Below are 72089 nucleotides of genomic sequence, written 5' to 3' on the forward strand. Positions count from 1 at the left end.
CCTGGTGCCACAAATCCGGGAGGTTTCTCCATGTATATCTCCTCATCCAAATCTCCATTCAAGGAAGTTGTCTTTACATGCATTTGATTTACTAGAAAATTGTGAATTGAAGCTAAAATAAACAAAATATGAATGGTTGAGATCTTGGTTACATGAGAGTATGTATCATAATAATCTACTCCAAATTTCTAAGTGAACCCTTTTATAACTGGTCTTACCTAATACCTCTGAATTGACCCATCAGGTCTGAGTTTCTTTCTAAAGATCCATTTATTACTAATAGGTCAAAAACCATTATGCAAGTTTACTTGTTCCCAAGTATGATTAGACATAATAGACTCTAGCTCATTATTAATGACATCTCTCCAAAAACTAGCATTTATTGATTTTATGGTTTCATCATAGGTTTTTAGATCCCTATCTATAAAAAATGTATGAGCGACGAAATCTCTTATAAAGTCTAAATCTCTAATTTCAATTACAAAGAAAGTAAGGAAATCCAATCCAAAACTAGTGGCAGTCTTTTGTTTTTTATGTAACATCCCAAAATATGGCCTAGGAGTTTTAGGGCTATTTTAGGAATTTTGACCTTAGAGTGCTCAGAAATTTGTGACTTGGTATATCGATGATGATTTTTATAATAGTTTTTGAATGGTCAAATCAATTTTTGAGAAAGTGTTCTAGAAACCTTTAATTTTAGAAAAAAGACTGATTTGTAACAGAGACAAAATAGTTAGCATTTATGTTACAATTTTACCAGTTTTTAAAATTTAACCTAATAAACCCTCATTCCCAATTCTAATTCACGATAGTTGCTATTCTAAGTTGCTATTGCTGTCTCTTCCATCCCCTTGATCTTCCAATTGATTTTTGATTCTTAAACCATAATACTTTGAAGTCCTATCATTCCCAAGCATTAAACCTTCCTAAAACTCCAAGAAAAACATTAAAAAACTCTATAGATTTCATCATCTTCTCTAAATGTGGGTTTTCCAAAATTGCATCAAACTCATTTAATCTTCCGTCAAAGGTAATGTTTCAAATTCTTATGATTTTTTCATGATATCTAGTCTTTAAAATTGAATTATTAGCCCTCAAATCTCATGTTTTAGATAAAAGCCAAAAATTGGGTCGTTAATGGTGGATTTCAAATTTTCGAGTAAAAATGTGATTTCAAAGTGTCTTTCAATTATTTTTAATAGAATTAAGAGGTTTCTAAACTTATATTGAAGTTTCGTTTAGGATTTCTTGTGTTTTAATGAAGTTTCATTGTTTTGGCTAAAACTTGTCAAAAAATGTTGGTACCCTGAAACATGCGGTTTTTTGTGGTTTAAGGGTTGAGGATTAGACGTATATGACTAATTAGGTGAATGAAATTTGTTTATGACTAATTAGGTGAACAAAATTCGTTTTAGGTAAAAAGGTTGAGCGTAGACCAAGTTACAAGCATTCTATGTTTGTTATGTTAAAGGTTTTGGTTACATGAGAACTTAGAATTGGTTGATGATTTGGTTTGTTTAAGTGAGTCTCTGGCTACTATGTGATTGTGAATTTTGTATGGTTATTAGGTGTAAAGCATTGGATTCAGTCGAGCCTTCTACAAGTTAAATGAAGATTTAGTTTGAGCTTTCGACTTCTCGGTGAAAGCACAATGGTGGGTGTTTGGAATCGCTGTTCGTAGACACGAGTAATGTGTTATTTGGGAATTTAGTAGTAGCCTAAACCCCTACTATAGATTCCAAGTGTAAGTTTTCTTGTATCTATATTTATCTTTTGGTTTTGTGCTTATATGATTATGAATTTGTGCATAGTGATGAAAAGCTCATATAAGTGATATGTGATTGTTTTCAAATATTTTGGCCTTGTGATCTTGAAACCATTAGATATATTTGGCATACCATAGGATTGTGAGTTCTCACTTATATTTATAATGGGCATTGAGACCCTAGGACATGTTGGAGGGATAAGGGAATGAGAGCTAAGCTCCATTCAACGAGACATGTGAGGGGAAATAATGAGAGTGCTAGATATATGCTTCACTTATGGGACATGGTTGACTCTATGAGTCTATGTGGTGTGTTAGAGATCCGTGTATCCGATGAGTGACGATAGAGCTCATTTTATGTTTCATACCTCAAGTGCCAATTTATCACTATATGTGACTTGTGTGAAATATGATATATGCTTGAATTAATATGTGTTTCAAGATGCATGTTTGCATGAGTACGTAAACGTTATGTAAATGAACTAATAGATAATGCATGTAAAGGTACTATACATCACTAGAAGTAAGAATTATGTAATCGTACTTATAAATAAGAATTATGTAATCGTATTTATAAATTGTTGTCATGTGGATGCATGATGACACATTTGTGATGTGGTTATTCTAATCATTCACTGAGCTTGTTATGCTTACCCACTTCCTTTTTTACCCATTGCAGATTAGTTGTGTACTGGTGTAAGTGATGTGGTTTTCTGAGAGGTGACCTAAGCTAATTTTGTGTTATTCTATAGGTGTTCTTTATTCTGTAGGTGTTCTTTATTTACGTTTTGTGTTATTCGATATTTTTTGAGTTTTGAGTTTCTAGCCAAGAAACAGAATGCAAGTTTGGTATCATTTTTCCAAGTGGTACCGATACCACTTAGAGAAAATATTGATACCCTAGTGCCAAAAGTGATACCTACGAATATGTTTTGGAAATTTTTTTAAATGGACCCTATTCATGTTTTAAATTATTTATAAGACTAATTATTGTAAATTTAGCATGTAGCAATGATAACTATCAAGTTTGAGTGGCTTAAAACCTTCATGAGTAATGAAACGATGGATGATTTGTTTCTAATGAGCTTTTGTTGTTGTATATGACGTGAGACGGTGGTGTGACATCCCGTATTTGGGCTTGGCGACCAGGCTAGGTATAGGGTGTTACATTTGGTGATATCAGAGCCCTAAGTTCAATAACCCTCGAACCTAGGTGATTGTTGTTTATGTAGAGTTTCAAAACTCATGAATTTAAATTTCCTTGTTTTCTTGAAATTGTTGGTATAACACTGTTAGAATTGCATGAGAATTGCTTGGAATGTCTTTGTTGAATTGTATAAGGGGTAGGAATGGGAACACTTTGCCTTAATCCTAAAGTTTGCTTGCAGGAAGGAGACTTGGATCATCTCCTCGCCACTCACACCTTTTACTTGTTTGTGTGTTGCTAGATTATTGGAAAACAACATCTCTAGATTCACATATAGAATGATCATGTAAAGGCATGAATCTATATGCAGCACTATTTAGAACATAACAAACAAATACAACATCAACAATTTTAGGTTCGATAGTGCTCTTTTTAAAAGCAGTCAAACCTACTTTTACTAAACACCCCCACACTTTCAAGTATTGCAGATTAGGGGCATAACCTTTCCGCAATTCATATTGGGTACAATCTAATTTTTTTTATGACGCACTCTATTAAGAATATGGTTTGCAGAAAGTACGGCTTCCCCCATATACTATCATGTAAACCAGAACATAGTAGTAAAGCATTCATCATTTCTTTTAGAGTTCAATTTTTCCTTTCAGCTACACCATTTTTTTATGGGACATAAGGAGTAGAAAATTAGTGTATAATGTCATCTCTCTCACAAACCTCTTTAAGAAAAGTAGTGTCATATTCACCACCTCTATCAAATCTAAGATGTTTTATTTTCCCATCAAGCTAGTTTTCTACTTCTACTTTATAAAAAATAAGGGTTTTATCAGCTTCATCTTTTGATCCTAGGATATAGACTTTTGTATATCTAGAGTAGTCATCTAAAAAGGTGATATAGTAGCATTTTACACTCTTATTTTATGTGTTCTTGAAGTCTGTTAGACGGAAACACAAAAATATATATATACTTTTTCATGCCCTTTTTAACTCAAATTCATGAAGTTTTGGTGTAATTCTTGTCGAAAAATATAATATAATTATAAAATAATTAAAATATAATTACATTATTAAAATATTTAATTTTAATTAATTTTATAATAAATTTTCATAAATTTTAAATTATTTTCGACAGATTTGCATAAATGGTGAAAATTGGCTTAGGAGACACTACTAGAAGTTCAAAACTCGAAAGTGATTTCTGAAGCATTGAAGCGAATTAATTTTTTGGCCTAAGACGGCCCAAATGATGAATATTAATACATAATATAATTAATTTTTATTTTAATCTAATTTATTTTGGGTTAAATAATAATAATTAATTAAATTATGAAAGAAGGCCCAATTGTGTTAAACCAAAAGACTGATCCAACCGAGCAAACGGGCTACCCAAAACCATCAACCATGCTAACCCAATCAGCTCAAATTAGCTGATTATTTGGCTTGCAAACCAGCCCTTATAGTTTTCTTGAAATTGCATTCAAACCCCTTCACTTTCTGTGCTTTTAAAGATTCACCCCAAGCTAAATTTAGCAAGTCTGAAACCTTCAAACTTGCCACATGTGTGGCTGGCCAAGGGGGGTCTATGGCTGCTGAATTCTTTCTATTTTTAGCAGTCAATCCCACCTAGAAATACCCCCCTTTTCTATTCATGTCAACACACCTCTCACACCTTCATTCCACACTTCTCTCTCATTTTCTCTCTTCCAAACCTTCCTTTGCTTTCCTTTTTTTTTCTTCCATTCCTTGCCGATTTCCCTCTTGGAAAAGAGCCCTTCAACCACAATTGCTAGTAGCATTCAAGTACTTGTAGAAGCCTCGGCTCAACAAGAATGAGAAGAGAAGGAGGAGTAGAACAAACTAGTTAGGCTTTGGAGAAACACCGAATTTGATTCTAGTTTCCTATCCTTTAATTTTTTATTGTTGTTGTTATGAACATGTCTATGAATATTTTTATGTTGATATTCTTAATTTAATTAACATGGTTTAAATTTAGTTCGTGTTAGGTTGATTGCATTTCGTCCACTTAAGTTATTAAAATTATATTTGTGTTGTTATAGGTATTGGTAAATTGTTTGATTAAATAAAACGATGATTATGTTATTCTTACATTACAATTGTAAGATAACTAATGAATTAATTATTAATAGTATTGAAATTTTAATTAATTGACACAATACTTAATCATTGCATATTTAATCTTTTAAGGTAGGTGATGGTTAAATTAGTGACGGTATTAAACGGTACATTAACCTTGCAAGATTATTGTGATCAAACTTTTTCAATGTAGGTATATATTGTTACTTCACTTAATCTTTTACTTGCTTATTAAAATTGATTAATTGTTTGAATCGACATAGTAATATGTTCAAGAAATTAGTTAATTTTGTAAGTCTCAGTATGTGCTATAGTTAACAAATTACCAAGTTGCCATGAATTTATTCGTAACAACATGAACATTGTTTTAGTATTATTAAGTTAAGAAATGTAATTAATCTAACACAATTATGTCATCTTGATTAAAATCATCTTTTGAAATTGTGTATTGGAACATTTATTTTTATTTTACTTAGTTAAATTTTAGTTTTAATTAATTCCTCAAAATCAAAATATTTTTAATCACCAAAGTGTTTTAATTTCATTTCATAAATAATTTTCTTAAATAGTCATTGTGGGTACGATAACTCGACATTTACTTGTCACTTTATTACTTGTTGCAATTGTGTACACTTGCACATTTCCATCGTTCCAAGTTTTTGGCGTCATTGTCAGAGACTGTTTTAAAAGTCATTATTTGTGAAATTGTTAATTTTGCATTTTTGTTTATTTTTCTGTTCAATTTTAACTTAATTAATTTTTCTGTGTTTGTTTCAAGTGTTTATAAGTATTAACCAAATTATCAATTTACTCCCTGTAGACCTTTAGATTGAAAGAACTTTTCGAAAACGAAGAAGACAAGCAGTTCAGAGAAGGACCAAAGAGATGAACTACGAAAATTTGAATCAAGGAAACAGAGCAAACCCTGCTCAAAATCCTATCCTTATTGCTGATGATAGGGATAAAGCTCTTAGACAGTATGTTGTGCCAATGTTTCATGATCTTAATTCGGGTATTACGAGACTCAAAATCGAGGCACAACAATTCGAGTTGAAGCCAATTATGTTCCAAATGTTTCAGACAGTAGGTTAATTGAGTGGAATGCCTACCGAAGATCCTTATCTTCACTTAAGATTGTTTATGGAGGTGAGTGATTCCTTTTAGTTTCTTAGAGCACCCGAAGATGCAGCACGATTAAATTTGTTCCTATATTCACTGAGCGACAGAGCTCGAGCCTGGTTGAACTCATTGCCACTACATTCCATTACCACATGGCAATAGTTAGCAGAACGATTCCTCATGAAGAATTTCCTGCCTAGCAAGAATGCTAAGTTGAGGAACAAGATCACTACTTTCCAACAAATAGATGACGAGTCCTTGTATGAGGCATAAGAAAGGTAAAAAGAATTATTACGGAAGTGCCCTCATTATGAAATCCCGTATTGAATTCAACTTGAGACATTATATAATAGTCTTGATGCTCACACGAGGATGGTAGTGGACGATTCTGCTAATGTTTCTCTCTTTTCTAAGTCTTATAACAAGGCTTATGAAATCATTGAAATGATTGCCAACAACAATTATCATTGGCTAACCAATCGAGCAGCGTTAGGAAGATGAGTAGCTAGAATACATAAAGTGGATGCTCTCACTTCAGTTGTATCCCAGACATCCTCAATATCATTGATGCTTAAAAACTTTACTACTAATGGGTTTAATAATTTTACAGCTCAGCCTCTAATCAATTTGAAAATATAGCCTGTGTTTATTGTGGGGAAGGACATTTGTTCGAAGAATGTCCATCAAACCTAAAATCCATGTATTGCATGGGTAGTTAGAACCAGAACAGATAAAGACAAGGACTAATCCAATTTCTCTAACCTATATTGGCGAAACTACCTTAATTTCTCTTGGAGTAACCAAGGGGCTGGACCCAGTAACACTTATGCCCAACCTAGACAGAACCAACCACCTATTTTTACCCAACAAGTACAGAAGCAACCTTAAGCTGAATCTTCCAATGGCTTGGAAAACCTTTTGAAGGCATACATAGCCAAAAATGACGCCTTAATCCAAAGCCAATCAGCCACATTGAAAAACTTGGAAAACCAAATGGGCCAGCTTGCCACTGAACTCAGAAACCGTCCACAAGGTGCTTTGCATAATGATACGGAGAATCCAAGAAATCCAAGGAAAGAGCACTTGAAAGTATTGATATTGAGGAGAGGAAAGACATTAGAGTCCAACACTATCGAAGTTGAAAAGGAGCCAGCTGATGCTCAAGATTTAGTGGAAGTTCAACTAAGTGTTGAAATTCTAGCTTCACTAGAACCAGAATCTGCAAAACCCGATAAGGTAATTTCAAAACCAGTCAATTCTGATAAACTGACAACTTCGATAGATACAAAATTATCATAGAAGATGAATCAACCAGTTTTAGTAAAGAATCCTCCACCACCCTACCCTCAAATACTTCAGAAGTAGAAGTAGGAAGTCTAGTTCAAAAAGTTCCTAGACGTACTCAAGCAACTTCATATCGACATCCCGTTGGTAGAAGCATTTGAACAGATGCCAAAATACATCAAATTCATGAAGGATATCCTATCTAAGAAATGAAGACTGGGAGAATTTGAGAAAATAGCCTTGATGAAGGAATGCAGTTCATATCTTCAAGACAAAGTACCCCTAAAGTTGAAGGATCTTAGATGTTTTACCATACCTTTCAACATTAAAGCAATCTATTGTGGTAAGGCACTATGTGATTTAGGTGCGAGCATCAACTTGATGCCCATGTCCATATTTAGGAAGTTAGGGATAGGTGAAGTTAGACCTACTACGGTTACACTTCAATTAGTAGATCGATTTTTAGCGTATCCAGATAAAGAGGTGTCAATTTATTTTTCATATTGGTACACTTATTGGTTACACTTCAAGCTAGACCTACTACGGTTACATATTGGTACGTGTAGATAAATTTATTTTTCATGCTAACTTTGTTAATCTAAACTTTGAAGCAGATAAAGAGGTGTTAACCAACTTAAAAAATCGCATAAACTTTGAAGCAGATAAAGAGGTGTTAATCATTATTAGGAAATCCTGGTGTTGAAATAATTCAATAAGGTTATCGGATGGACCATAGCCGATATTCGTGGCATTAGTCCGTCTGTATGCATACACAAGATCATCCTAGAAGATTGCAAGAAAGGGACGATTGATGGACAATGAATATTGAGCCCCATCATGAAGGACGTGGTAATGAAAGAAATCATTAAGTGGTTAGATACGGGTATAATTGATCCCATCTCAGATAGTTTATGGGTAAGTCTGGTCTAGTGTGTGCAAAAGAAATGAGGTATCACGTTTATAGAGAATGAAAACAATGAGTTGATACCAACTAGAACGGTTACAGGATGGAGAATTTGCATTGATTACCGGAAGTTGAACAAGACAATTAGGAAAGATCAGTTCCCTTTGTTGTTCTTGGATCAAATGCTCGATAGACTCGTGGGGCGAGACTATTACTATTTTCTAGATGGATACTTAGGGTATAATCATATTTCAATAGCGCTGGAGAACCAACACAAAACAACATTCACGTGCCCATATGGTACCTTTGCATTTAGGCATATGCCATTTGGTTTATATAATGCACCTACTACATTTCAAAGATGTATGATGTCTATTTTTACTAACATGATTGAGAAGTATTTGGAAGTGTTTATGGATGGTTTTTCAGTGTTTGGAGACACATATGATGATTGCCTTGCCAATCTAGCCAAGGTTGTAACAGCCCGGTTTAGACCCTAGTCGGAACAGTGGTTTTGGGCCAACGAATCCGAGTCAAAAAATATATTAATAGTATTTTTGGCATCTACAACATGTGAATTAATATGTGTGAAAGTTTCGTGTGAAAATTTTATCATTTGTGTGCTCAATTTGTTAAAAGGACTTAATCGCGTAAAATGCAAAAGGGATTTGCTAATTGTTAAAGTGCTATATTGCTATGGATTTTATTATTTGGACCCTTATGTTGTAATTTATCCATTAGAATTATGCATGGACAAATTTGGACAACCATTATAAAGTTTATAATTAAATACTTAAGGTTAAAATAGTAAAAAGTAAAGTAATATGTAATAAAATAAAATAAAACATGTTATTGGATGATTCATTCATCCTTATTACCGAAACTTGAAAGAAAAAGAAAGAAAATAAGCAAGCTAGGGTTCGACCATTGCTATCTTTGAGTAAGGTATGTTAGTGGATCGATTTTTGATAATTTCTATGTTTTTGAGATCGTTGCTTCGTGTTTTAGTTAGCCCATGCTTTAATTTTTGGTATTGATGAGGAATTTGAGATTTTCCATTGATGATAGCTTGTGGTTTTTGTTGTTTGATGATGGAAAATAAATCTTTGATGTTTGATTATCATGTTTAATTAAGTGATTTTTGATAAAAATCTAAATTAGGGATTTATTTGTCAATTTAGAAAATTTAAGGGCTTAAATGTGAAATAAATGAAATAAATGGGCTGCTAGGGACCCTAGGATGATTCGACTAAGGCATGGTTTTGATGAATTTTGTGTATTTTGTGATTTTATGAAATAGGGACTAAATTGTAAGAAATGTGAATTTTAGGGGCTAAAGTGAAAATTACCCAAATTATGTGTTTGTGGTTTAAATTGAATGAAATGTGTTATTAAATAGCTAAATTTGAAATTATCTAGATCAAGAACAAAAGAAAACAGAATTAGAACGAGGGAAGTCGAAAGTGATCGAGTAGTTGATTCCATCCGTTTGTCTTCGTCCAAGGTAAGTTTGTAAGTGAATAATTGATGTTAAATTTAATGTATTTATTTTATACATAGTAGAATCGAAATGTATGAATGTACACTATAATGCCGAATTGTATTTAACATCAGATGATTAATTACGAGTTTAATTTGATTGATTTACGACATTCGAAAGACTTATGAACCACAGGAATGCTAAAATGTGATATCGTGTAAGACAACGTCTGGGACGTTGGCATTGATTTGAGATTTACGTGTAAGACAATGTCTGGGACATTGGCGTCGTATATGATTACGTGTAAGACCCTGTCTGGGACAGTGGCATCGTTATTTGATTACATGTAAGACCACGTCTGGGACGTTGGCATTGTACGAGCTTTTTGAGCCGTCCAATTATCTTTTCTTTGAATTGGAATGGTATAACAGGAAATTGTATGGAAAAACTGAATGTGGGTTTGAATTAAGCAATTCAGGTATGTTTGAGTTATATGAAGTTGAAAGTAAAGGTAAGTGTTATGTATAACATGATAAGATGAATTAATCACATAAATATGAGTATATATGTATGTGTACAAGATTAGTAGAATTTAGCCTACTTGTATAATTTATATGTGTTCTTTGAAAACTATGTGCTTACAACTTACTAAGCTATTTAAGCTTACTGTGTGTTTGTTCATTCATTATTTTATAGATTTTGGAAGCTCGAAACTTTGAACATATGGCATGTATAGGCTAGCATTTGTTTTGTGTAGTCATGAAGTGTGTCTATATTTAGCCATGCGAAAATGGCTTAATCTTGATTTTAATACTTATGTGTGTTCGGTTATGATAATAGTTTAATTGGAAATTATATTTCATGGTATATATATGTGAGATATTTAGTTATATAGCTTGAATAGAATATTGAAGTTTGTGTATATACGGTTAGAATTTGAATCTAATTTGAAAGTATGTGATTGGTATATATGTTTTGAAATGTTGGTTATAATTCGGCATGGAGAAATGGTAAGTAGGTTAAATAGTTGGTTTGATAATTAGCTAATTTTTGAAAGTATGAGATGTGGAACAATTTTGAATGGTGGATAGTCGTATAACTTAACTTAACATTGAAGTAATAATAGATATGTATTTGATGAATTTTAATTATGCAAAAATTCGGTTGCTAATTGTAAGAAATGGACATGTTCTATAATGGTTTGGTTGATTGTTTTATTTTGGATCTAAATGACAAAAGAGAGGTTTAATGATTGAATTTTAGGTACAACTCAAGATAAAAAAAAAATGGCATGAATTATTTTAGAGATTGGATGTGATGGCCGAATATATGGTATGGGTTTGGTTATGTGTATGTATCTTAAGAATGTGAATTAGGTATAAATTAGATGTTATAAGTGTACAATATGATTCAAGTTGTTATGGTCATATGCGTACAAAATGGTAGTGAGAAAATAGGTGCATTTTTGTGATATAAATTGATGTACTTGCAAATTCAGTTATAGATAGGTAACTTGAAACTATGTAAATGTGCTTATATGTCATGGTTGCTAATGTATGGATTGTTGGCTAATATTAGTTAGTTGAATTGTGCATGAATTAGGTATGGTCTACTCATGCTAATAGTTAGCTGATTTGAGGAATGAATAAATGGCATTAAATGTACGTAAATTTTGTTTGGATGGTTCATATAGTTGCGGTTAAATGAGAAATAAAAATTTATTTATTTATTTATTTTATGAAAGATGCTTGATCATATTATAGAGTGGTTAATTCCGCAATTGCTTTTGGACTTTAAGCCGTGTATAAGCATGTTTGGAACAATGAACTAAAGTGTTTAAATTATATTAAGTACTTCGAATATTATTGAGATGTTGTTGTGCATATGATTCGAGTAATATGTTTTGTAAAGTATGTGTATATATTGAATAGCTTTGAGACATGTCTAGTTAATTGAAAATGTGATTATATTCATGGTATGGATTCGAGTAAATTTTCTGAGGTATTGATTTGTATTAGTAATATTCATATATTTATGCTTTATATATATATGCTTTATATATAACATCAAAGCTATATGCTTTATATATATAAATATGACTTGCATAAATGTTCGTATCTGTATTTGAGTTCGGTAATACCTCGTGACCCTAATCTGGCGACGAATATGGGTTAGGGGTGTTACAAAGGTACTAAGGCAGTGCGAAGAAACAAACCTCGTACTCAACTGGAAAAAGTGTCATTTCATGGTACGAGAAGGTATTGCTATAGGGCATCGGATAATGAGACATGGAATCGAGGTAGATAAAGAAAAGGTAGATGTTATTGAGAAACTCCCACCTCCAACATCTGTAAAGGGTGTTAGGAACTTTTTAGGCCACACCGGTTTCTATAGGAGATTTATCAAGGACTTCTCCAAAATTGCTAAACCCTTATGAAAATTATTAGAGAAGGACACAATGTTCAAATTTGATGAGGAGTGCTTAAGAGCTTTCAATGATTTGAAGAGTCGGTTAGTTTTGGCACCAATCATTGTCACATCGGACTGGGATTTGCCATTTGAACTGATGTGTGACGTAAGTGACTTCGCGATAGGAGTGTTGATGGGCCAGCGAATGAACAATTTTTTTCATCCTATCTACTATGCAAGTTGGACTTTGACGGGAGCTCAATTGAATTATACGGTAGTAGAGAAAGAGTTACTTGCTATTGTGTTTGCTTTTGACAAGTTTCAATCTTATCTTGTAGGTACCAAAGTGATTGTCTATACGGATCATTCGAAAATTAAGTATTTACTTGCCAAGAAGGATGCCAAGCTGAGATTAATCCGATGGGTACTTCTACTCCAAGAATTCGATCTAGAAATGAAAGATCGAAAATGGGTAAAAATCAAGTAGCAGACCACTTATCTAGATTGGAGCCATAAGAAGGAAATTCTCCACTTATACCTATTCAGGATACATTTCCAGATGAGTACATACTTAAGGTAAATCATGTCGATAATACCCCTTGGTTTGCTGACTTTGCTAAATGTTTAGCTTGTGGTTTGATGCCGGTTGATAAGACATATCAACAAAAGAAAAAGTTTTTTCATGATGTGAAGTGCTATTTCTAAGAAGAATCATACTTGTTCAGAAAGTGTGTGGATCAAATGATCAGGAGATGCGAGGCAGAAGATGAAGTACATAATATTTTACATCATTTCCACACAGCTCCGAGTGGGGGACACTTCAGAGGTACATGTACTACGGCTAAGGTATTGCAAGTAGGATTCTTTTGGCCAACACTATTTAAAGATGCGTATGCTTACGTAAAAAGTTGTGATCGATGCCAAAGGGTTGGAAATATCACCAACAGAAATGATATGCCCTGGACAAACATCATTGAGGTAGAATTATTTGATGTTTGGGGTATTGACTTCCTTAGTCCTTTCCCTCCGTCTTTCGGTCACAAGTACATATTGGTAACAGTAGACTACGTGTCCAAGTGGGTTGAGGCCAAGGCATATTCGACGAACGATATCAAGGTTGTGATGAAGTTCTTGCAGAAACATGTTTTCACAAGGTTTGGAACTCCTAAGGCCATCATCAGTGATGAGGGGTCCCACTTTGTGAACAGATGGTTGAAATGGTTACTCGACAAACATGGAGTGAAGCACAAGGTTGCCACAGCTTACCATTCGTAGATGAATGGGCAAGCTGAACTAGCAAACAAAGAGATAAAATGCATACTTGAGAAGGTAGTTTGCCCGAACCGACGAGATTGGCCCAAAAGATTGGACGATGCTTTATGGGCCTACAGGAAAACATACAAAACACCTTTAAGGGTGTCACCCTATAGGTTGGTTTTTGGGAAAGCCTGCCATCTGCCCTTGGAGTTAGAACACAAAGCTTACTGAGCTCTCCAACAACTCAACTTGGATCTTAAGCTTGCTAAAGAGAAATGAATGCTTCAACTCAATTAGTTAGAAGAGTTCCGAATGTTCTTATATGAGAATGCCAAACTTTTAAAGAAAAGACTTAAAAGATGGCATGACAAGCACATTCGAGTTCGAGAATTTGAAGCAGGTCAGCAAGTCTTGTTATTCAATTCTAGATTAAGGTTCTTTTCAGTCCGGTCTATTTACGATTCACCAAGTTTTTCCATATGGAGTTTTCGAACTTCAAGGTAATGGAGGTAATTTTCGAGTCAATGCTCATCGTTTAAAACATTACTAGGGGATAAAATTAAGCGGGATAAAATCTCGTTCATTTTATCAGCTATTTAATTTTTCTCGCTCTCTTTTTAAATAAATGATTTAGGGTATATTTTCGGGATTAATATATTTAAATAAATTCTGTCTAGGAGATTGGAACTTAAGTAGGACCTCTTGTGACCCCTCCAATCTTTCTTGGGAATTGATTTTAACATAATCTTCCAAGAAATTATTCTCTAAATGGAAAAATAAATCTTTAGTTTTTCAAATAAAATGGTCAATTTTGATCCAAGTTTTAATTGCAACTCAATTTTCAAATTTTCTTTAAGTCCGGGTACTTAATTGAATTATTTGTAAAATTTGGTTGTTCTTTTATAAATATTGAAATTAGCTGTCTCTTTTTGTAAACATTTTTAAATGATAGCTAAAATAAAAATTTTAATTTAATTTTAATAAATAAAATGATAATAACTAATATATAATTATATTTATTATAATATATATTAATTATTATCAACTTTGCATAAATTAGGATTAGTTTAAATTTGATCATATTTTATTTAATAGTTTTAATTTCAATGACTTAACAGCAAATAATATTTTAATATACATCATATTAATTATTAATTGTTATTAACTTTGTATGGAATTGGGACTTAAAAATATTTTATTATTAAATTGTTCTAAGAGTTCTAATTGAATTCCTTCCTCCCTTCACTATAAATTCTACCAACCTTCTCCACCATTCACATCACCTTAACCAATCACCCTAACCCTCACCTAGTGTCGCAGCTCCCAACCTCCAATCATAACACCGCCCAGCAGCTCCCATTCCGCCAACAGCTATACACGACCATTGCTCACACTTGACGCCTCGCCTTGACGTTCTTGTCATTGTCAAGACTAGGCCCTCTTGCTCCTCGCTTTTACCGCTATGATCGCCTTACTACCCTCGACGCCACTCATCGCTTCCAACTCCAGCTCGCTCATGCCAACACTGCCGCGCCTCACGCTTGCCTTGCGCGCTGCTGCAGTTCTTTTCTTCAAGTTGTGCGCACCTTAGCCATAAAATTCAAGACCCTGGTTACCCTTGCACCACAGTTCCACCACATTTAGCCACCAACCCTTCCAACCAACCCTCAATCAAAATATTTTGCTTCTAATTTTATTTATTAAGTACTTAATTTTTATACAACGGTGGTAAGAGAATTTTTCTCCTAAATTTTAAATTTATTTAGTTAATTAATTTTTCAATTTATTAAATTATTAATATTTTATACAAATTGAATTTTTGAGAAAATATTGTTTCCATCTTATGTTCAGGTTAATCATGCCTTGCAAAAGAACTCATGCCTCTGTCCAAATTGAAGGATCACAAAAGAAATTTCACTATGAAGTAGCCAAAGCAAGATACGATCGCATTTTCAATAATCAACAAATGTACCAAGAAAAAGGCTTTACGCTGAAAAAAAGCATCTACATTGATTCCATGGCGCGCATTCGACAAATTGTTAAAGCTCTTAATTGGGAGTTGTTTTGTGAGAAACGACCTAGTGCAGAAGAAGAGTTAGTTCATGAATTTTATGCAGATTTGACCACAAGCGAATTAATAGAAGTTTCTGTCTGAGGAATCAAGGTACGAATAAGCTCAAACGCTATGAATGAATTCTTTGAATTACCTGATTTTGAAGACGATGAATATTCTTACTTGATGAAAAATATTGAGGCTGAAAAACTGCAAAAAATTCTCGAGGAACTTACAGTTTCGAGTTCTAAATGGATTGTGTCAAAGCATGAAACTCATACATGTCATAGAGAATATTTGACACCATTAGCAAATGTATGGTTCTATTTCATTCGATTCAGCCTTATGTCTATCTCACATGGGACAACAATTTCATTAGAGCGAATGGTCTTGTTATACTCAATTTTAACTACAAAGACCATTGATGTGGGAAAAATCATTCTGAGAGAAATGCAAAATTGTGCCGCTAGACATTCTGGCCCAGCATACTTCCCCTTTACGATAATAGTTTTGTGCTTGAAAGATAAAATTCTTGAAAACGTAAAGAAGACAGATTATAGCCAGGGGACAATCATAGATTGGGACCTCTATTGAATAACCGGGGATTTTGTTCTAGAACAATGAGTTGAAGAGAGAGAGGGTCCCGAAGAAGAAGAAGAAGATGAAGATCCCATAGAGATCGAACCAATGCAGTCAGCTAAAATCCCTGATAAGGCAGAACCAATGGAACCAATAACTGAACTTGACATGGCAACCTCAACATTCAAAACTCAATCGCCTCAATGAGAAGTTTACTAGAGATAATCAAGATGATTTGTCAAAGTTGGTGGACATAATGCAACATATGCAGTGGCAACAACAAGCTTACCAGAGATATTAAAAAATACGAGATGACTTAATGAGAAGCGCTCTTATGAAAATATTCAATGACCCGTTTATTTTTGTGCCTGAGTTTCCAGATTTTTTATTTGAACCATAGAGTCCAATATCGAAGAGGGAACGAAGATATTCATGCAAAAACAAAGATAATGGAGCAAAAGACGAGTCAGATTCTGAGGGATCTACAAATAAATAAAAATGGGGGGATCTTGACTTTATTTTATTTCCTTTCCTAGTTTATTTAATGTTTTGGGATTAGGTTCTATTAGGATTTTTATTTCTCGCATAATAAAATAAAATGTGGAAATCATAAATAACAATGAACAAGTTGCAAAGTAAGAAGTGTGGCAATAGATTTGTACATGTCTATGATTGGATCTAGAGAGAGCTTTGTACTTAAGCAGTCACATTGACCTACCTCATCTTTTCTAGAATCCTACTTGGTGTATAGTATCTATTCACTTCTAACAATGAGAACATTGTTCTTCTTAAGTAAGGGGACCGAAAAATTGAAATTATTTCCTCTCAGAATAAAATTTTGTTTTAATTATGGTCAGGTTATATTTTCTTCAAGAAGTTGAAATTTTGTTAAGTATGCTAAACTTCAGTATGAATAAAGTTCTATTATGACATAAATATACTCTTAATAAAGTATGTAAATCATACCATAAAATTTTTAGTTCCTTGGGAAAGCTAGGCATGTATGAAAGTTTAAGTCTCTAGAATTGACTTAGTAATTTCTTGAGGCGAAATCCTAGGAAGCATGGAATGTTGCAAATGATTTAGGCAAACTTTTTTTTGGACCGTTTGAGTCTTTCAAGCCAACCTTAATAAATTTTTATCCTTTGAAAAACAACTTTGAGACTATATGGCCTAATTTTATTTGAACCTTTACAATATTTAGCCATCACTTTTCTCTGAATTATTTTTAAATTATTCCAAACACTAGACTCAATACTATTCAGAACATTCTCTAAAAATAAGTTTGGGTGAGTTGAAAAGAAGTATCAAATGCTCAAAAAAATTGTAGTACATACAAAAAAATGCTCGTGTTAAAAAAAAAAGAAAAGCATATGCACTCGAAAGAAAAAGATGTACAAAAAAGCATGTGAGAGCAAAATAAGTTGATGTATTAAAGGTAATTATTCTGAAGGTCCGATTCAAGCTAAGTCTAGGGTTTTTAGACTAAATTTATCTATCTTTTACCTACCCTAGCCTAGCCACATTACAACCTATTTAAAATACCTATTGATTCAAGTTTCTGTGCTACCTACATTAGTGAAGAGAAATTGATATGTTCATTATATGAAGGCATAAATTAAACTTGATGATTGCAGTTTAATCTTAAATAAGGTAATTTGAACGATATGTATACTTAAGTAGCATAAATCTCAAAATTTTTATTCTTGATCATAAGTATACAAAATTCATAATTTTGGGAAGAATGTTTTTTGAAGGAATTTTTCAAAAGTGTTTCCAAGAAATTCTTTTCAAATTCTGCATTACTCGGGACGAGCAATGAATTAAGTTTGGGGGTGTGGAAACACAAAAATATATATAGTTTTTCATGCCCTTTTTAAATCAAATTCATGCAGTTTCGATGTACTTCTTGTCGAAAAATGTAATATAATTATAAAATAATTAAATTGTACTTAAATTATTATCACATTTAATTTTAATTAATTTTATAATAAATTTTCATAATTTTTAATTTATTTTCGACAGATTTACACAAAGGGTGAAAATTGGCTCGGCAAACACTACTAGAAGTTCAAAACCGAGAAGCGATTTCTGAAGCATTGAGGCAAACTAATTTTTTAGCATAAGACGGTCCAAATGATGAATATTAATACATAATATAATTAATTTTTTATTTTAATCCAATTTATTTTGGGTTAAATAATAATTATTAATTAAATTATGAAAGGAGACCTAATTGTGCTGAACCGAAAGACTGATCCAACCGAGCAAACAGGCTACCCAAAACCGTCCAACATGCTAACCCAATCAGCTCAAATTAGCTGATTATTTGGCTTGCAAATCAGCCCTTGAAGTTTTCTTGAAATTGCATTCAAACCCTTTCACTTTCTGTGCTTTTAAATATTCACCCCAAGCTAAATTTAGCATGAAACCTTCAAACCTGCCACTTGTGTGGTCGGCCAAAGGGGTCTATGGATGCTGATTTTTTGCTAGATTTAGCAGCCAATCCCACCTATAAATACCCTCTTTTCTACTCATTTCAACACACCTCTCACACCTTCATTCCACACTTCTCTATCATTTTCTCTCTTCCAAACCTTCCTTTGCCATTTTTTTCCTTCCATTCCCTTACTGATTTCCCTCTTGGAAAAGAGCCCTTCAACCACCATTGGTATCAGCATTCAAGTGCTTGTAGAAGCCTCGGTTCAACAAAAATGAGCCGAGAAGGAGGAGCAGAGCAAACTAGTCAAGCTTCGGAGAAACACCAGATTTGATTCTAGTTTCCTATCTTTTAACTTTTTATTGTTGTTGTTATAAACATGTCTATGAATACTTGTTATGTTGACATTCTTTATTTAATTAACATGACTTAAATTTAATTCGTGTTGAATTGTTTGCATTTTGTTTAGATTGATTGCATTTCGTCCACTTAAGTTATTAAAATTATGTTTGTGTTGTTAGAGGTCTTGGTAAATTGTTTGATTAAGTAAAACTGTGATTATGTTATTCTTGCATTACAATTGTAAGGTAACTAATGAATTAATTATTAATCATACTGAAATTGTAATTATACTTAACCAATGCATGTTTAATCTTCTAAGGTAGTGAGGGTTAAATTAGTGACGGTATTAAACAGTACATTAGCCTTGCATAACTTGCAAGATTATTGTGATTAAACTGTTTCAATGTAGGTATATATTGTTACTTCACTCAATCTTTTACTTGCTTATTAAAATTGATTAATTGTTTGAATTGGCATTGTAATATGTTCAAGTGATTAGTTAATTTTGTAAGTCTGTATGTGCTATAGTTAACAAATTACCAAGTTGCCATGAATTTATTCAAACAACATGAACATTGTTTTAGTAATATTAAGTTAAGAAATGAAATTAATCTAACACAATTATGTCATATTGATTAAAATCATCTTTTGAAATCGTGCATTGGAACTTTTATTTTATTTTATTTTATTGTACTTAGTTAAATTTTAGTTTTTAATCACTTCCTCAAAATCAAAATATTTTTAATCAACAAAGTGTTTGAATTTCATTACATAAAAAATTTTTCTTAAATAGTCCCTGTGGGTACGATAATTCGACATTTACTTGTCACTTTATTACTTGTTGTGATTGTGTACACTTGTACATTTCCATCGTTCCACTAGATCAGTATAAACTAACTCTAAAAGTTTAGTCTTCTTACCTGTGAGAGTTTTTAAGGAAGGTCTAGCATTCTTGGCTTCAAGACAAATTTCACATTTATTAAAGCAACTATTTTCTAGATTAGGGAGTAGATTCAACAATATAAGTAGAAGTGGTAGAATTATTATTAAACATAGTCTCAATAAAAAATAAATCTCCACTCTGATAACCTTTCCCAACATAATCTCCATTGTGGGAAAGTACAAGTTTATCAGATTTAAAGACTAAATTAATGTCTGCCTTATTTAGTAATCCACCATTAATTAAATTTCTACACAGGGCAGGTGTATAAAGAACATTATTTAACGCTAATGTTTTGCCAGAAGTAAGTTTAAGTAAGATCTTGCTTGTACCGAGTACTTCTGAACTGCTAGAGTTATCCATGTAGACTTGTTCAACTTCAACTACACTTTCAAACTCGGTGAACATTTCTCTGTTGGCATAGAAGTGTTTGGAGGCGCTTGTGTCTACAATGCACTCGACATTATTCTTGATCAGGTTTACTTCGGAAACCACAATGGCTATTACCGCATCTGGATTTTCAACCAGATGTGCTTGTGGTTGGTTTTTATTCTGGTGGTTAGAGCGTTAATAGCATTGATATGCTTTGTGTCCAGCTTTTTTATACACATAGCAATTCACAGGATTGTTAGATTTTTTATGCTTCCCTGGTTTCTTGAAGTTGGCAGTCTTCTTGTTCTGGACTTTTACTACATTCTTTGAATTTCTAGTGTTTTTAAACTTATTAAACTTGAGACTAAAACCAAATTCCACAAGATTAGCTTTTAAAGGAAATTGACTTGAAGTAACTAAATCCTTATGTTTAAGACAATTGGCCTTCTCAATCTTCATATTTCTAACCAGTTCCTTCAAAGAAATGTCTCATTTTATACGCTTCAGGAGATTGTGGTAGTCGGACCAGGATTTCGACAGCTTTTCAATTAGGATGTTTGCTTGGAGAATCTCACACATCTTTATCCCTTCATCTAGGATGTTAGAAACTAACTTCTCATAGACTTGTGCTTGATCCATTATTGGCTTATCATCAGTCATCTAAAATTTGATTCATTCTCCAACGACATGCTTCTTGATTCTAGCATCATCAGCTCCATACTTCTTTTCCAAGGTATCTAGATGGACTTGGCCGACTTATTTTTGACAAATAGGTAGAAGAGGTTGTTCACCATGTAGGATAACATGTGACCCCTTACCATTTTGTTTTCTTTGTCAAATTTGTCTTTTGTCGTAGCATCGATGTCCGAGTCTCTGAAAATGGTGGTTGAATCTTCAGCTTTTTCGGTGATAGGTGGATTGAAGAAAACGTAGTCAACTTCAAGTTATTCAAAAAATATTACCATCTTTTGAAAGTAGCGACGATAGTTAGTTTTTCCAAGAGGCTCGAGCTTGGAGAGATCAGGAATGAATTTGTTCATTATGGCGGACATGTTTTAAACAGTAGTATGAATTTGCTTCTAAATTGTTTGAAAAATACGATTGCAAAACAAAATTTTTAGCACTAACTTGAAAATAAACCAAGCATAAATAAAAGAAAGAATCACTGTGCCGTGGAAGAACCACTGCCTTAGAAGCGAATTTGCCCTGATCAGTGTAATCGTGTAGTGGACGTTGCCCCCCAAGGTTAACACAGAACTTCAATATTCGTACATCTGAATAAGAAAGGTGGAACACAATTGGTATTAGCCATTCTCTGAGGAATCGAGAAATAAGATAAAAATAAAACTTTAAAGCTGGTTGAAAAAACTTTGCTAGAAAAATCACACTAGGTTCAATTCTTAGGAAAGGTTGGAGGGGTCACAAACAGTCTCGCTTAAAATGAAATCTCCTAGACAAAATTTTCCTCTAATGTAATTTTAGTAAAATGCCAGAGTTCTAGAGAACAGAGGAATGAGAGAAATGAGAAGAATGAGAGAAGCAATAATCTCTTATCTATAGGATTCTCAAAGGGGCAAAATGATTCAAAAAATTAATTACTCATATTGTAATAATTAGATTCCAACAACTATATTGTAACGAAAAGATTCCAACGGTCACATTATAATGATCAAGTTCCAACTACTATATTGTAACGAAGAGATTCCAACGATCATATTATAATGATCAAGTTCCAACTACTATATTGTAACAGTCATTTTTTCATTACCAACAATTTTAAGTACTGCTTACGATTTTCGAACAAGACAAATTAAATAACGTTTGGGACAAAACAAAGTTGAAAACAGTGGAACTGCGTACAACGTGGACGATCTTTTAGCATTAGAAACTTGAAATAGTTCTTGTGCATGCCAATAACATGCCCATCCAGGTTAGACAATTTCAATGGCGACTTTACTCTAGTCTATGCAAAACAACAATAATAAATTCCAGGATATAATTGTCATTTACCAATATTTCCGACTACTCCATTGGGATCAACCCTTTGTTTCTTGTTTTCATCCTTCTCCAAATTTTATATGTTTTATTACATCAGAAATCCCTTAATTATAGTTGAAATTCAAAACGTTTCAATTGAATATTCAATCTAAAACTTTTTTTCTTTTTATATTTATAATATTCAAAGAAACTCAAGTCATCTAGACGCTAGATAAAACCAAAACTGTTACTCCAAGTCTTGCCAACTAAAGTGTTGTTTTATTCAAAATTTTCAGTAAGTCTAGCCATTAACTATAACATTAAATACTAAATTAGATTTGATATGGTTTTAAAAAATATATATTTATAATTTTTTGATTGAATTAGTATCACAACATCAATTCAATTGAAAATTAAATAAAAACTCGTTTTATTATAAAGTTTCAAACATTACTATAACAATGTTTTTGTATTTTATATAAAATCTATAAGAATCAACCTAGAATAAATGTAAAATTACCCGTATAATGGGACTAAAATATTAGAGTTATAATTTTAAAACCCTAATTTTACCATTTTAATTAAAATCTTATTTGTTTTAATTTTTTTGTAAATATAATTTTTACATAAATTTGTCCATCCACGTAATATGTCATAATCTAGTGATAGTAAATATTTTTAACCATGTTGGATTTAAACTTGCATTTAATATCAGAACTAACGGTCCACCTAATAAAAGGGTTTGATCCGAAGTTTGAGAATTTAATAATTTAATGTAAACATTTTGAAGTTTAAGGGCATACATAAAATTTAGCCTATAAGTTGGGGATTAAATTGCAAATAACACATTTTCATTCATACAAATATTAAATCTCCCCTGCTTTTTTGCTGTGACTTTTACAACTTCAAAACCAGAACAACCATGGCTACGATTTTTCAACTCAATAACTTTCCATGCAAGACTTTCTTAACAACTCCAAAACATCTTCAGTCCACTTCAAAGCCTTCAATTCTACTTCTCAACTCTATCAAACGAACCCAGAATTCAAGCAGGGTATCTCACTTTTTGACCAGAAAATCAATCCGGTCAAGACCCGGTTTCCAAATTTTTGCTGCAGACGATGACGAGGGGAGCCCAGACAAGAAGGAGGAGGTGATGGAGGATCCAGAAACAGAGAGCGGTGGAGTGATCGTGGCCGAGGCCGAGGCCGAGGCAGAGGAGGAGAAGCCTAAAGAAGAAGTGGGTGAAATCGAGAGCTTGAAGAAAGCATTAGTGGATTCGTTTTATGGGACTGATCGTGGGTGGAAAGCTAGTAGTGAGACGAGAGCTGAGATTGTAGAGCTTATAACTCTGCTTGAGGCTAAGAATCCAACTCCAGCACCAACTGATTCTTTGCCTTTGCTCAATGGCAAATGGATTCTCGCGTAAGTTATCTGTCTATTTTAACTTTTTTTTTTATTGAGTTTGGTTTTTAGAATCATACATGTGTAGTTTAGAGCCTTGAAACACCGCCTACGTAAAGCTATTGCGAGTATTGAGGGGATGTCAAACTCGCTGTTGAAGTTTTTGAAGGTCGTTGGTTGGGAGTCAATAGACCCCTCAACGGTGGTTGGTATTGTTTCCGGTGTCTGCTCGTGCTCGGTTTTATCCGGATTTTATCTTTCAATTCCGTGAAAAGCCTCGAAAGATTCATAGAGTAGTACCGTCTCACCTGATAAGAACACATGAGCCTTTGCTCTTGGTGGAGTTTAACCACATGCTCTCATATGACATTTGTGGCTAAGAATAGATACCACTTGCCTCACCCACCATGAAAAATTGAGCTGTTTATTTGATTTGATTTGAAAACTTGAACTATTTAAGTTTAAATTTTAATTTTTTGTTCTTAATTGAATCAATTTTGGTCAGGCCTATAGCATGGTTGATCATCTTTGTTGTTGAAGGCAAAGTGTTTGCTATAGATTGTTTTATTGATATTATGAACTCTATGCAGCACTCTGTGACCTTATAAGCCCTTGCAGTAACTGAAAATAGGCTATGGTAAGTTGATAATCTCTTGGTCTATTAGGTTAGGTTTCTTTCTAGCATTCAATAAATTTGGCCTTGATTAAATAAGTAAACAAACCTGCTAAAAGAATATATAATGATCTGGTTCGTAAAATTGTTAGTTTTCTCGGTATTGCAAGTTGTTTATAAATCACAAGTATTGTAAGACACTCTTATCACGTAGGCCAACTTAATGCAGATGTTATTTTTTCTGGATGTACCCTTCACTGTTCTTTATACTCGAAAAAGAAGTAGCCGAAAGATAGTTATCGGGAGTAACATTGAACTCGGTGAAACTAAATAAAGAGAAAGCTCGGGGCATATCTGATGCTTCTTAAATGAACCGCTGCTGCTACTCGGTAGTAATTGCTTTCGCCAAACTAGCTTGGTTTTTCTTGTGGCATTTCTCAGGGTGCTGCTTGGGAGCAACCATGAAGTACACTTGGGAAATATGTATATATTCCTCTTACAAATGATTAATGATGCTAGCTTTATCACTAAGTATCTTATTTATTTCATGAGATTCTAATGCGTGTTGATATTTGATACACTGTTTTGTGGCACAGGTACACGTCTTTCACCGGTCTGTTTCCGCTGTTGTCAAGGGGTCAATTGCGATTAGTAAAAGTGGAGGAAATATCACAGACCATAGATGCTGAAAGTTTAACTGTGCAGAACTCTGTCCAATTCTCGGGGCCGTTAGCCTCGAGTTCTATTAGTGCAAGCGCAAAGTTCGAGGTCCGAAGTCCCAGGCGAGTGCAGGTATGTTGTTTATGTCTGTCTCCAACTGCCAGCATTTGGAATGTAATCGAACCCTATCGTACTAAACAATTTTTCATTCTCATTTTTCCTTTTCGAATGTCACCAAATGCATTAAAAAATTAAAGATCTGGATGTAACTTGAAACTGTCTTGTTTCATTTTGTTGAATGCAGATCAAGTTTCAGGAAGGCATAATCGGAACTCCCCAGCTGACGGACTCCATAGTCTTACCCGAAAATGTGGAATTTATGGGACAAAATATCGATCTAGCTCCTATCAAAGGCTTGCTCAACTCTGTACAAGACACGGCTTCCACTGTTGCAAAGACGATTTCGAGCCGACCACCGTTGAAGTTCTCATTATCAAACAGCAATTCGGAATCATGGTTACTTACCACATACCTTGATGAAGACCTGCGGATTTCAAGAGACGGCGGGAGCGTTTTCGTGCTCATCAAGGAGGGCAGTTCTTTCTTGACCACCATGAACTAAAATTTAGATTCCATTCCCTCTTCCTCACCTTCGCATCACTATATCTATGCTCCTGGTTTTCTGTTAGGTTGATGTGATACGTAAATATCTATAAACATGAATTCTAAATGAATAAACACGCACACACTTATCTTTCACTCCATGTTTTATGCTTTCACTCCATTAAAGCATCAAACATGTATTATTAGTGAACCAGATTTGGAATAAACATTTCTTTTTTTCTTTCTTGAGACCAAAAAAAAAAGTTAAATTCTGCTATTAGTACATGTACAATGCTTAAGTTGTCTATTTGGTCCTTGGTACTTTAATTGGGTCATTTTCCATCTTTATACATTTCAAAATTTAAAATATTAGTCCTCGTCAAATGGTAGCTACTAAATTCATTAAGTTATGCTGTTTTCAAAAATCGATTAGGCAAATATATAATGCCATGTCCTAATTCGTATATATAATGCAATGTAAACTTATTATTTTCACATGTTATTAAAAAAATAGTTAATAGATTTAAAGATTGTTGTTTGCATTAAGATTGAAATTCCAAAATTTAAAAATGTAGTGATAACAATGATCTAGTTGGAGAACATGGATCAAGACCTATAACTTTATGCATAATACAAGAGTAATAGTAGAATTTATCGAAACATATTTAACTATTACCATTTGATCAAGATTACAACTTCAAAAATGAAAAAGTACAGGGACTAAAATTAACCAATTCGATAAGTTAAAGGACTAAAATTGATCTAATTAAAGAGTAGGTACTAAATCTACAACTTACACAAGATACAGGGTCTAATATCAGAATCTAACAAAAAAAAAAAGAAGGGAAATTTCCTTACTCTGTCTAACTTGGACTTGGTGCTGCATATGTTTATGAGCTTAGACTATTTTTTCATCAATAGAATTCAACTTTTCTTTTCTTGATTTAGCTTTATCAACTAATTAAGTAAATGATATATTTCAGATATAAGATTGCATTAATTCAGAAAGTCAGAATCAATCAATATAAACTTTGGCTTTCAAGGATTGGAGTCTCATCTTTTGCCAACAATTTCACGATCTCATCGATTCACTTATTGCTTTTAAATTTCTTTTATCATCAAAGTATAGATTATTCATCATAGTTTATTCTAGTTGGTGTTTGTGTCACGATCTGTCCGTGAGTAAAGCTACCTGAAGCACTAGATCAAGTTTAGAACAATGCGAGAGCAAGAAAATCGAGTCACAAAGTTGTTGGAATGTCCCAGAAAACTATAGAAATTCAAAGAAAGGATCAGACCTTGTAGAAAATGTGTATAAGATTCTGAAAGTTTTAGAACTATCCACACTTATATAACATTTAATAGGGTAGTTGAGAAATTTCTAAAGGATAGATCTAACCATCCATTGAGATTACTAGTAACCATTGGATTTGTTAAGTATGACTCCTATTTCAATCAAATTTGAGAAATAATCTTTCAGTTAAACTTTGTTTATTTGTTTTAATCAAACTCTAATTAGTCTAGATTATTATTATTTTATTTGACCTATGAATTTAGCCTATAAATAGTCTCTTTTACAACCTTAAAATATACACCCATTAAATATTAGAACTCATAACACTTTTAGAGAATTTTGTGTTTACGTTTTGAGGGTTCTTTGTTTTCGGATTTTTGGGGTTTAGTTTTTATCTCTATCTTTTGTACTCTTTGTTCTTTTGTCATTATAGTATAATTATCTTTACTCATATTTTTTTATCCTCTTTGGAGGGGTTTTTTCACGTTAAATTTGTGTGTTTAATTTTTTAATTTATTCCGTTATTTTTACTTGTTCGTTGTTTAATCGGTTCGATCCCCAACAAGTGATATCAGAGCTAGTTCAATTTTCGTAGATTAGCCCATTTAGAGATGACAGCAACAATGTTTGAAATTGAGAAGTTCGATGGTGTTACAAATTTCAATCTGTGGCAAGTTCGGATGATGGCAAATCTAATTCAAACCAACCTGAAAAAGGTTGTTTTCGGGAAAAGCCTAAGAATCTAAATCAAACAGAATGAGAAGAGCTTGATGAAAAGGCTTGTCTACAATTCAGTTGTGCCTCGCAAATACGGTATTGCAGGAGGTATTGATAGAGAAGACCTCATCCGCCTTGTGGAAAAGGTTAGAAACTCTTTATGCGACTAAGTCTCTGGCTAATCGTTTAGTGTTGAAACAACGCCTATTTTTGTTTAGCATGAACGAAGGTGAGCTTTTTAGAGATCACATCAGTCAATTCATTACACTTTTAAATGATTTAAAGAATGCTGAGGTTCAGTTTGACGATAAAGATCAAGCTATGCTATTATTGTGCTATTTACCCATTTCATAAAAGTCTTTTAGGGAGGCTCTGATTTATGGCAGAGAAAAACTCTCGTTCGAAGATGTGAAGGGTCATTTGTTGAATAGAGACAAACTCGACAATGAGTTTGGTTTGAATAGCAAGGCAGATAGGCAAGCTTCCATTTTGGTAGCATCAAAGAAGTGCGACAAAAGGTGTCGCTATTGTAAAAAGTTAGGTCACATTAAAGCAGATTGTTATAAACTGCGAAATAAAAGAGTTGTTGAGAGTAACGAGGAAGATGTAGCTAGTGCTAATTTGGCTGATGAAATCAGTAGTGATTTGTTTTTAGTGTCAACGAGCAATAACTCTAAGCTTACGTCCAAGTGGATCCTAGATTTAGGATGTTCTTTCCACATGTGTCCCAATAGAGAATGGTTCTCCACATACAATTCGGTTGAAGGTGGAGTTGTGCGCATGGGAAATGATTCATCCAGTAAAGTAATTGGTATTGGTACTGTTAAAATTAGGATGCACGATAGGACGATTAGGACACTCTCAGATGTCAGGTATGTATCTGATTTACGAAATGATCTCATCTCCTTTAATATTTTAGACTCGAAATGATGCAGAATCAACATCGAGTCGAGTGGCATTAAGGTATCTCATGGAGGTCTTGTTTTGTTAAAATGTAAAAAGGCTGACAATCTTTATATTCTGGAAAGTTCTATAATGACTGGTGAAATCAGACGTCCCTCGTTCGTTATGAAGTCGAAGTCAACTCGTTTAGAGCGAAGGCAATTTGGTCATAGGAGGGAAAAATGTATGACCGTTTTATTGAAGAGAGATTCTCTTTTAGATGTAGGTTTTGAAAAGTTAGGGCACTGTGTTCATGAAAATCAGACCCGGTTAGTTTTAATTTGGCAGTGTACAAGTTGAAGGTTAGAATTTTTTCAGTTTCTAAGCACAGATTCGACTCAGTTAATTCCCTACATAGCTCAAGATAGGCCCATGGCGAGCTTTGGCAAAGATGGCATTGTGGAAATATGAGTCAAGGTGGAGATTTGTTGAGTATGACCCCTATTTCAATCAAATCTGAGAAATAATCTTCCAGTTAAAATTTGTATATTTGTTTCAATCAAACTCTGATTAGTCTAGATTATTTTATTATCATTTGACCTATGAATTTAGCCTATAAATAGGCTATTTTACAACCTTAAAATATACACACATTAAAGATTAGAACTCATAACACTTCTAGAGAATTTTGTGTTTACGTTTTAATGGTTCTTTATTTTTGGGTTTTTGGATTTTAGTTTTTATCTCCATCTTTTGTACTCTTTGTACTTTTTCCATTATAATATAATTATTTTTGCCCATAGTTTTTTTATCTTATTTGGAGGGGTTTTTCCACGTTAAATTTGTGTGTACAATTTTTCAATTTCTTACGTTATTTTTACTTGTTCATTGCTTAATCGGGTCGATCCCCAACAGGATCAGAAAGGCTTCCTTATATAAGTGAATGTTTCCTCTCTTATTTATACACAAGTTATATTCTAGAATTATCCTTTCTTTTCTTATATTCTCTAAAGCTTTTCTTTGTGTTCTTGTGTAGGAGTGCAAAGCTTTTCTAAAGATCTTCTTTGTGTGCTTGGGGTGCATAGCCTCTCCAAACAAGGATCAAAGGTCGACTTAAACAACTAAGCTTAAGGCCACATCAAAGGCTGACTTAGACTTGTTATCTTAGTAATTGAACCTAAGAATGCATGTGACCAGAGCAAGTCTCGACTCATAGATTTATCCAGCAGTTAATCCTCTCTCGATTTTTATATAAGTACATATGATGTATAAGCTTGTATTTATTAAAGATCAGTCAATTTATTCAATATAGTTTCTTATTTTTTGTTTTGATACATCTTTTACATTTTAATATTTCTTGTTTATCAAGCTTCAAGCTCGCTTAATATGGTATCCAAGCTTACTGTTTGACAATAAAAGATCGTTGTTTGAAGGTTGGAATAATGGAAAATGGAACACCCCTAACCTGTTTCCTTCGCTGGATTAGGGTTACGGAGCATTACCGTACAATCAAAAACATTTAAGCATCATAAAATTCAATAATTTAAATACATCATAAACTATTCATTCTCATACATTCCGTCCCTAAATCGAGCCCTCGAGGCTCTAAAAATAGCTTAGAAACAATTCGGGACTAATTTTAAACAATGGGAAAGTTTAGGAAAAAGTTGCAAAAATTGGAAACAGGGGTTACACGGTCATGTGGGATCACCCCAGGCCATGTAACATTCAAACAAGGGACACACAGTCATGTCCCAGCCCGTGTCCTCACTCGTGTAATTCACTGAGTAGGGTCACACGGCCATATCACATGCTCGTGTGCTAGGCCATGTAACTCTTTGAGTTGCCCCACAAGCTTGTGTGCCAGGCCGTATGTTAGGTTGTGTAACTCACTGACTTGAACCCTAAGAAATCCTTAGATGACACACGGTCGTGTCGCTAGGCCGTGTGCCTCACACGGCTGTGTCACATGCTCGTGCCCCAAGCCGCGTGAACCCAAAATTTACCTAAAATCAACCCATTTCAAAACCATTTCATGCATAACTACCCAATCCATTTGTGCACACTTTAAAGGGACTAAAACATCATTCAAATACACACAATTGTGCCAATTCAAACAACCTAATTCACCTAACCCATATGCCATTCAAAGGCAACACAAAATACCAAAACAACTACTATAAAAACATGTCAATATTGTACCATTTCATACATGCTAACCTATTCCAACTAGTTACCAAAACATACCACTTGTAACCATTTTCAAACCATTCAAAACATACCATAAAGAGCCTTATAAACATGCACAATAAGGTAACCAAAATAACATAAATTGACATGGCATCAAATGGTACCAAACGAACATAACTTTTAAAACTTGTACATGCCAAAACAACCTTAACAGATTTATCAAAATACCATTACAAAACACCCTATACATGCCATTATAAACCTTAGCCAAAATACTTAAAAACTACTGAATTGGCTGTTGGATAGTGTGATAGGTCTCCGACGAGCTTCCAACCAGATCGAGCTTCCGATGATCTATAAAACAAAGAAAAGAAACTATGTAAGCAACGAGTGCTTAGAAAGCTCGTATAAACCTTAAACATAACTTACCATTTCTATAATACAATTCATAGATTAACCATAAACCAAAACCAATGCCATAAGCTTAATATGAGCCTATACAACATCATCAAAACTCACAAGTTAGTATACTTGTTCATATATATATGAAATCAACCATAAGATATGTGATCTACCATGTATAAACATAACATTTTACATCATCAATGTTACCATAATGTCATGTTTCATAGCATTTGCATACTTACCATTTCCTTTCCTTTTCTTACCTGTTGAACCATCTAGAATTACATTGGATACTCGGGAGAGCTCACATATAGTGTTCATATATATATATGCTCACACGAGTTGTGAAATGGGCCTACTTACACGAGTTGTGGGTCAAAATGTAAGATACACGATACTGCTCACATGAGCTATGGAGAATCTGTAATAAATGCAAGACTTCAGCCACCGGTAGGACATTTAAGGCCAACACCCGAAACATGAAATCCTTAATGACATGTCATTTGCATCTTAAGAATTTTTAAGGTTCAATCGGGACTCGATTTCCGTCAATTCTTTTGCATGTTCCTCTCGCCTTGATGCTCTTCTTTGCTCTTGAGCATACAGTGCATTTATCAATTCTAAAAGAGAGATCGTTGAGAGGTCCCTTGAGTCTTCAAGTGAGGAAATATTAGATCCATACCTCTTAGGAAGTGTTGTTATGACATTTTTAACAACCCTGCTGTCTGAGAACTCTTCCCCAAGTAACTTGATGTTGTTAACTACTATCATAATCCTGTCTGCATACTGTTTCACTGTTCCAGCCTCCATTTTCAGAACCTTGAAACTCTTCTTTTAGCTTATTCCACACTTATTATTGGGTTTTGCAGGCCATAATGTGTGTGAATATGACATCCAAGATGTCATTTTGTATACAAGACATCGCCTTATATCTTTTAGCTCGCTCGTCACTGTGGTGCTTGATTTGTGTGATTGTAGCGTTATCCCTTAATGGTGCAAGCTTGATATCAATATTCACAATCTCCCACAAGTCATAAGCTTACAGGTAAGTCTTCATCTTAACAACCCATATATGATAGTTTTCACCATTAAAAACTAATAGTGAAGGTCATGAAAAGCTTGCGAAAGCCATGTATAACACAGAAAGAACAACAACGACCCTTAAGAAGGTAGTTCTAATACCAATTGTTGGAATTTCGACACTAAGAAAGAATTGCAGAGAAGAAACAAGAATTTTAGCAACAAAATTGTCTGCTAAATTTTTGTATATTTCACACTCTTATTTGAACAATGTAATAAGGGTATTTATAACAAGAAAAAGCTCATAAATATGGAAAGAAACAACAAAGATTTTATACTAATAAATATCAAATATTTAATGCTAATAAATACTAAATCTTCTAAAAAATGGAAAACATAACTTGCACGCAAAATCTTTAAATCCAGTTGCTTCGTACCTTTATGGTTTAGCTTCAGATAGCTTGCATCTTTTCCTAGACCCCAGTTCACATTTTATTTTGCCAAAGTAATGACTTCACAATTTACTATTCATTTGAGGTAGCTTACTAATCTCAAAGGGTTCACCAAACATGAAGGGTTTGCCATGTTTAGTCCTCCATATGTGTTCGCCTTGTGCTGTGAGTTCACCATTCTTGAAGAGTTTGTTGTATGAATGATCATCTTGCAATAGTCTTCTCCGATACCCAATAACTTTACTCAATTATCTACTGGGTCATCAACACATGATGAAGATTTCTAGATGCCTACACCACTTGCTTAGTTGGCAACACATGATGGAAACACACAAGTGACTCTTGTGTCTTTAGAATCTTGTGCAAATGAAGAAAACGATGATGTTGAGGCATCAAATCTACTTACAAGGTTAGAAAATCATAGTTTAACTCAGACACTTAATACTAACTCCATGGTTACTCGATCTAAAGCAGGTGTACTCAGACCTAAAGCTTATCCCATCAAGCTTTACTTCACTCACATTGGAAAGAAGCTATAGAGGATGAAATGCAAGATTTGAAAACAAGGTACATGGACTCTTCAACAATTACCTGAATGAAGAATACTAGTACGCTGCAAATGGCTCTTCAAGATAAAGAGGAAACCAGATGGAAGCATAGCCAGATATAAAGCTAGATTAGTAGCCTAGGGCTACTCTCAAAGTGCAGGACATGATTACAAGGAAACTAGAACCCTGTTATTAAAGATTGTACTGTAAGGGTTGTGTTGACGCTTGCCTTAAGAAACAAATGGAAACTCAAACAAGTGGACATCAATAAGGTATTTTTAAATGGAGATCTAATGGAAGACTTGTTCATGTATAAACTACCTGGATTCGAAAAGGAATCAACTACAGGAGACAAGCTTTAACGAAGATGTCATAGGTGTAGGCAATGGATTGCAACCAGTCAACTAAAATATTCGAGTACTACTAGACCAGATATTACTTACTGTGTGAACAAGGCAAGTCAACTTATGAATCAACCAAGGGATATGCATTGGTCTACTGTGAAGAGAATTTTGAGGTACCTTTAAGGCACTTTAGATCATGGAGTCATATTTCAATCTTCACAGCAATTGAAACTAGTTGTTTATGCCAATGCCGATTGGGGAAGTAGTGTTGATGACAGAAAATCAACATCAGGACAAGTTGTTTATTTTGGAGGAAATCCGATTAGCTGGAGTTCTAAAACACAGCCTGTACTGGCCCTATCTACTACTGAAGCATAGTATAGAAGTATTGCTAATGCTGTTTCTGATTTGAGCTGGATTCAGTCTTTATTGGAAGAACTTCAAGTTGAAACCGCAGGGACACCAATAATATAGTGCGATAATTCTAGGGCGGTAGCTATGTCAAGCAATCCGGTGTTTCATGCACGATCTAAGCATGTGGAACTACAAATGCATTTTGTACGAGATAAAGTGGCAAGTGGAAAGCTGGAGGTTAACTATGTTCCAGCAGCAGAACAGGTAGTAGACATTCTGACACAACCATTGACCACATCTCTCTTCACTCGATTTAGACACAGGCTTAAAGTTGTTTCTCAAGAAGAAATCATGTGATCAATAAAAGTTTTAGAAAGCTGAGAAATGGGGAGAATATCAGAGGCATAACCATCACGTGGTTAGTCTGTTAGATTAGAGGTTTATCCAGCAGTTAAACCTCTCTTGATCTGTATATAAGTACACATGATGTATAAGCTTGTATTCATTCAAGATCAGTCAGTTTATTCAATATGGTTTAACTGTTTGCAAGTGTCTTGCTAAGCGTGTATGATACTTTAGTCTTAATTTGAGTATGTTAATAATGTTTTCATTTTTTTTCTTTGATTTTTAACAGTTTCAAAGTAAGTCCAATTATAATGTAATAACAAATGTATATTGTTTTTCTATGTTATTAGGTCAAGTTATGCGTATAATTTCTATACTCTAATTGTTTTCTTTTTTCATTTTTATTATATTTTTAAAATTTTAAAGATTTAGTCTAAATGTACCGTCGTTAAATTCATTAAGTTAAATTGCACTATTTTTAAAATCTTATGTGACATATATATAATTACATGTATAATACTATTCCTATTTCCTATTTGCACTTGAATTCATGTCTTCTAGTATTGACAACAATGTCCATACCAATTAAGTTAAGACTTAATCGCAGAAAATTATGTTATTTTAATTAATGAGATTAATGATTATTATTTGATGTGAAATTAGAAATTTCAAAAATTTAAAAAGCGTAGAGATTAAAAATAAATAAATTGGAGAACATGAATTAAAACTAAAATTTACATGTAGTACAATGCTATAGCAAAGTGTAACCTAATTTAATTGATGAAATTTGTATCATGACTAAAATTTTAAAATTCAAAAATATAAGTACTAAAATTGATCTAATGTCTTAATTTGAATGGAGTGGTGGTTAAAGTTATTATTAGACACCCGTTCAGCACGAGTTCAAACCATGTTACTCTTATCTCCTACCACTAATACTATATATAAAAAATTGATCTAATTAAAATATAAGAATTAAACTCACAACTTACATATAATACTGATTTTTATAATCAGTGAAAATGGTGGACTTGCACATTCTCCTCACAACAGAAAGCTTTATATTCGCTCTTTTTCAAAAAGTTACTGATTATTTTTGGGCAGATTCTTCTTTCAGAAAAGATAATAAGATAATTTATATTGATATGTAAATTCTTACCGTCAAAGAAAAAAGAAAGATAAAGTTTCTTGTACATTGAAAATAAAAGAGTTACGTATTAAGAAAATGGTACCAACATATGATTGAAAGTCGAACAATACCAAGAAAACACTGACTTGAGCCCATCATTTTTAAGGAAATATTGGAAAGAAACACGAGTATAAGCCTCGTTGTGTTAGCCACAAAATCTTAGGAGATGATGCATTTAAAGTCATAATAAACTCGAAGTAATACACTTTTAAGTGTATTGCAAAGTTAAGAGATAACTTTTAATTTGTAAAAAAAAATTGTATTTAAATCCTATTTAAAATATTTCACAAATTAATTGATCTTTCAAACTTGAGAAACAATTTCAATGAATTTAATTTAAAAATTTAACCCTATATCACTCTTATTAACATATTGAACTTTAGCATTAGTATACCAATTCCATGTCACCAATAAGCTTGTTGTCAATGATGTACTTTATATTAGATTGGATTGTCCTAAATGATAGAATTTGTTTACTAACCGTAGTCTTTTTGCACATTTGTTGTTTAGTCTTTTTTTTTTAAAGACAAGTAAAAGTTCAAGAGTGAGGAGTTGATGAGTGCTAATTTGTGATATTATTTTGAGCTTTTATATTTAGTTTTGCATTATTTTGAAGTAAAATGATGAGTTTTAAGGTCATTTTATTGTTTTTGGTAATTAGGTTAAATCGTAGGAATTGGTATAAATATTAATTAATTTTTATGTTTAGTGAATTGACTAAAGATTTGATTTTGCTTTGCATGAAGGAGTACAAAATGGATGTGGCTTTGGCAACTTCGAATCCTACGTTGCGACATTGGTCATGCATCGTCACGAACTACCATGTTTTTGGCAATAAAATCATCAAATATCGAGGGCGACGTTGAGACATAGTGGACTCAACGTTGCAACATTGGAGCAAATAAGGGAGCAAGGCAACCAACATTGAGGACAACATACGACGTAGGCTGGGCAATGCCATGACTTTTGATAGTGGTAACCATCATCCTGAAATGGTTATTTCAAAGGCAACATTTAGAAATTTAGTGCAACGTTGTGACATTGAGGAACAAATGTCGTAATGTTGCCTTGTTGGAGACATGTTAATGAAGCGAAAAAGAGGAAATTTGCCACTCCAAAACCAAGCCTATAACTACTAATTGTTAACTTATTTTTCCAACAATGCTAAACGAGTTTAAGCTTAGTTTTTGGTTTTCTCTCAATTTTACTTGTAATGTCTTTTAGGATTTAATCTTTCTTTGTAATTGCATTTTAAATTTTTGTAATTTCTTTCTATTCTTGTAATTTCTAAGCCCTTTTTAGTTTGTTTTTCATATTTGAACCTCTCTACAAGCTGAACCTTACAAGTGGGAGCTTGTATTGAGTTGAGTTTTGCATAAATTCAAAGTTTGGAAAAATTTCTCTTTATTTTAGATAAAATTTTCTCTCTCTAATCTTTAATTTGTGTTTAAATATGTATGAACTCATGAATTATAATGAAATGATGTTTTGTTCAAATCCATGGTGGAGTGAATATGGTTTAAATATAAGAATAAGATAGGAATCCTTTTAATTAGATGATTATGCATGTTACTTGAGTTAAATCATTCAACTAAAGTTGTACTAAAACTTAGATCAAAAGTAAATGACACAAATTTATACACTGCACGATGTGATTTAATTTTGCCAAGTATTATGAAGTCGAGAGACTTAACATGAACTAATTTAAGAAGTGAGAGTTGCAATTTAATGGTAAATTCTAAGTATAATGTGAGTTGAGAAATCGATTAGGTTTTGAATTAGTAATGGTATGACCGATTTAATTAAAAGTCAATTCATTTAATATTAGAGTGATCAATTAGTTTAATGGTAGGTTTTAATGTCTTTTAGTCAACTAAACTAATTCAATCTTTTTTTTTTTGAGAAGAGGTTAATTCTATCTTTTAAGTCAATTAGATTATAGTTTAAAATAACTATTTGTATATTAGATTCTAGCATATGATATAATATTGCATGATATAATGATATATAATAATATATAATAATATATAAATATTAATATATCATCTAAGTATCACCCATATTTTTGAAGTAAGTTATTTTATTACGATTATATTTTTATCTTTTACAATTTTATATAAAATTAATAAAAATTCATATGTGATATTTGGAACTTTGCCCTTAACAACTTTCAATTTTACTGCTTAAATCAAAGCTTCAATCACCTTTTTTATTATTATAAATTCTTAATAAATATATTTTATTTCAATATTTCACTTAGATTGTGAACATGTCATGATTTAGTATATATTATAATATTATAATATTATATGTATAATAGATGTAAGATATTAATTTCTATTTTTATATTAAATATTTAGCTAAATTCAATTGAAATAATATGGATTTAAATTGTTAATCAAATTCATAATCAAAATGTTAATATTCATGTCATTCTTTTAATTAAGCATAAATAATAGGTATAATGTAATTTTCTATAATTGTATCTTATAATGAGATGGATAATGTATATAAGGTAAACTATTAAAATAGTCACTTTAGCTCCTTAAGGTTATATTTTACTCACCTATGTTTAGAATGGTACGTTTTAGCTACTTACATTAACATATTGTAACATTTTATTTCTTGAGCCGTTAATTATCGCTAAGGGTATAACGGTAAGCTAATGTGACACGTTAAATTATAATTTCAAACAAAAATTTTAGGTTAAATTATACAATTAGTCCCCATATTTTTTCGTTTTGAGCAATTTATTTTTTTATGTTCTTTTTAACTTTTCTTTTTTTTTTCCTCTTTATTTTCCATTCTCTTCTGCTTCTCTCTCTATTTCCTCCCTTTTCCATCTCTTTTAATATAAAAAAATTAAATTGCTAAAAAAATAGGGACCAATTGTATAATTTAACCTAAAATTTTCATTTGAAATGATGATTTAGCGTGCCACGTCAACTTACCGTTACACGTTAATGGCAATTAACGCTCAGTGACTAAAATGTTACAACACGATAATGTAAGTAACTAAAACATAACATTTTAAATATAAAATGTAACATGAGGGAAACAAAAGTAACTATTTTGATAGTTTAACCATGCAATATAATACACTATACTGTACTTAATATGATATAGATATAATATATAATATAACAATAAATTTAAATAATCTAAAACTATTACTATTATATTTAAAAAGTTATTTAAAAAATATGGTAGATTTTTTCTTTCTAAAAATATTATGTCATATTATAGAGTTGATCATGAATGTGACATGTTTTGAACTTTTGAAGATATAAAATTTATCATAATTTTTAGATAATTTAAAAGTCACTATATTTTTCTAAATAAATTTTTAAAATATAAATTTTATAGTAAATTAATATTATGTTGAAAATAAAATATTTACATTATAAAACATCAAAAATATTTGAATTTGTCTAATCACCTAATCAGAACTGATCTAAATATAAAAAAATGAAAAATTTCAATAAAGTCTAAGCTCAGAAATTAATTTAAGAAAGCTTAAGTTCAAGAAAATCTAAATATGAAGGGATCTAAATTTTTTAATATATATATATATATATATATATATATATATATAAACTCGAAATAATTCAAAATTTAAAATAGCCTGATCGGGGCATGTCCGAAGTCACTCGTTTGCCAACTCTACTATTTGAACAAGTAGTTCCTGGTTTTTGGGAGTACTACCACCATGTCTTTTGTGGATGTCTACGAGGATTATACGTACAGCTTTGAGTGTCGCCAATCTCCAGCTGTATATCATGTCCTTTGCATTAATCCAGTTGAAACATGGTGCTGAAGCTGATGGTGCCTCTTTGTTCCTCACCACTGATGACTGAACTGTTCTTCTCCTATTATGGGAAAAAGAAAAAGAAAAAAAGGGGTTAAAAAATGGCAAAGGCAATGGAAGTGAACGTGGCACCATCTAATTAGCCAAAACAAAAGACAATAACTCAGATATGAAAAATCAGAAAATTACAGACACCCAAAATGCACTTTTAATTTATCCACATTATTAATGAACAAATAAAATTACTTTACACTTCACTTGTTCAAGGAACTTAGGGTTTCCATTCCTTTCAGTCCTTCCTTTTAATTCTTCAAAACTTCATACTTTACCCCATTTTGAGCTAAAAAGATTGGAACTTTCATACCTCAAAACCCTATCTTCCATGGCGAAAACAAGACCTGGCTCCTTAGCTCCCAAGTCCAAACCAGGGAAAAAGGACCTCGACTCTTTCACCATCAGAGGCACTAACAAAGTTGTAAGAGGTACAGTGATTTATATGTATGTATACATGTATACATCTACGAATACGTATATGCGACACTAAAAACAAATTGTTTATTCGAAGGAAAAAAAAAATTGTGGGAATTTTCGAATCTTGTCATTTCGTGCCATATCAATTCGAAATTTTCTAATATGGTAATTACCATTGGGTTGTTTTGGTGGTTGGATTTTGCTTGTTGAACGATGTAAGTCTATTGGCAGAGTAAAGGTGGTGGCTTATGCAAATCTTCTCTCAAATGTATATTAACATCAATCTATGCACATAAGTGTAGATAGATGTTATGAATAATGTAGTTTGTGGTCAATCAAGCCATTGGTTTAGTGGGAAAACTTGTGTGAGTCCAAATTGATTGGGGTTAGGTCCGGGGTCGATCCTTGTGTTGGTAACCCATTTTCCCTCACCATTTGATGATTGTAATGTAATTGCTTGTACAGAGAAAGAAAATGAAAAAGGTAGTTTGTGATAGCTAAGAGTGGAAGTTTGATTTTTTTTTTTGCAGTTGGGGATTGTGTTTTGATGCGTCCTCCGGATAATGGTAAGCCTCCGTATGTGGCACGGGTTGAAAAAATTGAATCGGATAGTAGGAACAACGTGAAGGTTCGAGTCCGATGGTATTATCGTCCTGAGGAATCGCTTGGAGGAAGGAGGCAGTTCCATGGAGCAAAGGAGCTGTTTTTATCTGATCACTATGATGTGCAGAGTGCTCAAACCATTGAAGGGAAGTGCATTGTTCATTCTTTCAAGAACTATTCTAAGCTTGAGAATGTTGGGGCTGAGGATTACTTTTGTAGATTCGAGTATAAAGCTGTTACCGGAGCCTTTACGCCTGACCGGGTAGCTGTGTGAGTACCATGATGTGTTGGTTTGTGGAATATGATTTTCGGGTATAGGAAATATGGCATTGATTCTTTGGTGTCCCTGGGTTTTTTCTGTTTTTGAAGGTACTGCAAATGTGAGATGCCATACAACCCCGATGATCTCATGGTACAATGTGAGGTCTGCAAGGACTGGTATGGTGTTCTATATTTTCTTTTACGGTTTCCCTGTACCATCTCTCCAATAACTTTTGAGATTGATGTAATGTTCATCTTACCATTCTTGGAGGTATCATCCTGCTTGTGTGGACATGACAATTGAAGAAGCAAAAATGTTGGATCATTTCGTGTGTTTTGAATGTACCGAGGATGATGCCAAAAGATCACAGAACGGATTTCATTCATCACCGGTATCTGATTCTGATGAAAAGGTAATGCTGTTTTTAGACTAATTAGCTTTCCCTTTAACAAATACTGTTATCGACATATCGTGTGCAAATCATGCATCAACCACATGCAACATGGAAGGGGTATTGACATATTGTGTTCGATAACAATTAACGTATAACCGGTAGCTAAGTTATTTTAAAACAGTGATAAGAGTTCATGTTTTCTCACAGAATGTGACTTCGTATTTGACTCTATGTGCGTGTTTGTTTCACCAAGCCTATTGTTTTCTGTAGTAGCTTACAAGCTCTACATTAGGTGCCATTATAATTGAGTGCTTCCAAACTGGGTTAGCCAATGAATTCAAAAATGTTTTACCTAAAAATAATGGGATGTATGGCATGTATGGACCACGCGCACTCGAAATCTCAAGTTAATGTTGGTTATCTATGTTAGTACTAGTGATTGTAAATAGATAGAAAAGCTCATTTTTTTCATGGAACATAGGGGACGGTAATCAATTTTCACCCTTTTCCCTAAATCAATGCTTATATTTCTGTTTAAGTGCCATAGCCTTTTCGGATATAATGTTGGAGGTCATATCTGGCTGATTATTTATTGTAGTTTTCATCGATATAGATCTGGTTTGACTGCTCGCGTATCGCATGATATACTGTTGAAACCTACCTACTCACGTGCATGAGCTTTCGGTTGGTTTTTGGTCTTTATTGATCATAGTGTACATAGTTATTCTTTTCTTTTCACCTACATGTGTGCCCAAACATTTAATCTAAGTGCATTAGCAGGTGGTCTCTTAGAGAGGTATAGGCAATCATCTTATGCCAGTATGGTTGTAAAAACCATCCTGGACCAGCCTATTCAATCATTTGTGTTGGAAACCGGTTGGTTTGGCAATTCAACTATATTAGTTGAATCGGAAAATTAGTGAACCTGTAAAAAAAGGGAAACTGGATAAACCAGTTAAATACTGGTAAAACTGGACTTTTTATCATGTTTTGGTTACTTTCATCATTGTTTTTTCATTAATATATTTTGTCCTATTTTTCATCTTTTTTCGATCTCTTTCAGGTGGAGACGAAGCGACGAAAGAGATGAAATAAGTAAATTTTGTTGCATGAGAGGAGAAGAGTTGTTTATGGAGATTAAATTTAGCTTGTAGACTGTTATTAAATATTGTATGAGTTGTATAGTGGTTTGGCCAAACTGTTGGCTGTTAGAAACATGTGTGTTGAAGACATCATAACTTAAGGCCATGCAGGATGATTTAAATGAAACCAATATTAGCCTATCTTGGCTTTCCTTATATTATGTATAACCTAGTTTCTTGTCATGTTGATCAATGAGGGGTTTGCCCGTAAAATGGCTCGTCCCATTGAAGACTTATGTCTATTTGTCATGTGGATCGTTGGCAGATCACATCAATATTATTTAGAGACTATTACTAACGCACACGATAAAGTTATCATAACTTTAGTTGAGTAAAAGTGAAAAATGGGTAAATTAGTTTTTGTGAATTAGATCAAAGAGTAAATTAATTTTTCTATTAAAAATTTTATTCATTTTTAATGTTAAAAATTGGTTTATATATGTTAGCATAATATATACTGCACATCATGTGTCATTGTGAGACTAATTTACCAATTTTTAAATAAAAAATGCAATTTAGCTTATATTATAAGGGCCTTTATCATATTTTTGCCATAGTACGAAATATAGTGGGTCACATACTATAAAAATCATAGTCCTATTGTTAGAATAGTAAAAAAGATTTAATATAAAACTTAATAAACTAGTATCTATTATGTCGATCATCAAGATTAAATTGAGAACAAAACTAGATGCAAAACATACTTGAATCTATCGATTTCTTGAGATTTTTGGATTTTATGGTTTTAATCTTCCAAATTAGCACACGTAATTCGGAGAAGGTAATTCTCTTTTTAAAATTGAGATATTAGAAAAGTTACGTATGTGTAATTTGGGGACAATAACCCTAATATATAAGTTTTGCATATTAACTTTAATTTCTAACAAGTCTATCATCAATTAGAAATTAGTTACTAGAGTATCTACATATATTTGGCTCATACTTTGTTTAATAACTAAAGCCCAATAAACCTTAACCAATTTAGATCACTTTTAATTTGAGTTAATCTTTTATGATAGTAAATAATAACATATAATTACTATTATTATACATGTGATGTCCACATTTTCCAATAATCTCCCACTTGGACCACATATATTATGATTACTCTATAATTACATGTTATTATATAACATTATGAGCTCAAAACTTTACTATCATATCTAAATTGTATTCCAAACAATCTCGTCCATTAATTATGTTAACATAGAACCAATGTGACTTTCGTTACATATATTATAACTAAATTCTTCCCTAATCACGTATATTAGCATAACCAAATTACATATGCGTAACTTTTTTAATATCTCATCTTTAGAAAAGAAAGAGCCACAATTTTTGAATTACAAGTATGGATGTGTAGCATGGAAATTACATGCAATGTGAACCAAACATGCCTATTTCTAGGTGGTCCTCCTTAACCTTAGTGAGATCAAATTTTGTTAATAGAGTGTGAATAAACTAAATAAACTTTATTTTTGTAGAAAATATCATTAATATTCGTAAACTGAAATAGCTAAAAAATGTGTCTATAATAGAAAAGTATTTAAAATTATAAACTCCCATTAAAATTGAATATCCTGGAATGACATGACACCCATATGAGCAGTGTGTTCTTTTAAAACCTTGGGTGTAGTCCCTTAGTAAGTGGGTCTACAATCATAGAGTTTGTCCCAATATGCTTTATAGACACCTAATCACTCTGAACTTTTACTTTAACAATTAGGAACTTAAAGTCTATGTGCTTTGACTTTGGTATGCTTATATTGTTATTGGAATATAAGACTACCAATTATTATCACAATTTGCACCCTAGTGATAAAATTTTGCATCAATCTTGCATCAAAATCAGTCTGTATACCTAATGATTTCTAACTTATCAGTCCTCCGATATGTGAGCATGTAATCTTTTGTTCTCTGAAGATACCTCATAACCCTCTTGGTTGCTATCCAATGGTCTATACTAAGTTGCTTAAATGTCTGTCTAACATCCCAATAATGTACGCAATATTTGAACGCGTACATATTTGAGCATACATTAGACTCCCAACAGTTGTTTCATAGGGAATCTTTTACATTTCTTGAATTTCAAGGTTACTTTTATGGCATTGAGTAAGATTAAATTAGTCTCCTTCAACAATAGGGGTGTCAACTGGTCTACAACCTTGCATGCTAAACCTTTTTAGTCCTTTATCGATATAGCTCTTTTGTGACAATCCAAGAATATCCAGAGACCAGTCTAGAGGTGATCATGGGTTGGGCGACCCGGTGCAACCTGACGGCTCACCCGAAATATGGGAGGGTTCAGGTAAAAATATAGGCCCAAAATATGGGTTTGGGCAAAAAACGGGTTGGGCCTCGGGTACAACTTTTTTGGCTCGGGCTCGGCCCAAAATATATAATAAATATATTTATTTTTATTTTTAAAATGCATTAAATTTAAATTTTTTTTCACTTCCACTCTTCCACCGATCAAAAATCCCTAAGCACGTGCCCTCCTCCCATTTTTTTCCCAATTCCAAAATCAACCTTCATCTCCACCAATCCACCTCCACCGATCCACCTTCGGTCCTCCACCCAATTCCAAAATCAAGCATCAAACAACAGTGTTAGAATTAGAGGTTAGAGGCTGTCAATACATTGTAAATTCATATTCTGTTAAACAGGTTAGTTCTCGAATTATTTCCCCTATGTATTTGTAAATCCTCACCTTTTCCGCATGTTAATTTGTTAAATTATTTTTCATGTTTTTTTGCTTTTTTATGTTTGGATTGATGAACTAATTGATCTCTGTTATATGACCAATAGGGTGCTTTAATTTTCTGCCTGTAATTCATAAACTGATGTTGTTTGGATCGTTTATCCTGATAAAGGAGGAACCTTTTTGGGTGGTTAGGGTTAGGGTTTGGGATGTTTTGGTAAATGCTGGGGAAGGATTGGTATTTTGATAAGATGATATATGGTGGTTTTCTGATTTTGATTTTAAGACATTGAATCTTTAGGGGGAATTAAATCTGGAATATACAAGTTAGAGCCAAATGGGGTAATCAAATATACTATAACATGAGCTAAATTATATCAATATATAGTAAACCATATTGTTATAAATGAAAATATATAGTAGATATTCGAATATTTGATTTCATCGATTGTAACATAAGGAACCAGAAAATGTTTGATCACCGGACCCATATGTGAAGTTGAACGGCTCTCTCTGGGTTTCAACTAAAAAGCCCCATAGCTTTATTCTTTCACTTAAAAAAGTAAATTAAAAATACTTTTTTATTTTATTTTGAAGGTGGTTGATTATTAGGCAAACAACCATGCAAAGAATAAGAACATAAGTAAACATGAAAGACAGAACAGGAGAATAATATTAAAATTATTCCATTTGAAATGTTCATCTTAAAATGATTTTTTTCTTAATTATGTTTACATTCTGATGTAAAAAACATGATAGACAAATAAATAATTTATATGTATGATGAAATTATGCTGAAAGGTTTTACTATTAAGGGATTCCATTAGTTTCCAAACAACAGTATTAAATTCTCAATATTATAGCTAAAGAACATGTCAGGCCAGCTCAAAGTCCTAATCAAACAGTTCCATTACATAATACTTGAGGTTAGGCAGAAATAAATAAATAAACCATAGGCTTAACCTTTTTTATTCCTTAAATAATTATTATTCCTTTTCTCTTTGATCCTTTGCAGAAGTATCTATTCTATTTTTGGAATCTGGAAACACCTATTAAGACTCATTACGTTCCGGCCTTCCGGGGAAACTTGTTTTTACATTTTCTGAAAGCAACTTTTATATATATATATATATATATATATATATATATATATATATGTATGTATATCTTTACCGTAAAATTATCCTGAGGTGAGTTTTGTATTTCAATACGAGGCTATAGGATTAAGGGTAGCTGAGCACAATTAAAAGCAAAATTGTGTTATTCAATTATTATTGGATGAGAATTGATTTATGTTTTATAGAGCATGAAATTTACAGGGCTGAGATCACAAGCTTAGTTTCTTCATTTAATATCTTTTTTGTTTTTGTTTTGTTTTATTGTAGAAACAAGCTATTTAGCGAGACGGAAAAAAAGCAGACACAAATGAGGCAGAAAAAAACGGGCCGGGCCAGGCTCGGGCTTAGGAATTTTTTCCCGAGCCGGGCTTGGACAAATTTTTAGGCCCATATTTTGGGTCAGGCCTGGCCCGGGCCTTGAAAGCGGGCCTCAAAATTTTTCTGGGCTTGACCCGAACCCGACCCAGCCCATGATTACCTCTAGACCAGTCTTGATGTATCTGAATTCCTAAAACAAAAAAGGCATCCCTAAGATCTTTCATCTCAAAATAATTAGATAAAAATCTCTCGGTTTCGTGCAATAAGCCTATATCATTAGTGGCAAGAAAAATGTTATCGACATATAGAACCATGAATATATACTTACTCCGAATGAATTTGTGATACACGCAATCATCGACAATATTCATCTCAAAATCGAATGAGACAATTACTTGAAAAAACTTGTGGTACCATTGATGGGAAGCTTGTTTGAGTCCATAAATGGATTTTGTTAATTTGTGAACCATATTCTATAGGTCTCCCAACTCAAACTTTTTTGATTGTACCATATAAATTGTTTCTTCAATGTCGACATTGAAAAACACAATTTTAACATCCATCTAATGTAACTCAATATCAAGATAAGCAACAAACGTCCTGATTGTCCTAAAAGAGTCTTTCGATAAAACTGGAGGGAAAGTCTTTGTAAAATCAATGTTTTATTTCTAAATATATAATTTAGCTACAAGATGTGTATACCTCTCCACATTACCATTTGCATTCCTCTTGGTTTTAGATATCTATTTACAACAAATTGGTTTTGCACCTTCAAGTAATGGGACAAGTTCCTAAACTTTATTGTCTTGCATAGACTTATACTCTTCTTGCATGGCATCAATCCACTTTTAACAATTAGAAATTTTTATGGTCTAATGAAATTTGATTTAATCATCTTCCATCATCCTATTGTCATCCTCATATTCCTGGAGAAATACAATATAATCATCGAAAATAGCATTTCTCCTCTCTCGTGGACCTCCTTAATGACACTTGTTCTTGAAGTTGTTTAGTTTGTTCTTCTCAAACAATTACCTCATCTTGAATAGGGAGTTGTTTAACATTGTCTTGTTGAGGTCCTAGATTCACTTCTTGACCAATGATAAGTATGAAAACCTAAACATCATTAAAAGTTATAGCAGGAACTGAGTTAGAATCCATTTCCTCCTTAAAAGCAATGTCTCTAACCTTATTTCTCCATTCAAACTGAACATCTTCAAAAAATGCTGTAGTACCTATCTCAAAAATATTCCTAATTGTGGGACCATAAAACTTATAGCCCTTAGATCGCTCAAAATAACCAAGAAATTAGTTGCTCACTATTTTAGATTCCAATTTCTTTTCATGTGGCCTATAAGGCCTTGCCTCAACTAGACATCCCCAAATGTGAAAGTGCTTTAGACTAGGCTTTCGACTTGTCCAAATCTCATAAGGTGTTTTTACAGCTGCTTTAGTGGGTATTTTATTTAGAATGTAAGTTTTTTTGTCTTTAAAGACACTAGCCAAATGAGTACTTCTAGACTTATCATATTTCAACCTTTCTTCCTCTTGCACATAATGAGAAATGAGTTTATTTAGAGTCCATTCACATTTTGACAGTTGTAATTAATTTTAAATTGGTTAAACTGTGCAGAAAGCGATACCAAAGTAATAAGAACATGCAATTCCTCAGAAGTTTGATCTTAAATTTGATCTTAAATGCCTTAAGTATTAAAGTAACATGGAACATTTCCATAATGTACTCCATCTCGTTTCTTTGACCCTTATACTTTACAGACATTAAAGAAGTCGAAAGTGATGTCATCTCAATCTTATCATTTTTGGCAAAATGTTTCTCAATTTCATCAATGAAACCCTTAGCCAGAGTAATCTCTTTAGATTCTATGCCCCTAAAGGCTTTTGGAATGTTATGCCCATGATCATTAGATTTATGCGGTTTGAATGACCCCACCTCTCAAAATCTGTTTTAGCATCAGGGGTGCTTGTCGTAGTGACAGGTACAGGTTGTTCTTCCCTTAGTGTAAGGTTTATGTTCATACAACCAAGCACTATAAGTAAGTGCCTTTTCCATTCCTTGAAATTAGTCCCATTAAGTATTAGTATATAATTTATATTAACAGATATTGTGACGGCATAAGATGAACTAGTTGAATATAAAACAAAATAGATAAAAATAAGCTTACATAAATATTCATAAATAAACAATAAATTCAAAATAGTGGCTAATCTTATCTCAAGATACCAAACACAACATTAATATCACGTCTTTGGACAATAATATTAATGAAGAAGAGATACTATTGTTGTAACAATCAAACATTGACAATAAATTATGTCAAACAATGAATCAACTGTTGCACTAACTTATTACTCACATAAAATACCTTATAATTGCCACACATATATCACCATAGTTGTCGTTGAAATTTCGCCAAATATTAACTTACCTTTTGGTCAATTAATAAATGCAAGAATCACAAAAATATATAATCATATTGATATTTTAAATAAACTAATATATGCAAAAGAGGATTTGGTGTCATTTTGTTTCAACTAATCTATTTAAAATATTAGACATCCTTAATTAAACCCCAAAGCCAAAATTTAAATTTATTTGTTTCAAAATTTTTCAAATTTAAACCAAAATAATTTGAATAAAGGTTAATCACATATCAAGATATCGGGCACTCCATTAATATTTCATCTTTGGAAAAAATATTAACTTGCAAGTGATACTTATTGTAGTAATCAAACATTGACAATAAAAACATATCAAATAATAAATCTTTTTGGACCGATTTATTACTCGCATGTAAAACTAAATAATCATTACAATATTAACATTCCGTTGGGCCAATCAATATTAACATAACTTAAGTTACATACACACAACCTTTTATATTTTAAAACAAAATAATTTTAATAACAAATGTCACTTTGACAACTTATTATTTCAATTAAGTTATTTTAAAAATATATAAACATACCCATATTCAAATTTAAAATTTCCATAACAATAACCCAAAATAAAATTATCTCAATGCTAAATGAGAAACCAAATACATTAATCTTTGATGAATTACAAGCTGCCATTAAAATTTTATAATAAAGTTCAAAATCAAATTTTATAAGACTGAATTTAATTTATCATGAGTTTACATCAAAATATCCCAAAATTAAATATATATTCAAATAAAAAATTAACAATATATATATATATATATATATATATATATATATATAATTGAGTCCATAAAAATTATCACCACAACCTTAGCATCAATATACAAAATTTAAAATCATAAAATTTTATAGATTTAATAATATCCAAGTCACGCATTATACCCTTAAAATAATTGATAAAATATATAAACTCGTACATATATAAATATCAAAACCAATCATAAATTATATATAAATTTGAAAGGCCAATAAATTAACAATCACTTGTATATAAATTTTGGCAACACCAAAACTGTTCATAAATCTACTGCACCATTATCAATTTTAATCAAATAAATTAAAAGAATAGATCAACGTCAAAACACAACATACCAAATCAAATTCTAATTTGATACTTCCTTGAAAACTCGACTTTTCATTTTTTTAAACCATAATCAATGAATAATGATTAAAAAAACAAACTTACAAATAATAGAAGCATATGTGTATATATCAACTTACAAAATCAAATCAGTTGAAGCAAACAAGAATTTCAACGATCTTTGATTTTAAGATCACGCATATATTCCAAACCCTAAAACTTAAAAACTTGGACATATAGCCTTAAAATTTGTACAATTTTTATTTTAAACCCTAGAACTTTTAACATAAATCCAAAAGTTTAATGTGTATAACCGAAACATCAAATCAATATATCAAATTTATAAAATCTGAAGAATGAATTAATCCAATAATAATAAACAACTCATTATCAATGGTTCGACATGACAAGGCTCGGATACCACTTGTTAGAACCGTAAAACAAGACTTAATATAAAACTTAACAAACCTAGATGCAGAAGCATACTTGAATCTATTGATTTCTTGAAATCTTCAGATCTTATGGTTTGGATCTTCTAAATTAGCACACAAGTAATTCAGAGAAGGTGGCTCTCTCTTTTCTAAAGATTAGATATTAGAAAAGTTACATATGTGTAATTTGAGACAATAACCCTAATATATAACTTTTGCACATTAGCCCTAATTTCTAATCAACCCATCATCAATTAAAAATTAGTTACTAGAGTATTACACATATTTGCCGATACTTTATTTAATAACTAAACCCCAATAAACCTTAACCAAATTAGATCAATTTTAATTTAGGCTAATATTTTATAATAGTAAATAATAACATATAATTATATTATTATATATAATGTCCATATTTTTCAAAACCTATCACCACTCTGCTGGATAAAACATAGGTTTATTGAGTAATATTTTCTTGTGTGTTATTCATAGGAGTATTCGGGTATTTATACATGTTACAGATGCTATTACAGCTCATTTTAGGACCCCACTACTAGGACCCCACTATTTTGTCTTGACTCCACTGCCTCTAATACTGATATTCTCGGTGGACTCCAGGCCTGCTAAACACATGTATATGACGCATTTGGTCCTTTTTTATTTCTGGGACTGAGGTTCTAAGCGAGCTCTGTACCTATTGGACATACACCTGAATGGCTGCGCGCTCCTTAGGTATATGCGAACTGAGACTGTGGTGGACTGGGTTTGCGAGCTTATCCTTTTTGCGAGCTCTTTGGGCATACGTGAATTCACCTTGAAGTCCTCTAGTGGTTCGTCTTGCATCCAATCTTCTGGTAGGACCTATCTAGGTCATGGGTTGGTGACCTGGATCATGTCTAGGACTCGAGTTAGTGATCTTTGATGTATAACAATCTATTCCCCTTAGTAGGTCTAAGAAAGGTTACAAAGTGACACTTCTTGGATCCATCACATCAAATTTAAACACAGCTTGCTAGGCACACTACGAGTTGCTGGGCATGAGCAGGTTTTGAGTGCACATATCTAACCATTGAAAGTTGAACAGTTTTCATCTGCTCGTATCTGGATTGTTGGTCTTCCTCGATTATATGAATCGTCAAAATTCGGAAAGAGAAACCCTTTTTTAAAATAACACTCAAAGCTCTAAATTCTTCACACTTGGCATCTTTTGCAACTAGAAGAAAGGTAATTTCAAAAACACTCTTTCTTTAAATTTTTGTATTTTTCTTTTACCAATACTATGACGAAGATGAGAGCGATCAGTAATCGAATAGTCCAAGCCCATCCATCGCGAGAAAGATCATCTCGGGATTTGGAGACGACTAAACTCTGTCATTGTACCACTAAGCGGGAAGAACTGCGACGGGTTTTGGTCATGCGGGGGATAAAGCTCTCGAATTTTATGTATAAGTTTTCCATCCCGGAGGGGTTACATCGATTGTGTAAAACCACTGAGGATAGCTTCCTACTACCGCTTCACGCGTTTGAGGATGGGTTCCACTTGCTGCTACACCCCTTTTTTTACAATCTGCTTAAGGATTACGAAATCGCCCCCGGTCAACTCTTGGGCTTTTCTTGGTGGATTGCCATGGCATATTTTATTAACTGTTGTCAGTGTAATGAGGTCCATTTACTTGCTATTTTCTAGCACTTGTATTAATTAAAAGGTCAAGACCGAGGGAACTCAATAGGGTTATACTATTTTACCCCTGCAAAAAGGCGGGGACCATTATTGTGAATCAATGTTCAAATCTTCGCCTAAACTGAAGGAAGTATGTCCGAGTTCGTAGCAAACTTGGTTATGACTTTGGGTTTCTAGTGAAGTGGTCTTCTCCGAGTTGAGACATGTGCTTGTTTTAGTGGACCTTCCTTATAGATGAAACCATAGCCCAGTTTCGGATGCTTTACGTTGGTTGCTTGTTGGTTTTGGAGGATCTTATCATGGCGAGAAATATTTTTCAACACTACTTGGAGCGTTTCAACCTCAATGGGTGAAGATCTGGTGACAACAGGACGATTGCCCAGTCTGTTAGTGCACTTCTTGAAAGAAACACATGGCTCCATGGTGTTGCGGATGAGTTGGGTCTAATACTGCTAGGCTTCAAGGAGAAACTAATAAATTTATTTTATCGCTTCTACGAGATAAGTCTTCATCTATTTGCTCTCGCTGCATCATCGCAAGGGGAAAGTGGTAGGAGTAAAGTTAATTTACTAACTACTCCAACTGATTATAGAATTCTTGCTGATGCAGGTATCGATTGCAGCTCTGGAAAAAATTCAAGCGACACTGATAGTGTTTCCCGTGAGATCAATAAGGCCATGGACATGGATTCGGTGATAAATGGGGCATTGCAAGAAATGCAAGACTAGCACGGGGGCTATGCACGTCGCTTCTACCAGTGAGGAGGAGGGGAATAATGTATAATTGGAGTGACATAGTAAGATAAAGGCAGACCTTGTTGGTCCTATTTCTACTATGGTTGAAACCTTAAGTTCTCTAGGTTCTCCAATGGCGAGCTTACAGCCTGTTCCCTTCGTTAGTTCACCGATTACCATAGATGATGATACCCCTCTACCTATCCCTCGTGCATCTCCTTCTGTGCATGTTTTTGGAGAAATACCAATTTGAAGTAATGGAGGTTCATTTCCGTGACGCAGAGATTCGAGCATGTAAAAGTATCCCTATAATCCTGTTGATGTGTCCCTTGGATGGCAAACCCTTGTACTAGAAGCTGCGAGGTTAAGTAGCGAGCAAACACCCTCAGTGTCAAGTATTTCCTCATCTCTGCAATTCTTTCTTTCTAAAGCTTAATATGGTCATGCTGAAATAGGATGAGGCTCGCCAAAATAAACTCATTGAGACTACAGCATAACTAGAAAGATTCTACGAGGTGTATCTTAAGATAAGGGAGGAAAATGAGGTCATTAATAGACAGAATAGGAACCTTAAAAAATGTTTGGCGGTTGCTGAAGTTAAAATAGAGGGGCTAGCTTGCAATGTGGTCGCTGAGAGGCAAAGCAAAGAGGCTGCACAAGTTGAGCTAGAAAGAGTTGTTACGGAGCATGCCATTCAAACAGATAAGGTCATCAATGAGTGTCATTCTCAAGTAGAGAGGACGAGGTAGGACTAGCTCGAGGCTCTACATAAATTTAAGGAGAAAATAAAAAAAATGTTTGTAAGTCTATTTCTAAGCTGAAAATGAACATATTGTTGCATGCTCAGGTCGTTGGAGGCCCTTTCGATGCTCGTGGAGTGGATCTTAATGCTTTCGGTGAGGTAAATATAAATGAGTTGGATTTTGATTTGTTGTTCCCTTTGGGTGCTACGTAGAACTCATTCGTCTCTATCTGAAAGAATTCACCAGATTTCTATCTAGACGAAGACCCAATCGAGGATAATAACGTGGACCCTCTTGTCGTGAGTGACAACGAGGCCCCTTATGCTGAGAATGACATCGCACCACTCTTACTATGGGACAAGATGCTGATAGGAGGGAAGAGGAAACCAATGTATTTTAGCTAGTTGATATTTTGTATTTTGTTGTTATTTTTTCAATGAAATCAAATTTTATGTTTTGAAGGAATTTATTTTTAATAGTTGTTGCTTTTCATGTCTTGGTGAGTCCATACTTATCGTACAACTATATTTATTGTTACGAAGGCTTTAAATAAATCCTTAAAAAATCACCAGTTACTAGCTACTTGGAAGTTGAAGCAATTCTTTAAAGTTATTAATTTTGCGAATCAGCTGGGAATATCAGTTTGTGAGCTATTCTATACTTAGGAAAATATTTGAAAATGATCAACTGGGAGTGTTAATTCGCGAGCCTTAATATGACAGTTGAGAGTTTGTAACTCTCGCTAACTGTGTTGGAGGCTGTGGTTTTTCACGCACGAGCCTTAATATGATAGTAAGGAGTTTGTAACTCTCACTAACTATGTTGGAGGCTGCAGTTTTTCCCCTGCGAGCCTTAATACAACAGCTGGGAGTTTGTAACTCTCACCAATTATATTAGAGGCTGTGGGTTTTTACTTGTAAGCCTTAATATGACAGTTGGGAATTTGTAACTCTCAATAACTGTATCAGAGGCTGTGATTTTTCATTTACAAGCCTTAATATGATAGCTGAGAGTTTGGAACTCTTGCTAACTGTGTTGGAGGCTGTGGTCTTTCACTTGCAAGCCTTAATATGATAGTTTGGTGACTAGGGGAAGATTCTTCATTTAAAGGATAATGAGTTACACATAATATTTTTTGAGGTGTCAGAATTCCACGCTCGTGGTACAACCATGCCCTCTATCCTTGTAAGCTAATATGCTCCATAACTTATTTTCTTTATAACTTTGTATAGCCCTTTCCAATTTGGAGCCATCTTTCCTTATTGTGAAGCTAGTAGAATAGCTTTGGTATTTCTTAGACCAAAGTCACCCACTTAGAACTACTTGTTTTTAACCTTAGAATTGTAGTAGCGAGCTACTTACTAGGCGCATGTTGCGTTCCTAACTTTGGTTGTTTCTTTCAGATTATCAATCGTATTGAGGTTGAGCCTGATGGTCTCTTGATTAGCTTCCTCGTTGAAGTGTTTCGTTCTGTCTGACCTCAAACCAATCTCTACAGGGATTACAACTTTTGCACCGTAAACAAGAAAAAAAATTGTTTCTAGGTAGTTCATTGATTCTACTTGTTCGTTAGTTTGTAGAATTTTTACTGAAATTTGAGCTAGAGTTATCTGGAGTTTAATGTATAATTTTTTGAACTTTCCCTAAAACTGTGTACCATTGTCCGTAATGATCATGCAATGTATCCCAAACCTGTACACAATCGATTTCCATAAGAAGGACTCCATCTGTTTCTCTTTGATAGTTGTCAATGTTTCAGCTTCAATCTATTTGGTGAAATAATCTACAACCACCATTATGAACTTTTTTCACACCGTGGCTATTGGAAACAGACTAAGGATATCAACCCTCCAAGTTGTGAATAGCCAAGGGCCTGACATGACCTATAGAGGCTTCTCTGGTTGTCACTAGATCTTGGCATTTCTTTGGCAAGAATCACGCATGGGAACTAACTGGTGTGCATTTTTTTAAATTGTAGGTCAATAATACCTTTGTCTAAAGATTTTTTGTGAGTAATCTACCTCCTAAGTGATCACCGCAAATTCCTTCATGGATTTCTTGCATAACTTATCCAGCCTCATGTAGTGATAAGCATTGTAGCAGTGGATGCAATAACCCCTTTCTATACAGTACACCCTCCAAAAGGGTGTATCTATCAAATGTGGGATAAAACGCATTGTCTTAATTCATTATGTAATGAGTTCGAAATATTTAAATATTCGATTCATGTATTGGGAGTTCTGTAAGCATTTATAATTAATGATAATAACATATCTCACGACTTTATGTTGTAGCTTTGAGAGCTTCTTCTTGTCTCGATTGTCCTATCCGTATTGGAGAGTGCAAATTATTGGAGTTATCCATATCTCCTCTTGGTCTAGGCATAGTACTCGGGCGTGTTATAACTCGGGGTCTCCCTTTGCTCAAGTAGGATTTTTCTTCTTCGTTCAATGACAATGGAGGATGTTAACTTGGATAAAGCATTGACACGCGCGTTGTCACTTCTCGGGAGCTATTTAATTTAAGCTTTGTCGAACTTTGTGAGCAATTGAGTTGCCATTGCATGATATCTTCTTAGCACCATTTCTTTTACATTGTATTTGTTGTTCATCTATTTTTCCACCAAATGCCAATCTGTGTGGGCAATTAGGCTCTTTGCTCCTAGCTAGCGTGCTATTTACAGTCCTAATATCAAAGCTTCATATTCAACGATGTTATTGAACGTTTGGAACCCAAATGATAATATGTACTATCATTTGGTGCCATTGGGATCAATTATTAATGCACCTATTCTTGATCCTGCTTTGGTTGAGGAGCCATTGACGTAAACTAAACAACTTTTTGAATTAGCAGTTGCATGTGCACCTTCTGAAGGTGGGTTAACTACTAAATAGCGTACAACAAGCGAAAAAAGATCATAGTATAAAATACGATGTAACAAACAATTTTTTATAGGATATTCATTGTCCAACATTTCCAATTGCACATTACGTTACATGCCGTGTCAACAATTTTTTCAAAGGAACATTCCACTATGAAATCAGCTAGCACTTGTCCTTTAATCGTCGTTCGCGGAGTGAAGTCTATCCCGAATTTGACTAGCTCAATATCTAAAGGTCACGTGTTCGATTCACGCTCACTACACCAGTTGTTGAATAATATTTTCTCGTATGTTATTCTTGGAAGTATTTGGGTATTTATACATGTTGTTACAGATGCTATTATAGCTCATGATAGGACCACACTATTAGAACCCAACTATTTTGTCTTGACTCCACTACCTCTAGTACTGACATTCTCTGAGGACTCCAGGCCATCTGAACACGTGTATACAGAGCACACGGTCCTTTTTGTTTCTAGGACTAGTGTTCTAAGTGGGATCTGTACTTGCTGGACTTGTGTCTAAGTGGCTGCGTGCTCCTTGGGTTTATGTTAACTAAGACTATGGCGAATTGGATCTGCGAGCTTGTCCTTTTTGCGAGCTCCTCAGGTATATACGAACTGAGACCGTGGCGAGCTTGGTCCGCGAGCTTGTCCTTTTTGCGAGTTCTTTGGGCATACGCAAACTCACCTTATTGTCCTCTCGCAGGTCGTCTTATACCCAATCTTCTGGTGGGACCTATCCAAGTCATGGGTTGGTGATCTGGATCCTGTCTAGGACTCAGATCGGTGATTACTGATGTATAACAAGGTTAAAAAAGTTTGATGTCAAGCTCTTCCTCAATATAAACTTAAAAAGACTCTAAGCTACAACTTTAATATCGAAACTACCTTGAAACTTCATCATAACTCTCAAAACATTCCAAAACCATCATTGGTAGTTCTAAACACTTCTATGAACCGCTTCCTACCTCCAACATCATCTCTTATATAATACATTCACGAAGACATCTAATATCAAAGTCTGTCTGACAATTGCAATTAAATTTCTGTTTAGAAAAAACAATCATTATTTAGTCCCTAATATTAAACTTTATTAGTCCTTATATTTAACTCAATTTGCAGAACTAGTCTTTGTAGTTTAATTTTGGTGAGTTTAGTCTTTGTATTTTATGAGCTTCAAATCTTACGGCACGTTTGATTCACTGGAAATGGAATAGCCATGCTGTGGGAATTTAATAAAGTTATAATGGAATTGAATAGACATAATAGTGGTTTGGTTGGATGGAATGGAATAAGTATTGTAATAGTATTTATGCATTTGGTTAAGAGAAATAGATATGTAATAGAAAAAAAAATACTCAAATGACGAATATACTATTGCCTTCAAAAGTATTTATAAATATTATTATTAAAAGAATCACAAAATATATGAATTATTTTTAAATAATTTAATAAAATATATTTTCAAAATTTTAAAAGTATATATAATTATCAATTTTTAATTAGTATAAATTAGTATTTTTAATAATTATGGTATAAATTAATATTAATATTTAAGTGATTATAAAAGTATTAATATTTTATATAAAATAATAAATTTGTTGTCTTTTTTACTGGGTATAAACACCTAATTTATTTATTTTACTCATTTTATTTTTACTCTTCTCTCTCTCTTAGATATCTTCCTCTCTAGAATTTGTCTCTAAACCTCCAAAATTACAACTTTTATTCTCATTTTTGGTCGACCACCATAATTGTTGCTATCCTCCACCGTCCATCACCGATTCAATACCCAAAAATTAATGAAACTTCCTCCAAAGTTTTATCTCCGCCTCCTCTTTCAATTTTTTTTTGATTAGTTTGTCCTAAAAGCCCACCAAAACCCATAGATTCATACATACAAATCTTTCATCTGTTAACCTCTCACCGTCCATCACAGTTTTTTTTCTGATTTGGGTTGTTTTGTTTTCTAAATTTTATTACTGGGTTTTAAGTTTAATTTGCACTTTCTAGTGCAAAACTGATATTTTAGGTTTGGGAAAGTATTTTTGGTAATTCAAATACCAAAAGTGAAGTGAATATGTTAGTAACATAGATCTAATTTAACTGTTAGTAAGTTAGCAGTTATAGCCGTTAGTCTGTTACACCTATGTAAGTTCTCAAATTCTATTCTTTTCTCTTTTCTCTTGTAAGCTGTATATAACAGAGTCTTTGTAAATAAAATTTACTGAGCAATTCCATTTCTACATGGTATCAGATGTAAAATTCTCTTTCAATTCTCTTGCATTTTCCTGTACTTTCTCGCTTCCCAAACACTATATTTCTTTGATTTTCATTGGTTTTCTTTCTTACCAATGGTTCTCCATGATCCTACACTACCTTCTAGTCCTTATTACCTTCATCCAAATGAAAATTCAGCCTTAGTTCTTGTTTTTCCTGCCTTATCAAGCTCGAATTATCATTCTTGGTCTCGAGCAATGACAATGGTGCTCTTATCCAAGAACAAGCTTAAATTTGTTGATGGCACAATCACAATTCCAATCAAAACAGATCCTTTTTATCCAGCTTGGGAAAGGTACAATATTATGGTGATTTCTTGGCTGCATCACTCTATCTTGCCTTCCATCATGAATAGTATTCTCTGGCTCGACTTTGTTTATGAGATTTGGCGCGATCTCCGTGAACGTTTTTCTCTGGGAGATATTTTTCGCATTTCTGATCTCCAAGAAGAGATCTCTACTTTCAAGCAAGATGATCGATCGGTCACTGATTACTTTACTGAGTTGAAGATTCTCTGGGACGAGTTGTTGAATTTTTGACCGATTCCCACCTGTTCTTATCACACACCTTGTTCCTGTGGTGTCTTTCCTACTCTTCAGAAATATCATGATAATGACTATGTTATTCAATTTCTTAAAGGCCTTCATGATCGATTTGGTGGTGTTCATTATCAAAGTATGCTTATTGATCCCTTGCCTATGATCAATAAAGCTTTTTCTATGGTCATTCAACAGGAACGCCATCTTGCTGTTGGATCTTCTCAAGTGTTTGTTAGTAATAGAATGCGCCAACATTCTTCTTCTAAGAAATCTCTAGTAAAATCTTCCACCGATTCGCGGCAGTGCACTTTTTTGTGGCAAATCCAGGCACACCGTTGATACATGTTATGAGAAGCATGGTTACCCACCTGGTTATAAGTCTCGTGGCCAGAATTCTCGTGCACACAATGTGTTTGATGATGGTGCTGTACAATCCTTGAAATCTTCAGAGTCTGTTGCTACCTTGCCATCGAACCCTTGTGTTAAATTGACACAAGAACAGTTACAACAGCTACTCACATTGCTTCCATCTACAAATTCTACCTCACCACCTTATGTTACCAACAGTACCTCTTCCTTACACCAAACAACTTCTACATCTACAGGTAACGTTTTTTCCTTTCAATCACACTATTGGATTATAGATACTGGTGCGACCGATCATATTACACATTTTTTATCCTTGTTTGCCTCTTTCACTCCAATTCAACCTGTGCATATCACTCTTCCTAATGGCATCAAAGTTTGTGCTCGATTTTCTGGTACAGGTATTTTTAGTGATAGTCTTTATATTACAAATGTCCTTTATGTTCCTCACTTTGCTTTCAATCTCTTATCTGTCACTAAACTTACTGCCACCTTACCTTGTTCATTATCTTTTCATAAAACTCATTGTTCCTTGCAAGCACTTCCCTCTATGAAGATGATTAGTACAGCTAAAGTTTTTCATGGTCTTTACATTTTGGACTCACCTGCTCAAACCTTCTCCATTACCATTCCCACTATCTTGTCAGCCACCACCACCTCCTATCACCTTTGGCACCATCGTCTTGGTCACCTTTCTGATTGAAGATTGAAGTTACTTTCTCCTTATATTCCTTCTTTGTCCATCGTAAATAATTCAGATTGTAAAGCTTGTCATTTGGCCAAACAAAAGAAAATTCCTTTTCCTGTAAGCAATTATACTTCCAATAAAATCTTTGATCTTGTTCACATTGATATTTGGGGTCCGACTGATGTTGTGTCTGTCACTGGTCATTGTTATTTTCTAACTATTGTTGATGATTTCAGTCGTTTTACTTGGATTATTCTATTGAAAGCCAAATCTGAAGTTTATACTCATATTCAAAATTTTTAAACACTTGTTGAAACTTAAGTTTCCTAAAAAATTAAGGTCTTTAGAACTGATAATGGTCGTGAGTTTGATGTTCCAGCTTTTTATACTTCTAAGGGAATCATTCATCAAACTTCTTGTATTGAAACCCCACAACAAAATGGTCTTGTTGATCGTAAGCATCAACATATTCTTAATGTTTCACCGGCTCTTTTATTCCATTCTAGCTTACCTAGACATTTTTGGGGACATGTTGTTTTTCATTCTGTGTTTCTTATTAACCGTGCCCCAACTCCTCTTTTGGAAAATCTTGCTCCATTTTTAAAACTTTACCAAGCCAAGCCTGACTTTCAACATTTACGTGTCTTTGGTTGCCTTAGTTTTGCTACAACCCTTACTGCCTATCGTCATTAATTTGATCCTCGAGCCTGTGAGTGTATTTTTCTTGGATTTCAACCAAATGTTAAAGGATATATCCTTTTTGATCTGTTGTCCCATGCCATCTTTGTTTCAAGAAATGTCATCTTTCATGAGTCAACCTTTCCTTTTTCTCATCAACCATCTCATTCCTCCACCCCAAAACTGGTTTTTGATCCCTCCACCACTGATGATTTGCCATCTCAGCCACAAGTTACACCGACTTCTCCCTTACAATCTTCCAGGCCACTTCGTATTCGGAAACCACCTTCTTATTTAGACCAATATCATTGCTTTTTAAGCAAGGCTACTACCAATCATCTTCGATGTACAACACCTTTCTCTAACCTTTCTTCAACCCATTTACATTTCACTCTTGCCATTAGTGTTTCCTCTGTACCTAAAACATATTCACAAGCTAGTAAACATTCCCATTAAAGAGAAGCAATGCAAGCTGAAATTTTTCTCTTGAAGAAAATAACATAGAGCCGATTGTTCTAAATCGGTTTACCTCCAGGCAAAACTGCAATCAGTTGTAAATAGGTTTATCGAGTGAAACATAGAGCCGATGGTTCTATTGAACGTTACAAGTCTCGTTTGATTACAAAGGGGTTCACACAAACTGAGGGTGTCGATTATTTTGATACTTTTTCACCTATAGCCAAGATCACCACTGTTCGCTTTTTACTTGCTATTGCTACTTCTAAGAATTGGTATTTGCACTAGCTTGATGTTAACAATGCTTTTTTGCATGGTGATTTGAGTGAAGAGGTTTATATGCTTTTACCTCATGGTTTTGATTCATCAACTCCCAATAAGGTTTCTAAGTTACAAAAATACTTATATGGTCTAAAGCAATCAAGTAGACAGTGGTTCTCTAAGCTCACATCTGCTCTTACTTCTCTTGGTTATATTCAATCCAGTTCTGATTTCTCCTTGTTCGTTAAAAAGGACGCTGTTTCCTTCACTGCATTATTGATTTATGTCGGTGATGTCATCCTGGCTGGTGATCATTTGGATGAAATAGCAAGAGTTAAAGCTTTTTTGGATTCTACATTTAGAATCAAAGACTTGGGTGATTTAAAATACTTTCTTGGACTTGAGGTTGCTCGAAGCTCTGCTGGTATTCATCTTTGTCAACGAAAATATGTTATTGACATATTGTCTGATTTTGGTTTCTTAGATTGCAAGCCTGTTAAGACTCCAATGGCTACCAAAATCCCTCGAGATGCTTCTATGGAATTACTTCCTGATAATACTCTTTTCAGGAAACTTATTGGCCTACTATTGTATCTGGTTTCTACTAGACCTGATATTGCCTTTGTCATTCAACAATTGAGTCAATTCTTGGACCAGCCTACAGTCACACATCTGCAAGCTGCTTATCATGTTCTTCGTTACTTAAATTGTTGCCCTACTTCTGGTCTCTTCTTTTTTGCTTCTTCATCAGCTGTATTGAAGGCTTTTAGTGATTATGACTGGTCTGGTTGCCCTGTGACACGCCAATCTGTGACACGCCAATCTGTGACTGGTTATTGTCTGTTTTATGGTGACTCCCTTATTAGTTGGAAGGCCAAGAAGCAAACCACTGTGTCTCGTTCTTCCTCAGAAGTAGAATATCGTGCACTTGCCTCTACTGCTTGTGAAATTCAGTGGCTTCGATCTCTTTTGTGTGATTTGCACCTACCTATTTCTGGTCCTACTAATTTATTCTGTGATAATAACTCCGCTCTTCAGATTGCTGCAAATCCCATATTTCATGAACATACTAAACATATAGAAATTGACTGTCATCTCATTTGTGAAAAAGTGCAATCCGGTGTTATTAAACTGCTCCCTTACTCTTCCAGGGATCAACTAGCTGATATTTTCACCAAAGCTCTTGCTGTTGTTCCTTTTCAGATCATGTTGTCCAAGCTGGGATTGCTTTCCATACACTTTCCAGCTTGAGGGGGGCTATTAGTAATATAGATCTAATTTAACTGTTAGTTAGTTAGCAGTTATAATAGTTACTCTGTTACAACTATGTAAGTTCTCAAATTCTATTCTTTTCTCTTTCTCTTGTAAGTTGTATATAACAGTCTTTGTAAATAAAATTTACTGAGCAATTCCATTTCTACAGAATATATAGTTGAAAAGCTTGCCCCTTCTTCTTGTTTGGTGGGTGAGAAAAGGAAGGGAAAATTTGAGATACCAGAGAATTTCTATGTATTGATTACTGGAGCTAAAATCCCTACCATTGCGCTTGGAGCATGGCAGAGTGGAGGAGAACTTGTGTTGATATTGTGAAAATAGTATTGTCAGATGAAATCAAAGTAGGAAAGCATTGAATCAAAGTTTGGTTTAATGATTGGGTTTAAATTCTGTTTCTTCTTGATTTTTCTTCCATGGCTATAATCCATCGATTGAAATTGTGGTTAATATGATGTTTTTGGTTTGGGATATTTTTGAAAAAAAAAATCTGGTGGCTATTCTGTGAGAGGCTGGAATGGCTATTCTTTGATGGTAGTCTTGAATGGCTATTTCGTGAGAGGCCGTAATGAGGACATAGTACTACCCGCCGTTTCACTCATTCAATCAAAACAAAAAATGGAATAGAGTTGTGCCATTCATGCCAACCAAACGTGCCATTAATATAATTGTTAACTCTTGCTAACGTCACAAATTAATAGAGTTAACGATTGGACCAAGATTTGCAAAAACCAGTAAAATTCAAGACCAGATTTACTAAAATTACAGGGATTAATTCCATAAGTTGAGCAAAGTAGAGGGGCTAACTATAGAATTTTGACCATTTATGATCAAGACAAGGCGGTGCAAGGTTCAGTTTGACTGTTTAATTACGAAACATGGGCAATGTTTATGGCTCCAGTTTTTTGAATAAATTTGGTTTTCTTTTGGGGAACTTCCAGGCTTGGACTTGCTTGACCAGCTTCAATAAAAACTACTATATCTTCAACTTCAAATTGAACCATTAATATTATCAGTAAAATTTTAGAAACGTAATGTTGATGACCCTAATACCATGGGCTAAAAGTAATATATAAAAGAAAAACCAGGGGTAACCCTAGTGCTGGGAAAATAGGAATTTGCATTTTTATTTTGGTTTTGATTTTTCTGTTGCTATCTGAATCCAAAAAATGCAGGACTTTTTTCTGTAGAATTGAATTATAATTTCTTTTAGAAAGGATAGATTGCAATTTTACTATTGTATCAATTTGTAAGTTTATAATTTTAAAAAGCCTAAACACTACACCAAAATAGGCTTTTAGCGGCGCTTTTTTAGGCCTAAAAAGCGCCGCTAAAAGTATTTGTGGCGTATTGAGAAGCGTTGGAAAAAATGCCGCTAAAGATGGCGTCGCTAACTTTAGCGGCGTTTACAAAAAAAAAACGCCGCTAAAGACCAAGACCTTTAGCGGCGCTTTTCCCACAAACGCCGCTAAAGACCAAGACCTTTAGCGGCGCTTCTCCCACAAACGCCGCTAAAGATCAAAACCTTTAGCGGCGCTTCTCCCAAAATCGCCGCTAAAGACCAAGACCTTTAGCGGCACTTCTCTCACAAACGCCGTTAAAAACTAGGACCTTTAGCGGCGCTTCTATTACAAATGCCGCTATAAGATTGACCTTTAGCAACGCTTTTTCACAAATGCCGCTAAAAACATAACTTTTAAAAAAATTAATTAAATAATATTTATTTCTATAATAAATATTATATTATGTTTTATTTTGAAATTTAAACTTTAAACTATATAATTTTAAGGATAAAAATTAATTAAATTAAATTTTCTATTAAAATTTTAACTTTAAAGGCAAATATAAAATTAATGAATTTAAATTTAGAATTAAAATATTATGGTTAAATAAATGAGCAATCTACCTCACAACTCATCGATCTATATTAAATCGGCCAAATATAAAAGAAGCTACAAAACACGTAATAATTAACAATCATGATTAAAGAAGCTAGTACACAAGGTAGCTACAAAACCCTGTTTCAATAACACCTAATTCAAGTTCCGACTAAGATAAACGACCATGGAATGCAACATTAAATAACACTCTACTTGAAGAAGTGCTTAGCCTTGGCTTTTCCAGCTTGAAGAGATTGAATCCTCCACTACACCTTCAATATCTAAAGGATGCAAAACCAAATGATCAGATAAACCAACAAACTTGGTAAACAACAGAGATGTTAGAAATAATATATATATATATATATATATATATATATATAGCCATTAAGGCTCAAAAAATAAATATAACAAACAATTATGTGCAGCTTTAGTAGCAGGTTGAACCATACTAACAAACAATCTCAATCATAGCTCTTCCATGTGTCACAAATAGGCATTCTTTCTAATGATTGTCTAAACTATTCAATTTTTAACAAGGAACAATAGTATTAATTTGCAAAAGCGTAACGAAACATCTTTGACTATCGTTGTTTAACGTTATATAGAAATGTCTTATATAGCGTAAAAGAGAACTAAGGCACGTAAAAAGAAAACCATAATAATTAAATTGATCATTGATATATTCAATTTTTCCAATACAGTATATTCAATTTTTCCAATTTTTCCATGAATCAAGGGTCGTAACTCTATACCCATCATGTCCAAACATGATTCAAACATTGGTGCCACACTCGGTATTTCAAGAAAATAAAAATCATAGCAACATTGGCCAATGAAGGGATAACGATACCTTGGTCAAGCAAGATATCGCCACTGTCTTGTCACCAACATAGCAAGTGGAGCCGTGTGTTGCCTTCCTCATCAAAGACAACCCTTGTCCCCACAGCCTATGAACATTGATCTTCACTTTTTTTCTTCAAGATCCGTGTTGTCGACTGAAAATAAGAAAACCACTCAAAAAGCGATTTCAAGTAATGGACTGCAAATAAAACAAATCATTAAGGAAAAACTACCTAGCGCATACATAATTGACTAATGTAAAACGATCTACCTATTCCCAGAAAAAGAAAAACTAGAATCTGTGCAAGTTAACACATAACCAGGTAAGCTTACGAGCCAAAGCAGCTATATAAAAGAATTTACCATTTAACCTACTAGTACATAAATGAAATTATTTTTTCATTATTGCAACTAATATAATCATAAATAATTTAAGAAAACAACTAAAAAACAACTCTTATCTACCTAAAGCATAAGAAATCAAAATCTTTTAGATTATTTGATAAATAAAATATTTTATCTTTCTTGCCAATAAAATAAAATAAAAACAAGAATCAAATCAGTTCAACCCCAAGTCCTTAGTCAAATCTAATTAAACCTCAAGTTCTTTGTCAAAAGAAAAGAATATATATAAAAAACCAAGAAAACACATACCTAGTTTGATTGGCAAAACTTCATTTTCTTTAGTAGGCTGCCATTGGGAAGATTAACAATTAATTAAGAAGATGAAAAGAGATAGACCTTGAAGAGTTTTTGCAAGCAAATTGATTAAACTTCTTCTAAGTTCGAATTTTTTGATATTCGATTCTTTTATTTTATTTTATTTTATTTTATTGGTAAAATATTTTATTTTCATATGGCATTTTGAAGTACAAAATGTTTTCAGGCAGTACAAAGAAACCCTTATCCACCTAAAGCATAAGAATTCAAACAAAGGAACTGAGCTTCACTGATTATGTATAATTTTTTCATAAATCAAAATATAAGTTTATTATGTATTAATTTATAATTTCATTATTTTATTCTGTAGGTGAAAGAAACAGAATAAGCATGTCAAATCTTGGAACCTTGGTTAAATTTTCTAGATAATAGCCAAATCCACATCTTCCCTGCCAATTGATAAGCCAATAAGGAGTTAAGAATCGGCCAAACATAAAATAATAAACTGGCATGAGTCCCAGGCAGTAGAGATCATAGAAAGACTTCATTTACCTGAAAAATGTAGCTGTTGATGTACTTCATCCAACAGGGGACCCCGCACAACAGTTAAAGGAGTCTGCAACAAACAAATCTCCATTTTCCTTCATATCCTCATTTTTGAAAAATATAATAAATGAATTATAAAGGGTCATTATTGATAGACATGAAATTTGTTCAAATAAAAACAGATTCCGGGTTTTCAGATTTTATGGAGAATGTACCATTTGGACGAAAAACATATGCCCCAGAAGCCTTTATAAAACATAAGTATTTTGCAATTAGTATATTATAATATAATACCTTTTCTCCAACCACAAGCTCAATGAAAGAACAAAAATATCTGAGGATCTTTATCAGTTCCATCATTTCCCGAGTAATAACCATAGGATTGCTCAGCAAAGGCCGTAACCTTCAGCAATGAAATTAGATTACAGACTAACTGGCTTTAAATAACATTATTTTATAACACAAGAAAAAAAGATTACAAAGAATAAAGAGAATCCAAATAAAATATGAAATACTGAAAGAAATTTAAAAGTCAAATAAACGAAAAAAATCCAATAATTATAATTAGAGAGACACAACCAAACTGAAGATTAGACAGAATAGTTTAGCGAATTTCTGGTATTAACATAACGAGTAAGTTTTCCTTCATCTTCTGAGTAAAGAAGCTTTAAACTTCCTTGGCCAACTTCAATGGTATTGTTTTCACTTGCTTCATAGGTATTCATGGTTGAGATGGTAGGGCTACGGCCTTCTGAAAATTTAATAACAGTTCATTCTGTTAATAACTTAGAAGCATAAGTCAAAATCTTCCACTTTATTGACACATTAAAAAAAATGAAGCAATAATGCCAACCTGTCTCTTTAGTAGTTGCTACAATATAAGTGCTGAAACCTAGATGAGGTACTAAAACTGAAAAAGCAACCCAATATTTAGCTATTTCTCTAGGCTTTTTTCCCAAATATGCTTTGATGTATTGACTTCTTATGCATAAAGTGGAATTTGAAAGAGGGATAAGTTGTGATTGAATTTCTCTCCCTTCAGAATCCTTGAGAACAACCCTTTCGGAGGAGACCTGTCAGAGGTTAAATCTCACTGAAAAAGAAGCAAATTTCATGCTGTAAATGATTACAGTTAGATTTTATCAGTTTTTGTAGATAAATTGCAATTCCTCATTGTGTGTCGTTGTCTCTGGTTGGATATAGATTGCAAGCTTGCAGGTTGTATCATTTATTCACTCTATTGTTGTTGAACTACCATCACAGATGCAATTATAATATGAGACACGTAAATGTAAAGTCGTTGTAACAGGAGTCAATAAAAATAGAAACTCAGCAAATCAAAATACAAAGATGCAACACAAAAAATACATAAATGATAAAAGCGCACGCTATATAAACAAGAGGTTCGTCATCATTCAGCAAAGGCGAACCTTTCCAAACAGTTTTCTTGCTAAAAGCCACATTAACATAAACCCGCAAAACGCAGCCCTCTTGTTGGCCATCATTGTCGCTTTCTACATCCCAAAGCCCTTGGAATACACAACTTCAAGCACATATTAGAAACATTTCGACTGAGCTAAAAGTGTCAAAAAGAAACAGATTATGCACAAAACAAGGAATATTTCAGAACAACAAAAACAGAGCTGTTTTTCATGAACAACTTTAGTCACCCTTCATATGTATGAGTCAATCGATAAGTGGTTCTATTAAATATATGTGGTTGACGAATGTATTCAAAAGTAATACACAAAAAATAAGGGGAGAGAGCCTAATATACAAGTATTGTAGGAATCAACATGAAAAAAATAGCACATTGAAAAAAAAACGTAAACATCTACACAATTTGAAGTACCTAAAAACAGAGATTCATAAGAAGAAACTTCCAATTCTACCTTCAAACAATAAATTCTTTAAGCGAGTACATTTCTTCAAGAATCACCGATTTTCTAACATTATTATCAATTCAGATCCAATAAAAGAAAAGAGGAAAACCAATAATTAGACTACCAAAAGCAAGAACAGGAACACAAGAAAAAGAAAGAGAGAAAGGAAAAAACTAACAATATGATCCATATGGCCATGAGAAATAAAAAGGAAATCTTGAGAAAGGGCACGTTGTAGGCATCGACTGATATCAAATGCTAGGTTAAGAGTGGGAAAAATAATGCAAGTTTCATGCCCTCCTATTGACAACCCTTCCACTCGGTACCCTTCAATTTCAAATCCCTTTTTGCTCTTTTTATCATCGTTTCCTTGGTTTCCTGGTTCTGGGTTCTTTGATTTTTATCCATTTGAGAGTTTTAAGACGAAGAACAAACAAGAACTGGCTTGGCTTCAGTTGAGAAGAAACACACAGAGTTGAATAAGCTTTTGGGTTTTTTTCTTGAATGTGGGAAATTAGGGATTTTAGGGGGAAAGCAGGGGATTTCAAGGGAGGGGATATTTTAAAATGGCGCGTGAAATTTTTATTTGTGGCGTTTTTTTATAAAAATGCCGCTATTATTTATCTATTGCAAAAACGCCGCAAAAAATTATTTTGTTTGGAATAAAACGACACTATTTTGTTATATAAAAGGGCGTTATTTTTTTAAAGTAAAATTATTTTTTGTGGCGTTTTTTTATAAAAACGCTGCTATTGCTTACCTTTTGCGGCGTTTTTCTGAAAAACGCTGCAAAAAATTATTTCATTTGGAATAAAACGACACTGTTTTGCTATGCTAAAAATGTTTTATTTTGTCTATTAAAAATTATTAGTTAAGTGATTTTATAAAACATTTATTATTTTTTTTATAAATTAAATTTTTATAAAAAAATCAAGTACTCTCAAAATAAATATCGTATATTTTAATAAGAAAAAATGATTAAATAGCTGCAATTAATTATTAACTTAGAATTTTCCAATGTAAGCAATTAATCTCTCACATATCAAATATCTATTAAAGATTGAGACGTTAATCATGATTTTATATTATTCATTTCGATCTAATCTCCATTTTATTAGAGATATTTCTTCCTAACTAAAATATAATTATTTTGCTAGATGTTCGATGTGGAATGATTTTAGTTTTTGTATTTTATTTTTATTTGTTATAATTTGGTCCTATATATCCAAAATAGATAGTTACCTATCCATATCAATTTGTTACTTTTTTTATTAATTTTTTAAATCTAATATTTAAATATATCAAATGGTTTAGATTAAATATTTTTTAGTCATAAACATCGCTAATGTTACCTTTTCCGTCGTTTACAGAAGAAACGCCACTAATAAATTAAATTCTTGTAATGAAACGACACCGTTTTGAAAAATTCTAATACATATTAGCGGCGTTTTTGCTATAAACGCCGCCAAAGCTTGCATATTTTATAATTTTTTATATTCAATTATTGTATACTGCATATCAATTTTAAATTAATAATCTTTACAATTTATTATTATCTCTTTTATAATTATATAAGAACTTATTTAATATATAAATTAAAAAATACTAATTAATCTAATGCTTAAACCCTAACCCGGCCCCGAATCTCTAAACCCTAAATCACTAACTCTTAACCCCAAACCACAAACCACTAACCCCTAAACCCTATTTAATATATAAATTAAAAAACACTAATTAATCTAAATCCTAAACCCTAACCCTAACTTGACCCCGAATCCCTAACCCCTAACCCCTAAACGTTATTTAATATATAAATTAAAATACACTAATTAATCTAAATCATAAACCCTAACCTGACACTGGATCCATAAACCTTAAATCCCTAACTCTTAACCTCTAACCCTTGACCCTAACCCTAACTCATAAACCTTAATCACAACCCTTAAATCAGAATCCCTAATCCATAATCCCTAATTCCATAATCTATAAACCTTAAATTTGTAACTCTTAAATCGGCCCTAAATCCTAAATTAACCATATATATACCCTAAACCATATATATTAAACCCTAAACTATAATGATAATTAAATTAAATATTTTAAAATTAATATTATTGTATCTTTTACAATTATATTTGAAATTATTTAATATATAAATTAAAAATCAATCAATTATGTAGCCAAAAAATTTAAAATTATTTTAAATAATAGTATTTTAATTTCTCCATTTTTAACAAATATTTTTCTAAGTTTTTTATTTCAAATTATTTCTACGTGCCATTATTTCAAATTTATCCATTTTAAAAATATTCAATTAAAAATAAATTGATTTTTAATTAATATAAATAAACAAATTAAATAGTAAATAGACAGATAAAATGTTTTTGCGGCGCTTTTCCAAAAACACCGCTAAAGAACTGAGCATTAGCGGCGCTTTTCCAAAAACGCCGCTAAAGATCTAAGCATTAGCGGCGCTTTCCCAAAAACGCCGCTAAAGCCCCTAAAGGTATAAAACGTTGGGCTTAGGGTTTTTTGCGGCGTTTTTCCAAGAAACACCGCTAATGCTCATTTTTAGCGGCGTTTTTGAAAAAGCGCCTCTAATGCTCGATCTTTAGTGGCGTTTTACGTAAAGCGCCGCTAATGCTCGATTTTTAGCGGCGTTTTTTTGTCCAAACGCCACTAAAAATACCGCTAAAAGCCTGTTTTGCTGTAGTGAAACCTAGAGTTTTACCCTTTTAGGGTCCTAGTTGTTTATGAGAGAAAAGATCTTCGAAGGACTAATCCTAAAATTTTACCATTTTGGGATGTTTGATTTTAATTACTATTTGTTTAATAGTTGGGAATTATTACGTGCCTTGTGTGTTTCTCATTGATTCAGCTCCACGCTCCATACAAAAGATAGTCAAAGGGAGCAACATACTCGTGTTAAAATATGTCATAAATTTATGTATTTTTTATAAATTTTAAATTTAATCTCTTATTTTTATTTTATAAATTTAATTCTTTTATTTTTTAGATTTTAAAATTTGGTCAAATTATTAATTTTTTTAAAATTATTATAAATTATTTTAATTAATTTTTAAAATAATTTTGTTAAATTTAAATTTATAATAAATTATTTTTAATTATATTTCTATGAAGTGAAATGTTTTTTCTTTATTTTAAACTACTATACTAACAAATTTAATAAAAAAATTAACAGTATTAATAGTTAATTTTAAATTTTAAAATTGAAAGAATATCTAGAAAAATATGAAAGAATAAACTGAATTGAAAAGAAAGAATTTGATTCAGAGAATTTTGAAAATCTATCCTTACTGTAGTCTCATACAATACAACTATTTATAGAAGAATTAAGTCTACTAACAACTTAACTGTATTATAACAAACTAAGAGCCTTCCTAAGCTATACTCTTAACATTCTCTCAGCTTCTCCAGAGGTAAAATCTGAAGACAACTCCGAAAACGCAAAAAAAGCGGAAGCAGACAACGGCTTAGTGAAAACATCAGCAACTTGATCACAGGCCAGAACTTCCCCAATAACAAGGGAACCATCAGCAACCTTCTCACGAACAAAAAATAAATCTAATTCCACATGTTTAAATTTAGAATGAAGAACGAGATTTGGCGCAACAGCAACTACGCTGGAACTGTCACACCAAACGACTGGAAGATCAACAGAAATGAATTTTAGTTCTTGCAATAAC

At 33.1% G+C, this 72089-nt stretch overlaps 2 protein-coding genes and 1 non-coding gene across 3 annotated transcripts; 2 read left to right on the forward strand and 1 right to left on the reverse strand.

Annotated features, from left to right (window-relative positions):
• Positions 1–6350: 6350 nt before the first annotated feature.
• On the reverse strand, positions 6351–6457 carry LOC128032917 (small nucleolar RNA R71). Its single transcript, XR_008189258.1, has one exon. It is a non-coding gene; the product is annotated as a small nucleolar RNA R71 (small nucleolar RNA).
• A 16601-nt stretch (positions 6458–23058) lies between these two features.
• On the forward strand, positions 23059–25764 carry LOC105798924 (plastid-lipid-associated protein, chloroplastic). The gene is made up of 3 exons (XM_012629177.2): positions 23059–23602; positions 24791–24986; positions 25159–25764. Exons 1-3 carry the CDS (start codon positions 23100–23102, stop codon positions 25474–25476), a joined length of 1017 nt encoding a protein of 338 aa, XP_012484631.1. The 5' UTR covers positions 23059–23099; the 3' UTR covers positions 25477–25764.
• Positions 25765–39234: 13470 nt separating this feature from the next.
• Positions 39235–42033, forward strand: LOC105798925 (chromatin remodeling protein EBS). The gene is made up of 5 exons (XM_012629178.2): positions 39235–39487; positions 40007–40349; positions 40449–40517; positions 40612–40753; positions 41799–42033. The coding sequence occupies exons 1-5, from the start codon at positions 39388–39390 to the stop codon at positions 41823–41825; spliced, it is 681 nt and encodes a 226-aa protein (XP_012484632.1). The 5' UTR covers positions 39235–39387; the 3' UTR covers positions 41826–42033.
• The last annotated feature ends 30056 nt before the right edge of the window (positions 42034–72089 follow it).

The sequence above is a fragment of the Gossypium raimondii genome, chromosome 9 (assembly GCF_025698545.1).
Source record: "Gossypium raimondii isolate GPD5lz chromosome 9, ASM2569854v1, whole genome shotgun sequence".
Classification (NCBI taxonomy): Eukaryota; Viridiplantae; Streptophyta; class Magnoliopsida; order Malvales; family Malvaceae; genus Gossypium; species Gossypium raimondii.

Excerpts from the sequence above, each read along its gene's own strand:
- LOC105798924 (XM_012629177.2), top strand. The coding sequence starts at position 23,100 with ATGGCTACGATTTTTCAACTCAATAACTTTCCATGCAAGACTTTCTTA. Across the intron at positions 23,603-24,790 it reads AATGGCAAATGGATTCTCGC|GTACACGTCTTTCACCGGTC; the intron begins GTAAGTTATCTG and ends TTTGTGGCACAG. Across the intron at positions 24,987-25,158 it reads GAAGTCCCAGGCGAGTGCAG|ATCAAGTTTCAGGAAGGCAT; the intron begins GTATGTTGTTTA and ends TGTTGAATGCAG.
- LOC105798925 (XM_012629178.2), top strand. The coding sequence starts at position 39,388 with ATGGCGAAAACAAGACCTGGCTCCTTAGCTCCCAAGTCCAAACCAGGG. Across the intron at positions 39,488-40,006 it reads CACTAACAAAGTTGTAAGAG|TTGGGGATTGTGTTTTGATG; the intron begins GTACAGTGATTT and ends TTTTTTTTGCAG. Across the intron at positions 40,754-41,798 it reads TATCTGATTCTGATGAAAAG|GTGGAGACGAAGCGACGAAA; the intron begins GTAATGCTGTTT and ends GATCTCTTTCAG.